This window comes from Tenrec ecaudatus, chromosome X (assembly GCF_050624435.1).
Source record: "Tenrec ecaudatus isolate mTenEca1 chromosome X, mTenEca1.hap1, whole genome shotgun sequence".
In the NCBI taxonomy this organism is placed as follows: domain Eukaryota; kingdom Metazoa; phylum Chordata; class Mammalia; order Afrosoricida; family Tenrecidae; genus Tenrec; species Tenrec ecaudatus.
Window position 1 is genome coordinate 100,845,958 of NC_134548.1, and position 72,089 is coordinate 100,918,046.

The 72,089-nt window shown below is 37.7% G+C and overlaps 1 non-coding gene and 2 pseudogenes across 1 annotated transcript; 1 reads left to right on the top strand and 2 right to left on the bottom strand.

Annotated features, from left to right (window-relative positions):
- Positions 1 to 8,701: 8,701 nt before the first annotated feature.
- On the bottom strand, positions 8,702 to 11,497 carry LOC142433586 (E3 ubiquitin-protein ligase SIAH1A-like; annotated as a pseudogene).
- A 21,104-nt stretch (positions 11,498 to 32,601) lies between these two features.
- On the bottom strand, positions 32,602 to 33,264 carry LOC142433134 (NADH dehydrogenase [ubiquinone] 1 beta subcomplex subunit 9 pseudogene; annotated as a pseudogene).
- A 6,555-nt stretch (positions 33,265 to 39,819) lies between these two features.
- Positions 39,820 to 39,983, top strand: LOC142435377 (U1 spliceosomal RNA). The gene has a single exon (XR_012781443.1). It is a non-coding gene; the product is annotated as a U1 spliceosomal RNA (small nuclear RNA).
- The last annotated feature ends 32,106 nt before the right edge of the window (positions 39,984 to 72,089 follow it).

Below are 72,089 nucleotides of genomic sequence, written 5' to 3' on the forward strand. Positions count from 1 at the left end.
AAACCAGAGCTATATGGTGCCTGGTTATCACTACTTACCACTATGAAAGGGATCATATTGGACGGTCATTCATAGAGGAGGTGTAGAGGAGATGGGAACAAAAATTCAAAATAAGAGAATTTCTCACAGACTAGTTGAACACCTGAGGTTATGGTCCTTAGTCAACCTTCAGAATTGGTAATGAATTCATGCCCATGGTTCAGTTCTCAGTCAAAAAATAGGTAGACCTATAACTTGAACAATAACCCCCAAATGTTATACACATCTTAAACTATCAATATGTAATTAAAGGGGCAGCATTTTCCCGGGGAAAAGAAGCTCTGAAGGCAGGAATGGATAAGCAAGAACGATTAATTCAAGCAATATCACAGGACAAAAATGTATATGAATTGTTTAATGAAAAAATATTAACTCTGTAAATTTTTGATCAAATAGAAATTACAATTTTTAAAAAACATATATTGTTAATCTCATTATATTTTCATCTGTAAAGAAATTGAAACTGTTGAAAAGTACTTTTGGAAAGTCAGTTCATCTAGTATTTTATAACAATTGTTTAAATAATTGGATTGGACATTCTAGCATTGTCATAGAAATCAAAAGCATAACTATTTTAAATTAGTGATACTATTTCTTCAAATAAGTTAATTATATAAGTTAGTTATATGACTTGCATTTAAGGGCATTACAAAAAAAAGCAAATGGCAATGCAAAATAAAAGTGTGAGTTTAAAAGGCATCTCATAAATTAAGAGATATTTAAGTTTCACTTGTATATTGCAACTTCAAAGAATTCAGTATGTGTGGTAGTTAGATAATCTGGCTTCAATTTGGGACTTGACAGGATTAAGGGTGAAGGGGTGGAGTCTAGTCTGTCAATTGGGTCATAGCCAATGAGAGCTCTGTGTGGGCATGGCTTCTCTTGAGGATCCTGGGAAATCTGGGATATCCTCCATGGAGGCGGGAGAAACTCTCTGTCTGGGTTCATACTCTATGAGATATTCCTGAGGAGAAGCCACATAGACCTACCCTGATGCAGACCTCTGGAGCTGAAAAAGCCACATAGAGACCCCTGCCAGCACTGAGATGCTTACAATGCCACTGGATCCACAATACTTCCCACCCACTAGCCTGTGATCTTCCTGCAATTGGTGTCATTGCTTGTGTTTTGTGAGTCTGAAGAGTACTTTATAGATTGGTATTGCGTATATGGGCTAATATCCGACTTTTGGACTTGATCTGGACTGGGCTTGGATGGTTCCTCAATAATCAATTGCTCTTGTATATAAACTTCTTTCTTATACACATATGTGTGTTTATGAATTTGTTTCTCTCGTCTACACAGACGAACACAGTATGTTAGAGCTGAAACTAAATTCAGATGGCAATTAATATATTATAGATTTATCAATGTATTTCTAATGGCTCAAATTCTAAACATGTGCATTTACATCTGCTTACCATTGGACAAGAAATCACAATTTATAGGATATTTTTTCTCATTTCAATTTCTGTTGGAGGATGAGTAGACATTTTCTCAGAGGCAGAATTTTATGGATGCATTTAGAGTGAAGGACACATGCAAGTATAGTAAAAATGTATATAAACGAATGTAGAACACAGTGGAGGGCTAGTACATTTCCAAGGAGAAATTGAGATCATAGGTGTGTATGGATCTATCATCTAGGGAAAATAATACTCTTAATTAAAGTATTTAATTACCATAATCTTTTCTTATACAGTCATAAGTACAAAAAAGACAATTTCCCCCTCTGGTTTTGTACCATCTCCCCAAATAAACAAAGATAGAATATTAGTTCTATTTTCTGATTTCTTTCTTATCTGAATGTGTTTACAAATATGCCCCCTTGAGTCTCCATAGCATCCTATTCATTATGTGGGAGCTCTTCTTAATCTTAAACATTAGACTAAACCATCAGGGATGAAGTTTGGAGTTTATGTTTAGCAAATAAAAAAGAAGAGGGAAAAAATCCCAGTTGATTTGCCAACATTGAGTCAATATTCATTCCACCACATTCCTCCCAAGATAGTAAATGATCCTCAAACAGTTATTCAATGTCAATGTGTAGTAGAGTTGCTAAAAATAAGAAAACAAAAGAAGTGTTATAATTGCAGGGAAGACAACCGTGCAGACTACGCTCCCAGATCTGCCGAACCAAAGCCGCATAGAGCACGCAAGGCACTTATCGTCGCCCTGGGACAATTTAAAACACCTCTGGAGTCAGAGTGATCGGCACATATAGCAACTGTCACATTTTCTGGGTTCAAGGCCATTACTGATTTTCTAAGCATGCCCTGCTCCTTGATATCTTGTATCCACGTTCTACTCACTGGTCAGATAAACCAGTGTGCTCTGGCACTATCCTCATTAGTGTCTTGGTAGGAGAAATGACCCCCAATACAAAGCATATATCCTTCTTCCAAATTTTGATGTGATGTATGAATATTCTTTATGCAGCTTTTAATATATATGTATTTCCAACATTATTATTTAAGTACATACATCTATAACCAAGTGATTTCAACAAGGGTGTCTACATTTGATTCAAAGAAGAAAGGTTGTGTTTTAACAAATGGTAGAAGGACAACTGGACCACCACTTACAAAAGAATGAAGTTTAATATGTACTCCACATTGTACACACAAAAATAATTTGGAATTCAGCAAGGACACTAATGTGTAAGCTAAATCCATAAAACTCTTAAAAAAATAGGGTCAAATATTCGTGACTTTGGCAATAGAGTGCTAGCTATAATATAGAAAGCATGGGCAACAAATGACAAAGTAGATATATTTTGCTTCATAAATATTAAACTTTTGTGCATAAAAATATGCTATAAAGAAAATAAAAAGAAAACCTTGAGAACTGGAGAAAATATTTGAAAATCCACCCGTTAGCCATATGAGAGTGAATGAACATATCGTCCCCAAGACTGCCCTCATTTCTGACACCAACTTCAAGTTCAGAGGGTCCTTAAAACCATCATCAATTTCATTGATTTGCTACGACTCAACTCACTGAAAGCTCCTAGATTTATAGATGCCTTTTCTTTTATACGCAAAAATAGATATCCAAATCATCTAAATGTAGAGACACACAGGGAAAAGTACATAGCAGAGTAACAAATGTGAAGCACCCAATGTCTACTTTAGTGAAGTCAGCCTAGATTTTACATCCTGTTATCAATGTGTGCTATCAATGTGTTATTAAATGCAGAATTTTTATTGAAGTTTCATCAATTGCTTGATTGATTGCCCACATGGGTGATCTCGTCATCCATTCAATTGAATCATTGTGACCCAAGACTTCCTCCCTAAATCACTTAGTTGGTCTTTCTGGCATGGTCAGTTATAATGAAAATTTTAATCTCATATGTCTAATCCAAAATTGGCCAAACTGTTTGTTATACACTGGGTACTTTAGAGGAAAAAAAACAGTGAAATAGTTAGATATACATGCATACATACATACAAAGATACATAGATCAATAGATAGATATAGGTGATGGGGATGGATATAGAAGTTCATATAGATAGACATTTTAAAAGATCAGTGTTTCCCAAAGTGGGTGATATGATGCCATGGGGAACAGTGGAATGATCAAGGAGCAGCAAACGTAGATACATACATGTTATCCTGGATTATGGGTTATAGTACAAATGTTTTTATTTGCTTAAGGGGCGCTTAAGATTTAGGTTTTTTTTTTTCTGTAAAGGGAGTGAAAAACCAAATAAGTTTGGGAATGTATTATATAGACATTCATATATATTTATAGAGATTCATTTCATAGACATGAATCAAACAGTTTTAGAGGGAGGCAAATCCCAAGTACATGAGTCAAATGATAGACTGGAGGTTTCTCCAGACTCACTTAACTGTAGGGGTGGTCATTAATTGCTGGCTGCAGAGGCCAATGGGTCCAAGGTTTGCAGGTAAAATGTAAGATGTTAATAAAATCCATGATTACGAAAATAACCAGAGGTGAGATGACAAGTGTGTTAGTCTGTGTAAACTTGAAGACAAATTCATAGGCAATCACATGTGTATGAGAAAGAGCTTTATACACAAGAGCAATTGAATATTGGCAAAACATCCCAGTCCAGGCCAGATCAATTCCATATGTCCAATATTAGCCCATTCATCTGATACTAATCTATAAAATTCTCTTCAGACTCACAACACACATACAATGGTGCTGAATTCAGGAAGATCACAGGCCAGTGGGTGGAATGTCTTGTGGATCCAATAGTGGTATAAGCATCTCAGCACTGGCAGGTGTCTCCCTGTGGCTTCTCCATCTCGAGACTCTGACTGCCACCAGCTTGTCTCCATGTGGTTTGTCAACAGGCATGTACATATGTAAAAATATTTATATAGGATGATGGGGAAATGTATGTGCATATATTTATAGGTTTAGTATTAAGGCAGCAGATGGACATTGGAACTCCACTCAAGTACTTAATGCAAGAACACTTTGTTCTATTAAATTGGCATTCCATGATGCGTACATTCCCCACACAATCGCTGAAGACAAATGTGTGCATAAGCAAATGTGGTGAAGAAAACTGATGATGCCCAGCTATCAAAATACAGAGCATCTGCGGTCTTAAAGGCTTGAAGACAAACAAGTAGCCATCTAGCTCAGAAGCATTAAAGTTCACATGGAAGAAGCACACCAGCCTGTGTGAACATGAGGTATCAAAGGGATCAGGTATCAGGCACCAAAGAACAAAAATCATATCTTTGTAAATGAGCGGGAGTGCAGAATAGTCTTCTGTAGGTAGTGGGACACCCCCTTACGGAAGGGTCGTGGGGAGGAGACAAACCAGTCAGCATGCAGTGTAACAACAATGAAACATACAACTTTCCTCTAATTCTTAAATGTCCCCCCCCTTCCCACTATCATGATCCCAATTCTGCCTTACAAATCCGGCTAGATCAGAGGATGTACACTGGTACAGATAGGAACAGAAACACAGGGAATGCAGAACACATGATCCCTTCAGGACCAGTAGTGAGAGTGGCAATACTAGAGGGTGGAGGGAAGGTGGGGTAGAAAGGGAGAACTGATTCTAAGGATCTACATATAACCTCCTCTTTGGGGGATGGACAACAGAAGAGTGGGTGAAGGGAGACGTTGGACTGTGTAAGACATGACAAAATAATAATTATAAATCATCAAGGGTTTATGAGGGAGGGGTCAGCATGAAGGGAGGGGATGAGGAGCTGATACCTCAGGCATAAGTGGAGAGCAAATATTTTGAGTATGATGAGGGCAACTAATGTAAAAATGTGCTTGACACAATTGATGTATGTATGGATTGTGTTAAGAGTTGTCTGAGCCCCCAATTATATGATTAAAAAAAAGAATGTCTTGCAGTGACTGAGCATGTGTCCCACCTAAAGTGAGCTATTTATCTCCTTAGCACCTCCAAATGGGTCATCAAGCTGCGACCTGACTGACAGGCTAGACTCCACGCTTCATTCATAAGTATCAAATTGACAACAGATTATGTAACTACCACAACAAGCTGGATGCAGAACCCAGACCTAGCACAAAGCAAAACATGCTTTTACAGAGCATCCACATATATTGAAATCAGCACACATCTCTGAGGAAGTTCTTTTACAATTAATTGTCTGCTCATAGGAGATTTCATAGAAGGGGTGATTTCCTCAAGGGGCATGGCTGCATCTTAACTGCCAAACCATTGAGAATCCTGGCGCAGCTAAGTTGGCATGGAATCTTAACTATTACTGTCCATTCCTTGGCATCTCTACACATCTCCTAAAAACATTCATAATCTCTAAATAAAAGCAAATATAATTGCACAGTTGCATCTACTAACAAACGTTGTACACAAAATGCAGTAACTTCATTATAATCTTATATTTTAAAAGTGAACAGAAAAGTTTCATGCACACATGTTGTTGTTGTCAGGCGCTGTTGAGTAGGTTCCATCTCATAGCAAATGTATGTGCAACACAATGAAACACTGACCAATCCTGAGCCATCATCATCATTATGCTCACCTTCAAGTCACACCTTTGAAAGGGGGGAAATGGAGAAGACCATCCACTTGATGCTATACAAAAGGGGTGCTCAATACATCAATCATGATCTACTAGTAAATCACAAATGTAGTGTGGGTAGATCACGCATGGTATTAAAAAATAGACATAAGCCTATCATCGATCCCGTCACTTAATTGATATACAGCACAGATGCAATCTTAGGTGTCAAACACATGCACAAACAATTGCACTAAGTGCAGCAAAACTGACAAGCTAAGTTATCGCCAATTTATAAACCTTTGTTTTTTTCCTCATAAAAGTAAGAAAGGGTATTAAAATGAGTGGTGGAGCTGGACCAAGTAAGAAGACAAAAACTTTCCACTTTCATGTGGAATGAGAGCTTTTGACACTAAAAGCTGACATTCATGAATAGTTCTGGAACTCACTTGCAGAGGGAAAGTATCCAAACATGAGTAAAGTACTACCCCCTTGACTGCATTATTTGGCTCTACTTCTTGATGTGAGTGAGCCTTTTCCCACATAATGATCAGTAAGTCCTAGGATCATCCCACCATAACTGATGATCATTTGGAAATGTGCTTGAGGCTGGCTGTCAGCAGCTCCTGTCCGGACGATGCACCCCTGGCTCATTACCTTCAGAGCAAGTCATCAGAGTAAACTCAGGGAATGACAAAAAATGTACATAGTTAATTGTGCTGTGTTGTGCAATATGGACTCATGCGGTTATGCAAGTTACATAAACATACATTGTACATATAAAGAATTTTCAATGCATTTATGAATAAATGTGAAATAAAATACATAAAAATATGTTTTGTATTTTTGTGGTTGGTAGGTCATTTTGACATGATCATTTTATAAGTAGCTCACATGCTGAAAAAGTGTGAGCAGCCCTGTCATACATTGTTGACACAAGTCTGCGATAAATCAAACGGCCCTCCATAGGAATGAGAGGAGAAACTTACTGGAAAATCATGTCAAGACCAGGGGAGAGGAGCATCCATATTTCAAAGGAGGCCTTTACATTTCTGTTAGTGGGGATGGTGGAAAAATGGGGAGGAGCCATCTCACATAGGCAAGTGATGCTAGACAATAATTGTAGGGAGGCTAAGTGGAGACAAACCCTGATTATCTGTGTCTGGGTAGACACTTTGAATATGTTTCTAGTCAGATGAAACCTCTGACAGATCCCCTCTGGCCACAGATCTAGACTCAAACAACTTTACTCTCATACAGAGATAGTTTCAAACTTGATTATAATAGATCCAAACATGCCATGATATGATAATTGGAGGGATGACATCCATCTTGACCCAATATGAATTTGCTCTGGGCTCAAATATTTCTCACTGGGTCTGCCACACAAATTTCTTCTATGGCTTTTAAAAAAAATTATTGGTGATCTTTCCTTTCTTACTATTTATTGTTATTTTCATTTTTATAGCATTATTATTTTCTTCTTTCTGTTTCATTTTGTTGTGGTTGTTTATTGTTTCTGTCAGGTTTTCCATTTCATGAAGCATAGAAGGAGTGAATGTATAGAGAAAATACTGAAGGAATGTTTTCTTGGAGATGAGTGGTGGGCAGGGTGAGGGGAATTGAAGGGCAAACAATGAATTCAGGATAAAGAAAGGAAGGACACTAGAACTGATTGTGATGATGCAAATACAACTATTTTAAAAAGCTATTTCACTATGGAAATGTAGGCTATATGCACATTATATCAAGAAATCTATTTTTAAAAATAACCTAAGTTGTGAAATTGCTACTATGATTAAAGTTGGAAGAAGTTTTATTTAGGGGACATTGAGTTTATTAATGTTAGTGGAATCATTTCAAAATGGATATCAATAATGGCTGCATAACATGAAGAGCATAATCAATGGCACTGAATTATCCATGTGGAATTTGTGAATTGGTGAATGTATTTTGTTTATATTATGTCTCAATTAAGATATAATTATAATAATAACAATGACTTCAAGAAAGAAGAAATGCTATAAAATTGAGGGTGGTAATGACTGTATAATACTTTTTGATATGATTGAACTATTGCATTTTTGGATAAAGGTCAAAGCAAACTATTTCTAATGAAAACATTAATTACAAAAAATCAAATGTATTTATTTAATGAGAAAGTACAATTAATAAACATTAACAACCCTGCCCCCCAAATACACACCGCAGAACTCTGTAGTGACTTACAAAGTGCTCCAAAACACTTTATATGACTTCTCAGTTAAACGCAGAGAAGAAAACCACACATAAACTTATAACTTGCATGCAGGTGCACACATCAAACAAAAACATTTTTTTCAGATTCTCAATGGTACTAATCAAACTACATAAGCACAAATTCGGAATTATTTTACAATGCATTCTAAAGAATCAACCTTTAATATATATGACGCCCAACATGGGAATAGATAGATAGATATTTAGATAGATTTTAAGTAGTTTATGTTGACATAGTTTACATTATATTGGCATTAATACATGCTATTGTTTTGTGTGTTAACAGACTTCCCTTTATTTACCTTCATATATTTAGCTTCCACCTACTAAAACAATTCAGGCTGACTGGCTACTGGGTACATTAATATTTTGTGAAAACTGAATGCAATGGTTTTAAACACTGGCCAGATCATGTTTTGTTACCGTTTGAACGCCTGGAAATAGTTACATTGATGCTTAAGTTGCCATTTTCTGCAAAACACTGTGCAACTATGATGTCAAAACCTAGGCAGTCGCGATTCAAAATGGCTGTTCTAATTCCCTGGGGAATAGATTGAGGATGGGCTTTCCAAGCCAAACGCCGCCCAGGACTATTTAGCTCAAGTTGACAAACAAAATTTTCAGTTTGCTCCCGTGTTCCTATCAACTCCAAAAATGCGACCATGGACTAGGCGCCATAAAATCCTGCATGTTTCTCCATTATTACCATGAACTGAAAGCCAAAACAGGACTGTATCATCACCCAATTAATAGGCGCAGGAAGATCAATGCCCGCAGCAAGGAAAACTGTATCTGGTCCCTCTATGATTGTAATGGGTATTCGATGACGCATCAGATGAGGCACAACAGCATCCACGTGGCCTTTCCATTTACAGGAAACACCAGGGAACGGACAGGAAAAAGGCCTGAACTCACAGAGTACTTCGTGAGCTGCTTTTTCCTCAGGTGGCAGAGTTTTTTCACATCCGGAAGCGGCATATTTACAAGGGAAGAGTTCAGAATCAGCCACGTTCTCCATAGCCACGTTGCGAATAGATCCTCCTGCAAATGGGACAACAGGTGAGCTTTGGGCGGCAGTTGCTACAAACAAGACGAGCTTTCTGACATTGGAGGACGGGTGGTAACGCAGTCAGAGGGCTAGACAAGCACAAAGACTCACCAAGTCCTGAAGTCGGCGGTTGTGCCGGGCAGCGCGGGCACCCCCTGGGATGGTGTGCAGTAAGTAGGAAAGCTGTCGCAGTCTGAAGGCGCACTCCGGGAGAGAGCGCCCGGGACCCCAGGCCTCGTGCAAACGCACTCTGTCACCAACACCTGCGCCAATTCCCTCCAGCACAGACAAAGCAGCCACTTTTTCAACTTGCTGAGACTTAGGAGACACACTGGGCCACCGAAGGGAATGCTGACCACAAGCGTGGTTCTGACGCAGCCATTTGTTGCCTCAGAAAGAGAGAGGGCCTCACAAAGGCTGCTGAGATTCCCTTCCGGCCTTTTCCAGTCTGTTCCGCATCTGCACTTCAGCTTGATACCACACACGGAAGCGGGGAGGTGCCTGTTCATGAGGGGTGTGGTTTAACTCCTTGAAAGGGCAGCTGGGTAGGGTGGAGGGGAGTGGGAAAGAAAATGCTCTTCTTCTTCTTTTTTTTTTTGCTCTCTGAAAGCTTTAGGTAGGACTTCCAGTATGGTGACAAGGACATTTTTGTCTGGTCTCTTATTTTTTCAGTTTCCCCATTAAGTGTGATGTTGGGTGATACGTCTTTTATAATGTTTAGGAATTTCTCTTCTATCCTATTTTGTTGAGTTTTGATCTAAAAATGGGTGTTGGATATTGTCAAATGACTTTAACCATATGAATTGTATCCTTTGTCTTATTTATGTGGTGCAGTACATTGATTGTTTTTGGAATGTTGGACTATCCCTGAATCCCTGGATGAATTCCATTTGATCACCGGGAATTACTATTATTATTTGATATGATGTGGCACTCTATTGAATAGATTTTGCTTGAGAGCTTTAGCTTCTATGTTAATGTTGGTCTATAATTTTCTATTTTTGTGAGGTCTTTGTTTGATTTGGGATCATTTAAAAATTTTTTTAAAACATTTTATTAGGGGCTCATACAACTCATCACAATCCATACATACATCAATTATGTAAAGCATCCTTTTACATTCTTTGCCCTAATCATTTTCAAAGCATTTGCTCTCCACTTAAACCCTTGGCATCAGGCCCTCTTTTGTTCCCCTCCCTCATAAGCCATTGATAATTTATAAATTATTATTTTGTCACATCCTGCCCTGTCTGACGTCTCCCTTCACCCCTTTTCTGTTGTCTGTCCCCCAGGGAGGAGTTCACATGCAGATCCCTGTAATGGGTTCCCTCTTTCCAATCCACTTTCCCTCTACCTTCCCAGTATTGCCACTCTGAATCCTGATCCTGAAGGTATAATCCACCCTGGATTCCCTGTGCCTCCAGCTCCCATCTGCACCAGTGTACATCCTCTGGTCTAGCCAGACTTGCAAGTTAGAATTTGGATCATGATAGTGGCAGGGGAGGGGGGAAGAGAGAGGAAGCATTTAGGAATTAGAGGAAAGCTGTATTCCTCAGCAGTGCTACATCGCACCCTGACTGACTCATCTCCTCCCCTAGACCCCTCTGCAAGGGGATCTCCAGTGGCCAACAAATGGGCTTTGGGTCTCCACTCTGCACTTCCCCCTTCATTCACTATGGTAAGAGTTTTTTGTTCTGATGATGCCATATACCCGATCCCTTCGACACCTCGTGATCACACAGGCTGGGGTGCTTCTTCCATGTCGGCTTTCTTGCTTCTGAACTAGATGGCCGCTTGATTACCTTCAAGCCTTTAAGACCCCATGATAAGATCGCTGAGGATAAACGGGTGTATAAGCAAATGTGGCGATGGAAGCTGATGGTGCCCGGCTATCAAAAGGGATCATTGTTATGCTGGCTTCTTTGAATGAGTGTGGGGGGATGTTGTGTTATTCTATATTCTGGAATATATGTTGCATTGTTTTCAGATCTCCTCTGGAAACTTGATGGAATTCCCCTGTGAAACCACCTGATCAAGAGCTTTTCTTTGTTGGAAGTTTCATAGAGACAGACTTTATTTCTTTTGTTATGGGCCTGCCCTGTTACGTTTTTCAGTATCTGTCTGCATTAATTTGAGTGGTTGATATTTTCTAGGCATCTTTCGATTTGTCCCACATTGTAAAATTCTGTTTGAATAAAATTTTTCATAATATTGTGTTATTATTTTAATTTGATTTGGAACTGCTGTAAGTCACCCTTTTCCTCTCCTATTCTACATATTATCACCTTTTTTATTTGTTAAATTTCCAGTGGTCTGTCAATTTTGTTAATCTTTTCAAAGAACCTGTTTCTTGTTGATTTTTCCTGTTGTGTTTTTGTTTTATATATCATTTATTTCTGATTTTACCCTTATAATTTTGTTGCTTCTTTTACTGTAGTGTTTATCATGTCTTTGTTGTAGTGCTTGAAGGTGTTTTGTTGGGGTGTTGATTTTGGATTTCTCTTATATTTTCCTGTGTGTGGATTATTATATATTGGGTTCTGATTATTGCTTTTGCTGTGTCTCAAAGGTCTTGATATGTTGTATTATTATTCTTATTTGTCTCAAGGAATTTTAAAACATTCTCCCTTCTTGCCCATTTTTGAGTACCCTATATACTTAAGTACAAGGCGAGTTTTTCAGTACATTTTCAATGAAATATTTGTGGTAATATTCTGTTCCTCAGCTGATATCCGGGTCAATTTACACTCGAGTATATGCGGTACTATGTTGTTCATTCTCCATTTGTTTGTCTCCAATTCCCGTTTGCTTCCTCATTGATTTCTAGTTTTATAACTTTGTGGTCTGAAGGGATAGGTTTTAGGATCTCAATGCTTTTTAGTTAATTGAGGCATGCTTTGTGGCCTAGAATGTGGTCTGAAAAATTAAGTTGAAAGATCTCAATCTTTTAAAATTTATTGTGGATTGCTTTGTGTCCTAGAATTTGGTCTACCCTTGATAATGTTCCATATGTGCAGGTGAAGAACATATAATGTGTTTTTCAGGGTGAAGGGTTCTGTATATATCTATGAAGTCAATTTTGTTGATTGTACTGTTGTTGAACTCCTTTGTATATTTATTGAGCTTCTTCCTTGATCTTCTGTCTTTCCTGGAGTATGTCAAATTGAAGTCTCCAGTTATTATTGTCTGGCACTCTATATCCATTTTCAATTCAGTGAGGATTTGGTTGATGTACTTTGCAGATCTTTCATTGGGTGCACATATGTTTATTATAGTTGTGTCCTCTTGGTGTATTATTCCTTTGATAATTATTTAGTGTCTGTTCTTCTCTTATTACATTGTATGCTTGAAGTCTCTTTTTTCAAAGATTAATATTGCTACATCTACTCTCTTATGGTTTTTCTTTGATTGTTATGTTTTTATCCAGCCTCTGATTTTTAATTTGTTCATGTCTATGTTTCTGAGGTGTGTTTCTTGTAGGTAGCATATTGATGGGTTTTGTTTCTTTGTTGTCTATATTACTGGTGCATTTACTTTATTAGCATTCAGTGAGATTATTGATATGGATGTAATTTTTAATGTCAATTCACTTTATATTTGTGTGTTGCATGTGTGTGTTTGTGTTTACTTTAATTTTTTCTGCCTGTATTGCTTAATTCCTTTGGATGTTGCTCTGGTGTTGCTCTGATGTGCTCTGGATGATGCTCTGGTGTATGTTGGTTTCAGGTTTCTTTGTTATTTTTGGTGGTGAATTTTTGGCATTCTTCATTGAGTATTTTTAGCAGTGGTCGACATGTTTTTTTGTAAATTAATTTAATTTCTATTAGTCTTGGAAATTTTAAAAATTCTTCATCATATTTGAATGGTATTTTTATTGGGTAAATGTTTCTCAGTTGATATTTTTATTTTCATCCAGGACTCTGTATATGTCACTCCATTGCATCCTTGTCTGTGTAGTTTCCTCAGTTTCCTATGGTTATTCTAATTGCTGTCCTTTTGAATGTATTTGATATTATTTCTCTGTCTGCTCTTGTAATTTGTTCCCTGTCTTTGGTGTTCAATATCTTGACTAAAATATGCCGGAGTTTTCTTTGGGGATCTCTCCTGGTTGCAATAATATCTGCTTCATGTATAGTTATCTTTTCATCTTTTATGAGTTTAGGAAAGTTTTCTTGTAGGCATTCTTGTACTACTACTTGTGGGTTTTTATTTTCTTTGCTTCTTGTTCTTGTATCACTTTAAATTTAGGCTATTGCTCTTGATTGTGTATCACATTGTTTTTTTTAGGTTTTCTGAGTTTCCTTTGCATTTTTAAAAATTTGTACTTCTCTTAAATTGGAGACTCTCATTTGTCTTCAAGCTCACTATTTTCAGTTTCCATCTCTTCAAGTCTGCTCTTATTTCTCTTCTAGTATAGTGTAATTCTGCTATTACAGTGTTTTACTTTTCTGAATCTCTGGAGTTTTTCTAGTAAGGCATATAGTGGTTTCTATGTTCTCTATTTTTTCACTTTTCTTATCAGACTCTCATCCTCTGTTGCATGAGAGAAATCATGATTTTTCAGTTCTTTTTCTGTTAATACCATGGCCTGTTCACTTCCAGGCATTTGATTTAGGTATAGTTGTTCAAAATTTGAGTCTGTTTCCCTTGTTTTTTTGTGTCAACTGGTATCTTCTGTTGTTTTCTTGATATCTTGGTGTAGAAATTATGGGTATTCTGTAGCTAAGGTTATCCGGGAGTGGTTAACTCTTAGGTGTTGCAATAAAGGGGTGATGGATACTTTATCTTAACTATCTGGGGGAGAGTGCTAATATAAGCATCAGGGGGTGAGGCCAAAGAGTGGAAGGGGAAGTGTTAGAAAAAGGAAAATAAAGGAGAATGAAGCAAAAATGGCATGGATTGGGTAGGGTTAATTGTAAGGTTAATAGAAGAGAAAACTGGCCAAAAATTGCCTTGTTTTTTTTAGTGATGGAAGAATTACTAATAATATTGGAGGGGAAACAGTGAAGGGAGAAAGTAAGAGTATTGTCAGCATTTGGTTGTATGAGGATGAGAAGGAATGGGAAGGATTAAGGAGCAGCAAAAAATATGAAAGATAAACAAAAAGTGCTGTGAAATTAAAGTATTAAAAATAAAGATAGAAAAAACAATACTAGATTAAGAAGTAGAATATCTGTTAATTTATGGTTGTTTGTGCTCTCTAAGTTTTTCCCCCTGAGCTTTCTCTTTGATGTGAGTGCTAAAACTTTGTTTGAAAATATGTTGAGGAATTAAAAAATAAAAAGCAAATTGAAACAAAAAATGTAAAATAATATATATATATTTGTCATTAAGTAGACCAACATATGGGGAAGTGCTAATTATAAATGAAATATAAGATTATTGCGTGACTTAGTTTTAAAGAGGGAGAGGGTATAGGAAGGATAGAACACTCAACAGTAACAGTAACAACAAAAGAGCTTCGGTCTAGAGCTTGTACTGATAGGAAACCAGTTCTATTTGGAGTAGAGGTCTTTGGAGAATTTGCAAGGCTGTGTCTGATAATTTGTTGTTTTACTACCTTGTGGTCTTGAGAATGGCAGGATAGGGTTGAGATTAAGGCTAGGGGAATTATTTTGGTGTCTAATTGGACTGAGCATCTTGTATAATTTTGATTTAGGTTAATTATCCTAAATAAATAGACCTCTGGTAGGTCAGATTGGAGGGGATGAAGTTCGTACTTTTCAGATGATGGGCGTGACCAATTGGTGCTGGGGAAGTGGGGTCTATAACTGATCCTCTCTAGGTGATCTAGGAGGGAGAGATGAAGCTAACCAGAGAGCAGGTTTGGACTCTGAAAGGTTTGGGGTGCAGACCAGGCTCTGGTACAATGGACATTGCTCAATTTATTTGGTACCTCAGCTGTGGGCACCATCTGAGCAATGTTGCTTATGACCCTTGTTTCATGCAGAAACTTTCTCCCTATGCTATGTATAGGCTTCTTGATGGACACCTGCCCATGAGCACGCACATTCTGTAGAATGTGTCAGCTTTGTGCATTCTCTGGAGGCCAGGCGATGTGACTTAAATTTAAGGTGTTGACAATTTCTTTTGGGTCTGTGAGCTCAGTTTCATTTACCCTGCCTCTTAGCACTCTACTGGTATTGCTATGCTAATGTCTTATCTGAGATCAAAGGAAAAATAAGAGCCTGCAAATGGCAATGCATTTGATTGCATGCTGTAAGAAGACAGGCCCTGTGGAGCTGTACCTCTTGGATGGGGAGTGAGTTTTGTAGAGTGGGGCTGTAGTTCCCCTGGCTTGTGTGGAGAGTTAGCTTATTAAGTATTTATGCCAGTTCCAGGATTCCCTGTAGAGTTATCATCAAGTGCCTTGGTTGACTGTCCTATCCCAGCTCTCTGGAATGTGTGGTCATGAGAGGACCCAGATGGAGGTACTTTGGCTTGGGCCACGTAACTATTTGTTCTCATGGCTTCCCTGGGCTAGTCACACAGAACTATTTCCCTGAAGCTTTGTTGGTTAGCTACCTTTGCTCTCTTTAGGTCTGAGAAAACTCAGTCTGGTGAGCTGTGGAACTGTAATCCTCCAGTTTATGCTGAAGGTGAATGGCATAGGAGAATCTGTTGGCAGGCATTGCTGCTCTTTTACTTAAACAAACTTCTGTCTACTTCTCTTTATGCTGAGAATATTACTATCTGGAAGTGTAGGATATCTGTCTCCATGTCCTCTTTGTGTGCTGGTCTCTGAGAAGTCCCTCTCAAAGGTGCTACTTCCTCCTCTACAGTTATTTTCTTAAAGAGATGAGATCTCAAATACCTGGAATGCCAGGAACCTCACATGTATACATTATGCAGCCCAGTATAAGATAATAAAATGCTAGAGGCTTTAAAAATCTAGAGATCTTATGCATTGGAATTATATATTAAAACTGAGAATAGAAAATATAGGGACTCTGTGTACCACACAAAAGCATATGGACATTTAATTTAGTTCTCTTGTGATATAGTTTATGACTATCTGTTAATCAGATTTTGTGTTTGTATTAACCCATATTATAGTGAAATTGTCTTGAAATTCATTCACTTGACATTTAATTAGACAGGCAACGTAAAGGCAATATTATACAAACTTATATTTATCAAGGGGCGGTAGGGCAGATGACTTAGCTTTACTCTAATAATTGTGGTCTCTTTCCTTGCCTTCAGATTAATAACCCTAAAGTTAATTCGTATGCCTTTGTCTGGGACTTCCAGATGACACTTGAGGAATTGTTCTGGTAAATGTTGTTGTTGTTGTTATGTGCTTTGTTAGGATGGGTAGACTAGAGAAGCAAATTAATAGACACCCATATGTGTATAAGAAAGAGGCTTATGTACAAGAACAATGGAATATTGAGAAAACATCCCAACCCAGTTCAGGCCAAGTTCATAAGTCCAATATTAGCCCATATGTCTGCTACCAATCTATAAAGTCCTCTTCAGATTCATGGAACACAATGCAGGAAGATCACAAGCCAGTGGGTTGGAATTCTTGTGGATCATTGTACATATAAAGAATTCTCAGTGCATTTATGAATTAATGTAATAAATAAATATATGTTTTGCATTTTGTGATTGGTAGACCATTTTGATTTCATCATTTATAAGTAGCTCACATGCTGAAAAAGTATGAGTGCCTTAGTTTAACTGTTATGTGCGTTGGTGAATTTTTTCTGAATGGTTACCTGATTCTAATTCCTTAAGGTGGGGAAGTTTTCTGACAGGACTTCCCTTGCTATTTTAGCAGCTGACTTTGTTTTGTCTTGTTCTGGTAATGCAATTATTAGAGTGTTGTTCATATTCAGAGCATTAGACGTTATTCTCAGGTTTTGTTCGGCTTCTTGATTATCTCTTTTGACTGTCTTGTATGTTGACATCTGCCGGGTTGTCCTCAAAGTCACTGGTATGGTTCTCTGCTTCTTCTAGTATGTTGACAAAGTCTGTTAACATGTTATTTGATTTTGGTACCTTGTCCCTTATCTCTTGTATTTCCCTTTGTTGTGTGACCTTTATTTCCTCTATCTTATCGTCTTTTTCTGTATTGTTTCCTAATATCTTGTATGACTTCAAGCAGTATTCTGAATATTTCTTCTGTGGTTAAACAATGTCTTCTTCTATGCACATGGTTAGGTTCAGGACTTCATCAATGAATTTTGTTTCTCCTGTTTTTACATTGAGGTTTTGGGGGGATGGTTGCTCTCTGAGTGTCATTTAGGAGGAACTTAGTGCCATTTTCTGGAAAGTTAAGGAGCACTGGGATATCTCTTTGGTAGGCTTGTGGGAATGCTTCTGTGGACTGCCTGTCATCAACTGCGCTGTGGGGTCAGACTACAGCTTTATCCCACTAGAGGTCGACTCTCTCTCCAGCTAACTGGGATTCTGTTATTTGAAGGATAAATTAGATGACCATCTCAGGGGATGCTTGTTGGACAGTTGCGGACCTCAAGGGTGGAGCTGCCCAGGTCGATCACATGGGAAGCTGCAATGTCATGGCCTCTGGTGACTTGAAGCACCTTACAGGGTGGGCATGGTGCCTGCAGCAGTGTGGAGCTCCATGGATGTTGGGAAGGGTTGACCTTGGCAGAGGGGAACAAGGTAAAGGGCGATCCGAGGTACCCACAGTGGTGTGGAGCCCCACAGAAGTAAGGTGAAGGTGCCTGTGGTGGCTGGAAGCACCCTGGAGGGTGGCTGTGATAGTGTTAAAACAAAACCCCAAGCCATCCCAGAACTGGCTGTAGCAATGGCAGCATTCATAGAGAGAGAAAAATAAAGAAAGGGAAAAAAGGAGCCAGCCACAATTGTGGTGGAGTGAGAACAAAGCCCCGAGCCAGTCGCAGTTGTGAGGGGGTTAAATCACAGCCCCAGAGTCAACCACAGTATCAGTAAGCCCCAAACCTATAGCTCTTTAAAACCGAGTGCACTTATGTCTATTTATCTTTATGGTGCTACTCCTGTGACCTGAAATAGTAGAATATCCCTCTCAGTGGCTCTCCTGTGTTGATTCCTACAGTCATTCAGATATGTTTTACTCATTTGCCATCTTGCCACCTATCTATTTCTGTTAGTTTTTCGGCTGAAATTTTGCTATGGTTTATTTTGTTAGTTGAGTTTATTGTTGTGTACTTGTTGTTTTAGATTTTCTTTTTTATGATTACTTTATAGGAAATCCAGGATTAATAAATCTATAGAGAAAACTACTGGATAAATAGTTTCTTGAGGTTATGGCAGGGGCTATTAGGATAAAAGAGGTAACTTACAGTAACAGTAAAATAAAGAAGAAATTTTAATAACATTGATTGCGGTGATGATTCCACAACTCTTTAATATGTTCAAGCTATTGAATTGTATGATCTGTGAATTGCCAATAAAATTATATATATTATATATTTTTTAAAATAAAGAAATGAGCACTGGATTTTGTGGCTTTTCTTATATCAACTGATATGATCAAGTTTTCACTTTATTTTTATTTATTTATGTGATCATTGCATTATTTTTTTAATGTTACCCCACTTTATATTCCTGCTATGGATCCTGCTTGGTCATGGTGGACCCCCAAAATTTAAAGAGGAACTCAATTTTTCAGGATTAATATGTTCACATTCTGAGGCTTTGAGGATCTGTTGTGTGTTGGGGACAAATTATCTAGTATTTGAACACATGGGTACAGAATTGGAGGCCATCTGTGCTACCTGTACCTGTAATTCAGTGTGGATTTAGCATTTGTATCTGTCTGGTACAAGGAGCTGAATTTTTATCTGTGACTTTGAAACTGCTTGAATCATCAGGGATGGGGGACATCCTTAAAAATTAGAAGAATTTTGGTTAAGAGCTTATGGGGGAAAAGGCATATATATATATATATATATATATATATATATATATATATATATATATATATATATATATATATATATATATATATAATGCTATATGACCAACAGTATAAACTGCAGTAGTATGGCAACCCAGATTGAGACCTTGAGTTAGAACTTTGTGTTCCAAATTGGAAAATGTGTTGAGAAACTTATCTTGAAAGTGGAACAACAGGCAGCTTTTCTTAGCAGCAGTACTCACCTTATTGGCCTTCAGTAGAGTAAGTCTCCAGTGCCCCCCAAAGGGCAAGTAGAAAAAGAGGGGCCTTCCTAAACTGGAACTAGATCAATGTGGCTATTGTATAAAGGATGGCCTTTGAAAGCATGATGGCTCCAGCCTTCTCACATAGTTTCAGGCTAAACAACCATGAGTCCAAGTTAAGCTACTATTCCAATTGACTAGAACACAGGTTCCTTAACTTGGCACACCATCTCCTTTTCAGGAAAACAAAAACAAAAAAACCTACTCAGCACCCCCTTGGCAATTAAAAACGGTTGTACTATAGCTCACAATCCAGGATAAAGTGTTTCTGCTTTTGCAGCACCCTCGTAGATCATTCCAGTATCATCCAGGGTGAGTTAGCATCCACTTTGGGAAACACTGAACTAGATAATTCAGACTGAAGGGGCCCAAGGGTGTCCTTGCAGCTCATTTAACTGTTTCTCACCTCCCACAGGAAGCCTTGAGTAGCAATAATAGTAAAAGTCCAACCCACTGTAATTTTAAAATTTTAACAATTTTATTGACATGTAATTCACATATTATACAGTCCAATAATTTTTACATATTAAACGGAGTGGGCAAAAATCACTACAATAAATTTTAGAACAGTTTCTTCTTTCTTGTATTCATTATTATTAGCTCCTCATTTCCCTCCAACCTCCCAACCATAACCCTAAGAAACTTTAATCGATTTATTGTATAGGTTTATCTATCCTGGATTTGATATTAAAAACATCCAAATCAAAAAGCACCCCCCCAGGAAAAAAACCCAACAACAATAAAAAAACCCATAGACCTCTGTTGAAAAGATAAAATAAATTAATAAAGTGAAAGCATTTAAAATGAATCAAAAGAGAAAATAACTGATAAACTGTTAAATTTTAACTTAATCTGCATTAGTTCACTTTTCAATGTACTCTGCACCAATTAGAATTCTGCTTGAAAACTGGAGAGATGGGTCAGACAAATAAACCTGGAAATTTGAGTAATATATACATATTTTGTGATTCACAATGAACAATTAAATATCTTAAAATTTGAAAATTAAAGAAATGTATATATCTTTCTGCTTTCCAAAGTTCATATCACTTGTATTAACATTCAAAGAACTAACATTACTCAGAATGCACTTTGGGCAATAACTGATTGGTAACACTTCATAATAAGATTTCTGTATCCATTTTTACTAGTCATTAGGAATTTTAGCAATACATGGAAAATATATACAAGAGAAAAGCAATTCATCATAAATAAAGGCATCACTTAAGGATTTTTTTGTCTTTGAGTACAAGTAACACAGAGTGGCCCCACCTGTAAATAATTAATATAAATGATCTTTTATAAAAAAATCCACCTAAATCACTGCCATTAAGATGATTCTAACTCCAAACAACCCTAGTATAACTAAGACCTACACAATAACAGCTACATAATAGCTTAGAGCAGTAGATAAATTATGCAAGCTTAATAAACAGCACAGAAATGTCAGGCAAAGCTCCTAAAAGTGTACCTGAATTTTCACTCTCAAAAACAGAATAATGAGTTTTTATGTTAATAGAAGAGCAAGGGCCCTTTAAAGCTGGGCTATCCTGTAATCAATCACTCTCCTCTTACCCTGTCATTCAAATAACTTGAGCATCATTCACAGCTATGAAATAGAGAAGTCCTTTTTCAGTGAATAATGCCTGCATTTGCCTCAGGACAAAGGAAACGATTTCAAATATGATATTCTTATTTTTTAAAATGCCTCAATGGATATTTTTTAAAGTAAGAAGTGAAAATGGAGAAGCTGTAAATGATGTACTGGTAGTGACACCATTTCTATCCTTTCAGACTTGGTTGTCAATCAATTATTTCTAAAATTAAAACGTGGTTAAAAACAAAATGTGGGCATTTGAATGCTTTAATATTGCTTGTAATTTTTATAACATGAGAGGGAAGTAGTATGTTCTGAAACCAAGAATTTCTCTTAGATAATCATCCACATTATGTCATTTAATAGGCCTTCTGTTATATCCAAATAAAATAAATGAAGTATATTTTGGGGGGAAAATACACTTTATAATTATGACTTCATTTAACAGTGTAAAATGTATTTCTGTGTTGCCATAAAAGGGTGTGTGGGTATACATAAATTAATGTTAAGATTGTAATAACTAGGTTATGGAACTGTGTTTCATTTACTTTTAATTATTTATTATATTCATATATCATTTTTATTTACAATTTTAAGTGATTTTTATTAAGGTTACAAGTATGTACAGTCAAAAATTTCTAAAGAATCACAAGATTTGTTATGAAAAACAGCAGTTCTACCATTCATATCTCTTATCAATTGGCAATTCTTTTTTTAATTTAAAAATTGTACTGTAATAAAATACATATATTGGGTTGCTTCAAACTGTTCATGGAAAAATCATACCTTTTAATTATTTCATCCTTTGAATTTTTAAAGCACTCTTACATGTGAGTAATTTGTCATTTTGATCATTTTTACATAGACCATTCAATGACACTCATTGCATTCAGCATGTTGTACAATTATCATTATTCATTCCCCGAAGTTTTCATTATCCTAACCCAGACTCACTATCTTCTAAGCAAAAACTCCCCAATCTCCTTCCACAGTCTCTCTAGCAGTCCTTTGTCTCTATGCATTTGCCAATTCTATATGTTTTATCTAAGCAGGAACATATAATACTTGTCCTTTTGTCACTCAATATACTGTTTCCAAGGTTTATCTATATTGCAGCATGTATCAAAGTTTCATCTCCCTTTATGACTTATTAAGTATTCTATTATATAGACAATCCACATTTTCTCTATCCATTCATCTGTTGATACTCACTTAAACTGTTTCCACATTTTGACTATTGTGAATAATACTTCAATGAACATTGATGCACAAGTATCTGTTTGAGTCTCTGTTTCCAGATTTGGGGGTATGTACTTAAAAGCAAAATTTCTGGCACATCTGGTAATTCTGTGATTAACTGTCAGACTAGTTTCCACAGGAGCTGCACCACAGTGCATACAATTCTGTTTTATTCACATCCTTGGTACCACTTTTTAATTTTATGGTTTGCATATCCTTTTTTAGTGTTGTCTTGTTTCTGATAACAGTTCTCCTAGTTGGTATAAAATGGTACCTCACTGTGGTGAAGCATCCATTTGAACACATTTACTTTTTAATATCCTATATCAGATATTAATTGCTTATTGTCAATTGCTGTTGAATTGATTTTGATAACAAGGGATTATTCTGATTCATTCTTGATGACCCCATATATATCTAAATAATATATACAAAAATATACATAATCCTATTTTCAGAATTTGAAATGGAATCTAATGACTTCTATATAGAGAGGGCAAGGATGTAACTCTTCATTGTCTACCTACGAATTCCTTGAATATCTAGGCAACTAACACATTAGACTGCTAACTGAAAAGTTGGTGGTTCAGGTCCACCCAGAGGTCCTGCTAAAGAAAAGCCTGGAAATTCACTCTGAAGAATCATATATAGAAAACCGTATGAAGTACAGTTCTACTCGGACACACATAGGATCATTATGAGTTGGAGTTGACTCCACAAAATCTGATCACCCCTCCTTCAACTCTGTCAAACCACAGATTTGGGGTGGTTTCAAATGTAAGAAGGACAAAAGGAAGATAGAGTATACAGAGGCACTGGTCAATAGTCAACCATTTTAGGAGTATATGATCAAGAACCAAATGATACTGGAGGAAGAATCCAGACAATTAACTACAAGGAGACATATTGAACCACATGGTGGTAGTAACCAACTAGCAGCACTTAATTGATAAAGACTCTGTCAGTACAGTTGCCTTAATGGAAAACAAAATCAAAGCAATAATCATAATAGTCTGACTTGTATAGACTTATGCTATTTTCTTCTTAGACACGGTGTTTTTAATAATGAAATAAGTGGAAAATCTATTGATCTGTATAAGTTGAAGAATCCTAGGTCAAATGTGCAGCAGTCTAACTTGAATTCTTAGAATAGTACTACCCCCCCACCTCCTCATAGTCAGTTCCCAGATTTGGTCGTTTCCTGACTTGCAACCCCTTAAATGAAGAGAACATGCCCCCTTACTGGATTCATAAGACTTTTCACTCACCAGCCTGTGATTTCATTGCATGAGCTGCATGAATCTGAAGTGGAATTTATCAACTATTATTGGACATGTGGGCTAATATTGAATTTATGGACTTGATCTGGATGGGGCTGGGATGTTCTCTCAATCGAAAATTGATCCTTATATAAAGCTTTCTCTTAAGCACGAAAAAAAAAAGCAGGTAGAGCAGCCAGTCCACAGAGAGAACATGGCTGGCCCCACTATGAGACATGATGCCCTTCAGTGACTAAGGGTGATACAGGGTACAGCATGGGAGACACAGTGTGGGAATTGCACCTGACCTGATCCCACCACACTGAGGCAAAGCACTGGGGGAGTGCAGTGGAACAGCAAGAGAATGGCGTGGCAAGGTCCCCAGGGAATGCTGAAAGTGGACTTTGGAGCCAGGGTGTGGTGCCCCAACAGACTAGACTGGAAAACGCTCCTAAGGGCCAGCAAACGATCTTTGAACTAACTACAAGCTTTTCTTTTGTGAAGTGTTCTGTTTTGTTCTTTGTCAGTGGTTTGTTTTGTTGTCTTGTTGTGTGGTTGTATACTGTTGCTTTGTTTTCCTCTGTCTTGTTTTCGTGCATGTTAGTGTCTCCACAGGTCTGTCTGAATAGGACAGGCTGGATGAACTATCTGGAGGAAAAACAACGGGACTGACAGCTCCGGAGGGACTTGGGGTGAGGAGGGGGAGGGGGAGTAAGGAAGTGGTGTTAACAAACCTAGGGATAAGGGAACAACATGGGACCCAAAGTGGTAGTGAGGGGGGAGTGGCAGGCCTGTTGGGGAGTGATCAAGGGTAAGGTTGCATAGAGAAGAGGTATAGCTGTAGCCTAGGTGGGGACGGAGCATGGTAGTGGGGCAGGAGGAAAGTCAAGGGAGATGGAGGAAGGAGCTGGGAGTCAAGGGGCATTTATGGAGGTCTAGACAAAGACATGTACATGCCAATATATATATGAGGATGGGGAAATAGATCTATGTGTCTATATTTATAGGTTTAGCATTAAGGTGGCAGAAGGACCTTGTGCCTCTACTTAAGCACTCCCTCAATGCATGAATACTTTCTTTTATTAAATTGGCACTCTATGATGCTCACTCTCCCGACACAACTGCTGAAGCCAAAGTGGGTGAACAAGTAAAAGTGGTGAAGAAAGCTGATGGTGCCCGGCTATCAAAAGAGATAGTGACTGGGGTCTTAAAGGCTTGAAGATAAACAAGGGGCCATCTAGCTCAGAAGCAACAAAGCCCACATGGAAGAACACACCAACCTGTGTGATTGCGTGGTCCCAAAGTGATCAGTTATCAGGCATCAAAGGACAACAAATCATATCATTGGGTGCACACCTCCATGATACGATCGCCGAAGACAAATGGGTGCATAAGCAAATGTGGCGAAGAAAGCTGATGGTGCTCGGCTATCAAAAGAAATAGTGTCTGGGTTCTTAAATGCTTGAAGGTGAACAAGTGGTCATCTAGCTCAGAAGCAATAAAGCCCACATGGAGGAAGCACACCAGCCGGTGCGATCACGAGGTGCCAAAGGGACCAGGTATAAGGCATCATGCTAAAAAAAAAGAATATATATATGTGTGTGTGTGTGTGTGTGTGTGTGTGTACACACACACACACACACACACACACACACACACACACACCATAGTGAATGAAGGGGGAAGTGCAGAGTGGAGACCCGAGGCCCAAGTGTCGACCACTAGAGATCCCCTCACAGAGGGGTTTAGGAGAGGAGACGGGTCAGTCAGGGTGCGATGTAGTACCGATGAAGAACACAGCTTTCCCCCAGATCCTGGATGCTTCCTCCCCCCAACTACCATGATCCGAATCCTACCTTGCAGGACTGGATAGGGCAGAGATTGTACACTGCTGAATATGTGATCTGGAGGCACAGGGAATCCAGGGTGGACGATACCTTCAGGACCAGGGGTGGGAGGGGCGAGGCTGGGAGAGTGGAGGGTAAGTGGGTTGCAAAGGGGGAACTGACTAAAAGCATCCACATGAGACCTCCTCCCTGAGAGAAGGACGGCAGAGAAGGGGGGAAGGGAGACTCCGGATAGGGCAAGATATGACTAAATAACAATCTGTGGATTATCAAGGGCTCATGAGGGAGGGGGGGAGCGGGGAGGGAGGGTAAAAAAAAGAGGACCTGATGCAGAGGGCTTAAGTGGAGAGCAAATGTGTTGAGAGTGATTAGGGCAAAGAATGTACAGATGTGCTTTATACAATTGATGTATGTGTATGTGTAGATTGTGATAAGAGTAGTATGCTCCCCTAATAAAATGTAAAAAAAGAAAAGAAAAAAAAGAAAATGATCATAGCAAAGAATGTACAGATGTGCTTTATACAATTGATATATGTATATGCATGGATTGTGATAAGAGTTGTATGAGCCCCTAATAAAATGTTAAAAAAAAGCAGAAAGGACATCACTGCACTGCCAAAAGATTATGCTGTGAGTTTCCTTACCTTCCCCTTGATGATAAATTGTTTTTCATGAAAGTGGACATTCTTTAAAATAATGCAATCAAACTTTTCTGGTGTTACTGGACATTAACTCTGAACTGATAGTAATTCTTGGAGACCAAAACATCACTGTGACACACAAATCAGAGCAGGAATACATACATATAGGTCAAATTATTTATCCATTCTTAGCTCATGTTGATCTCACAGTAAATCCAGTGGGTCCTCAAGGCCCACTCTAATATTTTACTCAGTTCCAGAATACATACTTATAATATACATACACAAGAATTGCCATATGGCACCTACATTAGATCCCTGACATGTGGAATGGGGGCTATTATAGTAGGGGGAGAAAGGGGGCAAAAGGGGAGCAGAATGTAATCAGAACTACTTCTACTTATAAAAATAGCAAACCAAAGGAAATTCCAAAGACATTCCACAGTCATAGCAGAGATTAGTGCCACTCTCAAGAACTTAAAAAATCAGGCATCTTATATGATCCATTATATATATGGATTTTGGAGAATGAGAGTAGATTATCATAACTTTTAAAAATTAAATACCTTTATTTGGGACTCTTACATCTCATCACAATAAATACATTTATCCATTGTGTCAAGCACATTTGTACATATGCTGTCATCATCATTTTCAATGCATTTTCTTTCTACTTGAGCCTTTTATATCAGCTCCTCATTTCCCCCCTCCTTCTCCCATGAACCCTTAATAAGTTATAGATTATTATTTTCATATCTTAAATTGTCGTCTCCCTTCATCCACTTTTCTGTTGTTCGTCCCCCTGAGAGGTGGTTATATATTGATCCTTGTGACCCATTCCCCCTTTCTCCTACTCTTTGTCCTTATCCTCATGGTATTTCTATTCTCATTGTTGTCCCTGAGTGTTTTATCTGTCCTGGATTCCCTGTGTTGTGGGCTCTTATCTGTGGCAGTGTGCATTTTCTGGTATAATCCGATTTGGCATCAATTATAGTTGTTATTTCAAATGTGGCTTCTTTGCTTGAGAAAATCAATATCTCTCCTACTACCCAGAATGTAGCTATTGTTCTGGCCAATGTTGTGTGTGTGTGTGTGTGTGTGTGTGTGTGTGTGTGTGTGTGTGTATTCTGGTTTTGAAGGGTTACCAAAAGTTGTTTACCTACAGCTGGCAAAGTCAGCAATATATCTTCACTCTTCAACCTCAAGCATCCATCAACCTTTGAGCTATAGATCCCATATATTCCATATAATTGACAGGGCCCTTGATTGTCTTTTCCTTCTCTATGTCTTCACCCTGATCTCTTTCATTTATAGATTTATGCTAATTGGACAAAGTAAGGAAGAAATCTTTTTAACATGACATTTTGATTTCTTCATGCATGGTGTTCTTGAGCGTTCAGTGCATTAAATGTGTTCTTTTGATGTTATTAAAATATAGATGAGGTATAATCAATATTGTATTTTGCCTCTCAGGGATGTGTTTCCATTTTGTCAACTGTAATTGAACTTGCACATGAATAATTGATGGTCTATTCCATAGTCGGACTCTGATTTTGATTGTCTGATGATATTGAGGTTCTCTGTCATATCTTCCCATAAATGTAGCCAATTTGGTTCCCATGTATTCTGTCTGGTGAGGTTCACATGTAGAGTTGTCATTTATATTGTTGAAAGATGTTTGCAATGAGGAAGTTAGTCATCAAGATGAAGACAAGAAGCACAAATATGTTTGTCAGAAGAGACTCTGAAACTTGTTCTTGAATATAGAGTAGTTAAAGCAAATAGAAGAAATAATGTAAAAAACCTGAATATAAAATTTCAAAGGGCAGCACAGGAAGACAAAGTCAAGTATTATAAAGAAAAGCACAGAGGGAGAGAAGGAAAAAAGAGGAGCTGATACCAAAGGCTCATGTAGAAAGAAAATGTTTTGAAAATGATGATGGCAGAACATGTACAAATATGCTTGATATAATTGCTGCATGGATTGTTTGAAGAGCCTCAACAAAATGATTTGTATTTTAAAAACAGGAAAGTGCAAAGATCTATAGTTCAACAGCTTAAAAGAAATATCACACTCAGCAGATCTCAAATTGAAAGAAATGAAGAAACATTTTGTGTTAATCTGGGTACACTAGAGAAATAAATTCATGCACACACTCATATGTGTATAAGAAAGAGATTTATATACAAGAGCAGTTGAATATTGAGAAAAGATCCCAGTCCAGTCTAGAGCAAGTCCATAAGTTCAATGTTAGCCCATATGTCTGATACCAATCAATAAAGTCCTCTGCAGATGCAGGAAACACGTGAGGATTCTGATTGCAGGAAGATCACAGGTCAATGGGTGGGAAGTTTTGTGAATCCAATGGAGTTGTAAGCATCTCAGCACTGACAGGGGTCTCCATGTGGCTTCTCTAGCTTCTAGGGCTGCATCAGGGTAGGTCCTCAGGGATATCTCATAGGGAGTGAGCCGAGAGAGAGAGAGAAGTGTCTACCACCTCCAAGGAGGAAATCCTGGAGTTCTTAGAATTGTCAGAAGAAGGCCATGTCCACACAGAGGCCTCTTGGTTACATCTTGATTGACAGGCCAGATTCCACTCCTTCATTCGGATTCCTCCCAAATTGACACTAGATTATGTAACTACCACACATTCGAAGCCTCAGTTTGTAATATTGAAAGCTTCTATAAGTAAAATTAATAAGTCAAATTAACCTGTATATTAAATTATACAGGTAGTATCAAAAGAAGTTTGAAAGAATAATCAGAGTCACTCCAGCAAATGATTGGTTGACATTGAACTATTTTAAAAGGTAGCATCTGATCAAAGACCAGTGGTGTTGAAAGAAGAAGACTGTGCTTCATTGATGGCACTAGCAAAAATCAAGGCTCTAGGAACTGTCAAATTCCAACCGAAATGCTTCAACAAACTGATTGTGTTAGACTGGGTTCTCTAGAAAGGCAAAAATAATGATACTTTAAATACTCGAGTATAAGCCGACCTAAACATCAGCCAAGGCACTACTTTTACCACAAAAACTGCATTTAAAATGTGCTGAAGAACTCGGCTTATCCACGAGTATATACAGTCCTTCTCACTTATTGCCAAACATTTGATTCCTACTCAGAGCGCCCCTATACAACTGGATAAGAAAACTACTTTAGGTTTTGAAGATAGTCTCATCTTTCTCCTGAGGGGCAATTGGTGATTTTGAACCACTGACCTTCTGGTTAACAACTCAGTGCATAGCCCACTTTGCCAACAAGGCTCCTCAATGATGCCTCTATATGCATTTGTAGAAAGAAATGTATATCAAGAAAATGGCTAAAATAGTTGTAGAAGCAGGTAAGTCTACCTCAGTTTCAAGTTTGTGGGTTAGATATTATGCTGAACTTCTGAGTTCCATAGTTCTCAGGGGCTGGTGATGCAAGATCTGCATGAATAGCACAGACTGCAGAGCTGGAGGAATCAAAGGTCGCATGGAAGGCCACGTATGAGTCCTGGAAACAGCAGGCAATATAGAAGGCTGTTGACTGAGGTTAAAAAAAAACCTGAAGCTTACCAGAGTAAGATGTAGAACCCAGACCCTGTGAGAAGCAAACCAGCTTACCCACAGGGTTCACTTCTATAGGAATTAGGACATGCTCCCAAGGTAATTTCCTCTCAATTGTTTCAGGGCTGTGACTTCAGTAAGGAGATTGTGCACCACCCTAATCGTCTAAAATGAATTGCCAGCTTAAAGGAGACCCCATTATAAAGTGAATCACATTATGTTCTGTAACATCATGGGGAATGACTAGACCTCAGCTGCCAAAACACTGAGAGCCCTAATCCAGATAAGTGGACATAAAACTGCTCTACCAAACTGGTGCAACCTGGGAAGCACTTATTAGTTAGTCTACGTCAAAATATTAGGAAAACAGCTAATTGATCAACTGACTGGAAGAGATCCATACCTTTGTCTATTTCAAAGACTGGTGACCCAACCTAATGAGGAAATTATCAAACAATATCATTAATATCACATGCAAGTAGAATTTCGCTAAAATACAGGGAAAGGGAACAATCTAATTTTAGAATTACTGTATTATAATACTAAAATATCCTACTTAAAAAATCTCACTATACACAAAGAAAGAAGAAAATATGGTCTTTCCAAGAGACAATACTTAACAAAAACAAGGGGATAGAAACAATCTTTAAGATAGCACAGTTAATGGTCTTAGTCAGCAAATATTTTAAAGCAACAGTATTGAATATGTTCAAAGAGTTACAGAAAGACAGCAGCAGAGAACTTAAGTATATCAATAAAATAATATAGCAACCACACATAATATCAATAAAACATTTTAAAAGGATCAAATAGAAATATTGGATACAGGAAATACAATAAGGGAAATAAAAAATTCACTGGAGGACTTCAAAAACAGAATCGAACTGGCATAAGAAAGGACTCAGCAATCTTGAAGAGAAGACTATTAAAATTATTGAATCTTACTAACAAAAAAAGGAGGAAGAAAGTAAACAAAATCTAAAAGCCTTGCAAGACACTACTAAGTTGACCATCATCAGCATTATGGGAGTTAGAGAAGGAGAAGAAAGAGACGGGGCAGAAATTATATCTGAAGATATGGGTTTAAGACTTTCCAAATTTGACAAAGTCCTGATTGCGCTTCTCCAAGAAGCTAAAAAACTCCCAAGAGAATGTTTTGTTTTGTTTTTAATCACACTGGGTCATATTATAGTTGCGCTCTCAAAAAACAAAGATTTAGAGAAAATCTTGAAAGCAGCAAGAGAAGTAAATCATCAGATATAAGGTATCCTCTGTAAGATTAAACCATGATTTCTCCTCATAAACCAGGGAGGCAAGGAAAAGGAGTTATAATATTTTGAAGTTGCTTACAGAAGACTCCAATGATAATCTTATATGTAGAAAAATTTGTCTTCAAAAAGGAGGATAAAATTTAGACATTCCCAAATGAGTAACCTGTGAAGCAGCTCATTACCACGAGACCTGTTCTGTAGACAATAAGAAAGGGGCCCTTCAAGTAGAAAAGGAAAGTTACAAGTCTACACCACAGAGACGTTTGTCTACTTCTAGCACCTCAAACCTGTGTAAAAAATAGATTTCTAATAAAGGTAATTTTATGGGTAAATATAAATGCCTGTATTTTGGTATTTTTGTGTTAAAATGGTTAGTCTTACATGATTTAAAATGGTAAATGCATAAATATAAGTTTACATTTATTTGGGGGCACAAAATGTAATTAATGACAGCAACATAAAGGATAGGAGGAGGAGTATAGGAACAGATTTTTTGTATATTATTAAAATTAAGTTGGTATCTGTTTAAACTAGGTAACTATAAACTTAGAATATCAAATGTATCACTCATAGTAACCACAATATATATATATATATATATATCTTTTTAAAGGGGGGGTACTGCTAAATACAAAAGGACAAAAGAAAGGAATCCAAGTGGTTAATCTCAAATTATCAACCAAATTCAAAAGAAGGCTGCATTGCAGGAAATGAAAGAGGGACAGATAAAGCACACACACAAGAAATAGTAACATGAAGAAAGCCTTCCTTACCAGCAATTGATTTAAATGAAAATGGTTGAATGTCCCAAAAGATAAAAATGAGTATAATGGATAGGAAAACATAATCCAACTATAATCTGCCTGCAAGTGACCTAATTTAGGTTCATAGACAATGGTAGTTTGGTGGTAAATTGGTAGAAAGAAAAATTCCATGTAAATAGGAGTCAAATATACAATGAAGAAAATTACACAAATTATTTTTACTGACCACTAGGAAATAAAACTATAAATCAATAGCAGAGGAAAATGAAATATTTCACAAATATTTAGAAATTGAACAGCAAAATAGTAATCAAGCGCACTGCAATCAAGTTGCTACCAGCTCAAGGTGACTGTAGGACAGGGTACAATGCTCCTGTGTTTCTGATACTGTAACACACTAGCACAAATGACATTAGAAAATACTTCTTAAGAGACATGTGAGCAAAAGTAATCATGAGAAGCAAAACCGGTAGTAAAATTTATAGCTGTAAATTCCTATACTAAAGAAGAATAAACAATTCAAATAAACAATCGAACTTTACAACTTGAGGAACTAGAAAAACTAAGAGTAAACTAAGCCCAAATCTAGCAGAAGGAAGGCAATAGCAAAGATTAGGATGGAAAGAAATGACTGGAGAATAGAAAACAGTAAAAACCATGGACAAAATCATATATTGGTTCTTTGAATAGTTCGATAAAATTGACAGACTTTTAGGTAGATGACTACAGATAAATGAGTAAAGATTCAAATAAAATCCAAAATTAAATTTGGGGTAGCACTACCAATGTTATAGAAATATAACAGATTATAAGGGAAGACTATGAAAAATTGAACACCAAAATTTAGATATCATTGATGAAACTGACAAATTCCTAGAAACAAACAACCTCAATCGTTTCAAGGAGAAATAAAAAATCTTTTTTTTTTTTGACCTGTAGTCAATTTATTAGGAAGTGTGGAGACCGGCTATGTCTATTCACTCGCAAACGCCAACAGCACAGCGCCGCGCCGCCTGCCTCTCACATGGGTCGCTCACAGGGCCTCGTCACAATGTGCCACCACAACGGAGGCAAATCACCGGACTTCCGAGCTGGGGGCAAAGCTTCGGTCTTGGGGCCCCCAGGTGGGGTTTCTGCCTGCAGCTGCTTCACCTCGCGCTCCCAGCTCTCCCTGCGCAGTTTCTTCCACTGCTCCCTCTTGGCAAAGTAATCCGGGTACATGGCCTTCTCGGAGGGGTGCCAGTCATCTAGGCACCACTCGGGGACCTTGTAGCACTCGTATCGCTCATAAGAGGTGCCCCCTGGGGAGTCGGGGAAGATGTAGGGCTGCGGGTGCTGATAGTGCCAGAACTCCTCCTCGGCAGCTCTCAGCAGCTGCGTGGCCTTGATCATGTCCTTTTCATTCTTGTGCTCCTCAAACCGGGCTCTCATCAAACAAGCGAAGTACCGGTACTTATCCCTGTGGATGACCCAGGACTCGAGGTGGCGCAGCGCCCGCTTGTAGAGCCGCAACACCTTCTGCTGGTGGGTCAGGTACGGACCCGCGGCCACGAACGCCATGACGGCACGCTTACCTTCAGCGGCCGCCTAAAAAAATCTTAATAGACCTAAGACAAGTGAAGAGAATGAATCAGCAATTAAAACTTCTCATCAGAGAATTGTTCCAGAAAAGGTGAGTTCATGTAAGACATGACAAAATAATAATAATTTATAAATTAACAAGGGTTCATGAAGGAGGGGGCAGCAGGGAGGTAGGGGGAAAATGAGGAGCTGATACCAAGGACTCAAGTAGAAAGAAAATGTTCTGAGAATGATGATGGCAACAAATGTACAAATGTGCTTGACATAATGGATGCATGTATGGATTGTGATAAGAGCCCCCAATAATATGATTTTAAAAAGAAAAACAAACAAGCAAATAAACAAAAAATTTACTCCAATCCTTAAAATTTTCCAAAAGTTGAAAGAGTAGTAAACACTTCCTAACTCAGTCTTTGAGACCAGCATTACCACCTTACCAAATCCTGGAAAAGCACTCCAAGGGAACTAGACAAGGATATCCCTTGTACCCACTCCTATTTAACATCGTACTGGAGTTCCTAGATAACAATAAAAGCCAAAGAAAGGACATCAAAAGTATTCATCTGGGGAAGGAAGAAGTGAAACTCATTATTGCAGATGATATGATTTTATATATGGAAAACCCTAAAAGATCCACGAGAGGAGTACTGAAGGCAATAGAGGAATATGGCAAAGTATCAGGTTACAAGTTCAACAAACAGAAGTCTATCGCACTACTGTACATACTGGACAAGGCCAAAGAAGAGGGGATCAAAAAGGGGTACCCTTCACAATAGCCAAACACAAATTGAAATATCTAGGGATATACCTGACTAAGAAAACAAAAGATCTATATGAGAAAAATTACAAAACACTATTAAAGGAAACCCAGGGTGTGCTCAATAAATGGAAGGAAATCCCAGGCTCGTGGATTGGTATACTCAATATTGTAAAGATGTCAATTTTACCCAATGCTCTCTATAAATTCAATGCTATCCCGATCCAAATTCCAGCATATTTCTTCAAATAGTTGGAAAAATATATTACCAACTTCATATGGAAAGGGAAGAATCCGAGAATTAGCAGAGAACTCCTCAAGAAGAAGGACAAAGTTGGAGGGCTTGCTTTACCCGACGTTAGCACCTACCATACAGCCACAGTTGTCAAAACAGTGTGGTTTTGAGAGATATTCAGACCAATGGAAAAGGATTGAAAACCCAGAAATAAATTCATCAGCCTACAGACAAACTGATCTTTGATAAAGACTCCAAAAATATCAAATGGGAAACGGATGCTCTCTTCAATTTGTGGTGCTGGGAAAAATGGATACGTAGCTGCAGACCTTGAGGTAAAACCCCAAACTATTAGGGCCATCAGTGAGGGAACTGGGACAAACCTGAGAACCTTGGCACAGGGATTATATAGGCTATTGGAAATCAGGAAGGACACAAACAGAGGAGGCAAAAATTGACCAGTGGAATATACTAAAGATAAAACACTTGTGTACATCGAAAGAATTCACCAAGAGAGTAATAAGAGAGACCAGAGAATGGGAAAACATCTTTAGCAATGACACATCAGACAAAGGCTTCATTACTAAAATCTACTATACTCTGCTACCTTACAACAAGACAAAAACCAATTGTCCACTCAGGAGGTGGGCAAAGGACCTAGAATAAGTTTCTCAAGGGCAGAAATCCAAATGGCGAATAAATATATGAGAAAAAGTTCCAGATCTCGAGCCTTAAGAGAAATGCAAATTAAAACAACTATGAGATACCACTTAAAACCCTCAATGATAGCCCAATTGAAGAAATCAGAATTTAACAAGTGTTGGAGGAGATGCAGAGAGACAGGAATCCTTATCCCCTGCTGGTGAACCTGTAGGTATGTGCAGCCATTATGGAAATTGATTTGGTGATATCTAAAACAGTTGGAAATTGAGCTACCATATGACCATCCCTCTACTGGGCATATACCCAGAAGAGACAAGAAGCAAACCACGGCCAGACATCTGTGCCCCAATATTCATCGCAGCAAATTTCACAATTGCAAGGAGTTGGAAACAGCCCAAATTCCCATCAACAGACAAATGGATTAAAAAACTGTGGTACATACATACAATAGAGTATTACACTTCCCTAAAAAGCAGTGGTGAACTCATGAAGCACATCGCCGCATGGAAGAACTGGAGGAAATTATGCTAAGTGGAGTAAGCCAAGCACAAAAGGACAAGTACTACATTAGTCCACTGAGGTAAGCTCAAAATATTCAAAAGGTGCATAGGGAAGAAGCTACTGTATACATACGTCCCTGGGGTAAGGTCCAGGAAATATGGCAGGGGCCAGACGAAACTCAGCGACACATACGGGATACATATGGTAGCCCACCAAAAGGGAGGATGGGAAAAGGTATGGGTAGCCGGGGGAAGAGGGCACTAACCCACACGGGGGGAGGGTGTTGATTGCATCTCCACAGTGAAAGAGGGGACCAGGATTCAATTCAGTGCTTCCAGACAAGAACGCAACACACTGACATAAAGCAGGAAACTGACGTTGTGCCAGTACCACACTGTTTTGACCACTGTAGCTGCGTAATAGGCATTATAATCGGGTCAGGCGAGCCCTCCAACTGTGTCCTTCTTCTTGAGTTCTCTGCTAATTCTGGCTTTCTTCCATTTCCATATGAAATTTGTGGTCAGTTTTTCCAATTCATTGAAGAAGGTTGATGGTATTTGAATTGTTATAGCATTGAACTTGTAAAGTGCTTTAGGTAGGACTGTCATCTTTACTATGTTGAGCCTTCCAATCCATGAGCAGGGGATGGTCTTCCATTTGTGGAGGTCGCTTTTGGTTTCCTGTAATAGGGTCTTATAGTTTTCTTGTAGAGGTCTTTAGTATTTTTTGTTAAATATGTTCCTAGGTATTTCAGGTTGTTCTTAGCTACTGTGAAGGGTACTTCCTTCTTCATCCCCTCTTCCATGGTCCTGTCTGATGTGTATAGAAAACCTACCAACTTCTGTTGAAGCTGAAGCAAAGGAAGGAGGAAGAACTGACCAGAGCACACAAGCTCAGAAGACAATAGCCTGCCTTGAAGGGCCCAATGTACAGAGAGGACCATACAGCCAGCCCCACGGCGAGATGCGACATCCTGCACTGATCCGTGGCCCTACACGGGACAGCACCTGAGACACAGAGGGGGATGTGCAACTGAGCTAACCCTACCACACTGAGGCAAAACACTGGGGGCGTGCAATGGGGTGGCGGGGGAAGCAGAGCAAGAAGGTTCCAAGGGAATATAAAGGATGGACTCTGGGACCAGGACGTGGCACCACATCAGACACGTCCAGAAAACACTCCTAAAGGTCAACAAACAGACCTTGAACTACTAAAAGGCTTCTTTTTTTGGTTTTGTTTTTCTTTTTCTCTTCTTTTAAATTTTGTATGTCAGTGGATTATTTGTTTGTTAGCTTGTCGGTGTTGCTGCCATCGACGCCATGTTCTTATTTGCCACTTCGGTGCTGTCAAAGCCATCCGCATTTTTATGCACATATTCCTATAGCTGCAGGTCCACCTAGATAAGATAAGCTGGACAAACAATGTGAGAAGAAAATAACGGGACCAACTGTCCTGGAGGGACATGAGAGTATGAGAGGTAGGGAAGGGAGGAGGTGTTGGCCAACCCAGGGACAAGGGAACAATGAGTGGTTCAAAAACCAGTGGAGAGGGGGATGGGAGGACTGGTAGGGAGTGACCAAGGGCAAGGTAACTGAGAGGAACTACTAAAACCAGAATGAAGGTTGAACATGGTAGTGGGACAGGAGGGAAGCGTAAGGAAATAGAGGAAATGAGTAGAAGGCAAAGGGCATACATAGAAGCCTAAATACAGACATGTACATATATATGTAAATATATTTATGATTATGGGGGAAATAGATCTATGTGTATATATTTATATGTTCAGTAGTAGGGTAGCAGGTAGACATTGGGCCTCCTTGCATGCATTCCCTCAATACAAGAGCACCTTGCTCAGCTAAATGGTTATTTCATGATACCCATCTTCTCGACATGATCGCTGAAGACAGATGTGTGCATAAACAAACGTGGTGAAGAAAGCTGATGGTGCCCGGCTATCAAAAGGTTTAGAACCTGTGGTCTTAAAGGCTTGAAGGCAAACAAGCGGCCATCTAGCTCAGACGCAACAAAGCCCACAGCGAAGAAGCACACAAGCTTATGTGAACACGAGGTGTTGAAGGGATCAGGTAGCAGACACCAAAGAACAAAAAAACATCATTGTGTGGTCACCTTCCCCACATAAACGCTGAAGATGAATGTGTGCATAAGTAAGTGTGGTGAAGAAGGGTGATGGTGCTGGGTTATCGAGATATATAGCATCTGGGGACTTAAAGGCTTGAAAGTAGACAAGCGGCCATCTAGCCCAGAAGCAACAAAGCCCACATGGAAGCAGCACACCAACATGGGTGATCATGAAGTGTTGAGGGGATCAGGTGTGAAACACCAAAGATCATATCATCGTGAATGAGGGGAGTGCATGATGGGGGCCCAATGCCCATCTGTAACCAACTGGATATCCCTTGCTGAGGGTTAGTGCGGAGGAGATGAGTCACTCCGGGTTCAGTGTAGCAATAATGAAACTCACAACCTTCCTCTAGTTCTTAAACGTTTCCTCCCCCCAACTGTCATGATCCCAATTCTACCTTGCAAACCTGATTAGACCAGAGGATGCACAGTGGTACAGATGGCATCTGGAAACACAGCGAATCTAGGACAAATGAACCCCTCAAGACCAAGGGTGAGAGTGGCGATACTGGGAGGGTAGTGGGGGTAGAAAAGGGGGACCGATTTTGGGAATCTACATATAACCTCCTCTCTGGGGAATTGGCAACAGGAAAGTGGGTGAAGGGAGACACCTGGCAGTGCAAGATAAGATAAAATAATAATTTATAAATTATTAAGGGTTAATGATGGAGGGGGAGTGAGGGGGAAGGAAAATGAGCTGATTCCAGGAACACAAGGGGGAGGCGAATTTTGAGAATGATGAGGGCAACGAATGTATAAGTGTGCTTTACACAATTGATGTATGTATGGATTGTGATAAGAGTTGTATGAGCCCCAATAAAATGATCCAAATAAAAAAATTTTTTTAAATAAGCAGAGAACAGATAGAGAGGCCTGAGGGACCTGCCCTATTACCAACTAAGTGGACAGCTCCCCCCCAACTTCCCCTCCCCAAATAATTCACTTCAGAGGACAGGACTGAAGCTACAGCTCAAGAAGAGGGACTTGTCTCATCAGAACACACAGTAGCCAATGAGGGGGAAAAAAAAAAGAGTGAAGCACATCCTGGTTCACCAAGCCCTAAGGACAGTGTTTCTGCTCAGTGCAGCAATGCACAGAGACAACCACATGGCTGTCCTCACCATTGGACACAGCATTCCTCATTGACCCATAGCACCATTAGGGACAACACTAGAGACACACAGCGGGAATTGTGCCTGCCCTGAGCTCACTACCCTGAAGTCAGCCACTGGGGACATGCAGCAGAGCAGCGGGGGGGAGCAGAGCAATGAAGTCTCCAGGGATAGATGTGGGGCCAGGGCATGGCACCCCATCAGAACTGACTGTATTCCCTCATAAAGGACAACAAATAGACCTTGAACTACTTATAGTTTTTGTTGTTGTTGTAGCTATTGTTTTACTTTCTATTGTTGCTTCATTGTACTCAGTCTTGTGATGGTGCATATTGTTGTTGCTGCATGTCTACCTGGAAGGAATAGGCGGGATAAACAACACCAGGATGACAGCTCTGGGGAGACATGGGACAGGGGGGAGGTTGGAGACAAGAAGTGGGGGTTAAAAACCTCAGGGACAACAGAACAATTAGTGGTTCAAAATCAGTGGCAAGAAGGGTGTAAGAGGTCTGGCAGGGCTGGATCAAGAGCAATGTAACCAAGAGGAATTCCTGAAACTCAAAATGAAGGCTGAACATGATAATGGGACAAGAGGAAAGTACAAAGAAATAGAGGAAAGAACTAGGAGGCAAAGGGCAGTTATAGAGATCTAAATACAGGCATATACAGATGTAAATATATTTATATACTACGAGGGGGACTTAGATCTATGTACATATATTTATAGGCTTAGTATTTAGGAAGCACATGGACAGTGAGCCCCTACTCAAGTACTCCCTCAACAAAAGAACACTTTATTCTAACAATTCAGCAATCTGAGATGCTCACCTTCCTGGCCCAATCATTGAAGACAAAGGGTGCACATGTAAATGTGTTGAAGAGGGTAAGTAAGAAAGCCTTGTGCAAAGTTAGAGAAACCTTTATTAAACAAAGATATCAAAATGTGAAGCTATTGTTTCTTCCATCTAGTTCAATAGACTTCTGAAGATGGTGTTTCCATCTCTCTAACCTTCACCCACAGAATTTAGTGCTCTTCCATTTACACCTTAAAATGGACCCTTTGACATTCTAAAAGTATTCACATCATGTCCCTTTGAAATTTTCTTTAAGTTTGGTAACAAAAAGAAGTATGAAGAGGAAAGATGATACTTACCTGGCAGAGGAGATACCATGATCAGGAAGGTGGTTTTCCCAGGGCATGGCTTATCCATTGCACTTCGGATATGCTGACCCCTGCGATTTCCCCAAATGTGGGAAACTCGACTGCATAATTTGTGGTAGTGGGGGACTGTGTTCACTCCCTCCCCTGAAAAAAATAATAATAAAAGAAGAGGAAAGACGAAGGCTGTTGTTTGAGTGGGATAAAGTCTTCCAGCAACCCTTGCTACCTTTGAAGAAAAAGCATTCATGAGAAAAAAACATGAGTTAACTTTAAATTTCAGAAAGATTATAAAAGTTATTCTAGATACTCTTGATGTATTAGTATTTACTTTCAAGCAGTAAGAAAAACTAGCTCTCAATTCCAAAAACTGATCCATAGGTTTAACAGACACATTCCACTGAACTATTTATACTTAAAGCTTTTTTTGTATTTAAGGTATATGGAACTGCTTTGCTTTTGTTTTCATTTCACTTTAAATGGCACTTATAACAGAAGATTAAATAATACAAATATATTTTCTAATTTATGACTGTCAAAAGTGGGGTTCTTTTGCATCTGCTATTGTCTGTAAATAAATGAATTTAATTTTTTTAAATGAGCAGTTGATACCAAGTGCTCAAGTAGAAAGAAAATGTTTTTAAAATGATGACGGCAACAAATGTACAAATGTTCATGACACAATGGATGTATGCATGGATTGTGATAAGAGCTGTATGAGCCCCAAATAAAATGATACATATACATATATATGAATTAAAAAATTATACATCTTTCATTTTGTTAGCATGGTTGTAAAAATATAACTTTATCCACTCATTCATATATAAATTTATAGTTAAGCAACTACACAAATACTAGTGATAAATTAAGTATAAGAGAAATATCTTCCCCCATCTGTTTCTGTATCCAATGAGTGATGATCCAACATTAACTTTCAATAAATTCCTCAGTGTGGCCTTGACATTTCTGTAGCAGCAGACTTCCGTTGCATTGTGAACATGTTCTAGACCAGCGGTTCTAAACCTGTGGGTCGCAACCCCCTTGGGGGTCAAACTACCCTTTCACAGGGGTAGCCCAATTCATAACAATATCAAAATTACAATTTTGAAGTAGCAACAAAAATTATGTTATGGTTGGGGGGGGTCACCACAAAGTGAGGGACTGTATTAAAGCATCATGGCATTAGGAAGGTTGAGATTCACTGTTCTAGACTTTCATGAGTTCTTAAATTAATTTTACCAGAAAATATTAAAATATTTCAAGTCTATATATACTTGAGAGATTCAGAAAATGTGATGAGATTGAAAAATGAAGAGAAAGAGTATAAGAGTAAAATTTTAGAGGGTTTTCCCTAAATCATTATAATCTGCAGCAAAATTCATGCTCCTAATGTATTTGTCCCCTATGAATTCTATGCCTCACAGATAAGAAAACAAAATGTTATATTTATAACTGCAATGCCACAATCATATCTAAAAGTATATGACAAATACATTATACAATTCCACGAATAGACTACTATAATTCCATGGATAGACCACTATAACTCCATAGATAGTGTACTATCATTAAAGCCAGTATCTTTCCACAGCCCACCAACTGCAACCAAGTAATTCCCAACTCATAGTAATCTTATATAGGGTTAATGAGACTTTAAATCTTTACAGGAACAGTCAGGCTAATCTCTCTCCTGTAGAGCAGCTGATGGGTTTGAAATCCTGAACTGTGGCCCAATGCTTACCCAACAGCAATACTAGAGCTCCTCAACTGATAATAGGCAGTGGATCTATCTCTACCTACCTACTTCTTAAAAGCAAAGTTAGGGTAGCATCTAGGTTTTTTTTTATTTTTAAATTGATCTGTGAACTCCAAATTTTCAAATTAAATAGCAAAGACTTGGGGGGCATAAAACATGTTGTTAGGAGCCCTCCAGCATATTCTAATAGAGACCCTACATACAACAGAATGAAACACTGTCCAGACCTGTGCCATCCTCATGAAATTGTTCTTATGTTTGAGCCCCTTGCTGCAGCCACAGTGCCAATATATCTTGTTAAGGGTCTTCCTCTTTTTCGCTGCCCTTGTACTTTACCCAGTATGATATGTTTTTCTAGGAAATGGTCTCTCCTGACATGCCTAAAGAACATTAGATGAAGTCTCGCCATCCTTACTTTTAATGACCATTCTGGCTGTACTTCTACCAAGACAGATTTGCTCTTTTGTTAGTCTATGATACTTTCAATATTCTTTGCCAGCATTATGATTTGAATACATCAATTCTTCTTCTGTGTCCCTTATTCAATGCCCAGCTATAACATGCATATGAAGCAACTGAAAATACCATGACTTATGTCAGGTGTACTTTGTCCTCAAAGTGACACCCTCACTTTTCAACACTTCAAAGATAGCTTGTGCAGATTTATCCAACACAACCTGTCATTTGATTTCTTGACTGCTGCTTTCTTGAGCATTGATTGTGGATCCAAGCAAGATGAAATCCTAGACAATTTCAACCTTTTCTCCATTGATCATGATGCCATCCATTGGTCAAATTGGGAAGATTCTGATTTCCTTTATATTGAGCTGTAATCCATACTGAAAACTGCAGTTCTTGATATTCACTGTAAGTGTTTCAAGTCCGTTTCACTTTCAGTCAGCTAGGGTATGTCATCTACATACCACAAGGTGTTAATAAGCCTTCTTCCAATCCTGATGCCACACTCTTTCTCATATAATCCAGCTTCCCTGCTTATTTACTTAGCATACAGATTAAATAAATATGGTAAGAGGACATAATGCTGATGCACATATTTCTTGATTTTACACCATGCAATATTGCCTTGTTCTGTTCACATAACCGCCTCTTGATCCGTATACAAGTTCTTCAGGAACACAATGGAGTGCTCTGTGATTTCTCATTCTTCTCCAGGTCATCCAGAGTTTGTTATGACCCATACAGTCAAATGTCTTTGCAAGACAATAAAACACCAATACACATGTTTCTGGTATGCTCTGCTTTTAGCCAAGATCCATCTGACATCAGCAAGGATGCGCTGGGTTAAACATCCTCTTCTGAATTCAACCTGAATTTCTATCAGCTTCCTCTTAATGTACTGCTGCAATTCTTGCTGGTAAGATTAAATGAGTTTTTAACAGATGGAAGAAATGGAAACCAAAGAAATATTGTTAAAATTGTGTTACTAAAATGTTCTTTTGAAGGACACTGTAGAAAAATATAAATAACACATGAAATACTGAGAATATGAGACAATACTGTTTGAAAGATTGCTAAGTGAGTCTATAAGCACATAGATGAACAGGGATCTCTCTTTTGTAATCTCCAAACAAGTATTTCAAATGGTCTCCGGAATATCTTAACTTGCATATTTTACAGAATCTCAAACACCGTGCTCAAATCTGAATTCATTATATTCCATCCTCCCCTATCAATGCCTTATACCGTACTCTCTATTTTATTTAATGAAGGAAACATCCCTCTAACCCAGTGATTCTTAACCTTCCTAATGCCGCGACCCTTTAATGCAGTTCCTCATGTTGTGGTGACCCTCAACCATAAAATCATCTCATTACTACTTCATAACTCTACTTTTGCTACTGTTATGAATCAGGCCCCCAGAGGGGTCGCGACACACAGGTTGAGAACTGCTGCTCTAATCCCCATCTAAAATTTTCAGTCTTTTCAGTGCATCTCTTTCAATATGATATCTACAAACCATTTCCTGTACATTTGACTTCACTACATGATAAATGGTGTCAGTTTTGCCCCGCTTCGCACCACTATTGTCTTAATTCAACTCTCCATTATTCATTATCTGGATTACTGCAAAAGTCTTCTCACTGATCTCTCTCCAGTTTTTCTCCTCTCTTATTCTATCCTCCAGTCAGTGTCCAAAGTAATTTCCTTGAACACAAATATTATCCTTTTACTTATTACTTAGAATCCTTTAATTTCACCGTATAACCTTCAGATTAGAGTTTTTAGCATTGTCTTGACAAGATGGCTAGACACAGTAGCTACCATGCTGGGTTCAAATATAGCAATGGCGAGGACGGTGCAGCACTGGGCAGTGTTACCTTCTGTTTGAGCTAGGGTCGCGATGAATTAGGACCAACTGAACAGCACCTAATAGGAACATTCCATATGCAGGCCTTATGGCACCAGATGAATATTCTATCCCTTTATTTTATTTTCCCCATTCCAACTCATTCAACTCTTATGTAACAACCAAGCTTTCTAATTTGGGCCTCTGTATATTTGCATATACTATTCTACCTGACTTTCATTTTCCTCCTCTGGTGGCACAACTCTAGTATGTCATCCTTAAAAAACTGTGCTTTCACTTGGTAGCCATCCCTCTTTTTGTAACTCTGTATCATGTTATTCACTCATTCAGTTATTCATTTATTGAACAATGATGCATGCATAATGACTATTATATTCTCCATATTGTATTAATGTATTAGAGGAAAGAGAAATTATATACTTCCATATCACAAGGAAACTAAAGTCCACATGGTATCTAAATAATAATTAAAATGCAATTTAATTAGTGTTATAATAAGTGTAATTAGGCCACCACTTGTCTGCCGCTTTGTCACACTGTGATGGCTTGCGTATTGCTGTGATGCTGGAAGTTATGCCATGGGGATTTCAAATATCTGCAGTGTAACCCATGGTGAGCAAGCTTCAAGAGAGTTTAGAGATGAAACACAGATTAGCAAGAAGGAATATGCAATCTACTTTGGAGGGATTAACAAGGTCAGCAATTCAAAATCACTAGCCACACCCCAGGAGAAAATTGAGGGAATTTTGAGGATGAAATAAAAATGCATGAAACTGTATTCTACATAATTAATTATCAGGAAATGTGAATATATAAATCACAATATTAGAACTAGTCTAATATTAAAACGACTGGTAATACCAGGGAAGAAAGGGCTTTAGTCTTAGAACCCCACAGGTGCAATCCTTATTTTATAGGGTTTCTATGAGTCAGAATTGATTCAGTTGCAATGAGTTTTAGAGAAGTGAGGATGGTGAGATTTTATTTCACATACTTTGGACATATTATCAGGAGAGATCAGGGTCTGAAAAACGACAGCATTCTTGGTAAAGTAGGTCAGCAAAAATGAGTAAGACACTCAATGAAATGGATTGACACAGTAGCTGCAACAATAGGCTCAAATATAACATTTGGGCGATGCCACAATACTGGAAAGTATTTATTCTATTATATGTATTGTCTGTATGAGTTGGAACTGATTGTATGGCACGTAGTAATCAACCAAAGATAGGAGAAGAAGCTGAAGAGCAGCAAGAAGAGACAGACAGGTGAGTTATTACCTAGCTAGTCCAACATGGTGCAGCCATCTTGAATGCCTGCATCCATTTATCTGTGGATAATTACAAGATGGACAGGAACCTACCATGTACCCCAAACCCTCCTGGTGAGCCCCTACCCTCATTTGTTCAGTGCTCTGGGGTATACCTCCACCTGCCACAAAATATCATTCTCTACCTTAAGCAGGAGATTTGTGCCAATAGATCTGCTGTTGGGTAAACCATATCACTTCTGGAGGTGCATAGATTCCCTCCTATCAGACCAGCAGAAAATGCATTCCTGATCCCTAGGCACTCATAGCTGGGCAGGGATTCTTTCTTAACCAGTCTTCCTGCCCCAGCTTCCTTCTCAGCCAAAAATAATTCCTTGTGGGAACAAGCACCTTAACCTCAGCCACCATCTGGGCCAGCATAAACGAATGTCAAATCAGGCTCCCTGACCACCAATCACACAGAGGTCAGCAGGAACGCCCTCTAGGACCAATGTATCGCCATCTCCCACCATACTCCATGAGCTGCAAAGCCAATAGCTTTCTCCTCTGCTCCATTGGTCTGTGCACCTGTTTTTGTGCCAGTAGCCGATTGTTTTGACTACTGTGACTGCGCAATAGATGTTGAGGCCTTCTACATTCTTCTTCTTAAGGGGTACTTTTCTCATCTTAGTTTGGGTAGTACTGGCCATTTCATGATATTAAGTCTTCCTGGCCTTGAACATGGGATAGTCTTCCATTTGTGTAGGCCTCTTTTGGTTTCTTGTAATCATGATCTGTACTGTTCCATATAGAGTCCTTTTGTCACTTTAGTCAGGTTTATGGCTAAGTAATTCCTCTTTTGTGTAGCTATGGTAAATATTTTGGGGTAAATGTAATGTAATGTAGCTATGGTAAATTTTGGGGGGTAAATGTTTTTATTTCTTTTATAGAGTTCCCTTTGCTGGTATACAGGAATCCGACTGATTTCTGTCTGTTAATCTTGTATCCTAACACATTACCAAATCTCATAATTGTTTACAATCAAATTTTTGCCAAATCTTTGAGTTTTCTCCATATAAAATGGTATCATCTTCAAATATTGAGAGTTTCACTTATTCCTTGCCCAATTGTATTCTCCTAATTCTGTTGTTGTCTAATGATTCTGCTAAGACTTCTAGCAACATATTGAATAAGAGTGGTGCTAAGGGAGCTCCTTTTCTGGCTCCCTTTCCCAGGTGGATAATTTTCCCCTTTTCTTCATTGAGTGCAATGCTGACTGTTGTTTTTTTATGTGTGTGTATATCACCTTTATTATATAGAGACATTTCCCTCCTATCCCTATTCCGTTGAATGCTTTATCAGTAATGGATGTTGGATTTTGTCTAAAACCTTTTTGAAATCTACTGATATGGTCATGTGGTTCATTTTGTTTATGTGGTAGACTACATAATTTTCTAATTTTGAATGATTCTTAGGTGCCTGATTTCAATTCCACTAGATCATGGTGTCATTATATATATATCACATAATATATATTCATTTATATGCAATATAAATTCACACATATATAGATTTTTATTGATCTATGTGTACATAGATAGGTTGTTTTTATTTTTGTGTTTTAAGATGTTTGCATCTAGATCCTGAGAACTTTTTCTTATGTGAAAAAAGAAGAAGAAGAAAGAAAGAAAAATTCTAAATGGTGATGCAAGTAAAGGTACAAATAGCAAAATGACATTTATTTATCAAGTCCTGATTAAACCTGAAGAACAATTAGCAATATAGAAGAGTAAGTAAATTAGCTTCACTCCTCTGGGCTGTTGTACATGCTCTTCACTTTTTAACTATATAATCACAATCCAAACCAAATGCATTTCCATCAAGTAGATTCTGACTCATAGAAAACCCTATATAAGGATCTCAAATCTTTGCAAATCTTAAACAGAAGCATACGTTTTCTTTCCCCAACAGATCAATTGGGGAGTTTGCACTGCTGAATTTTCAGTAAATAGGCCAATATTTATGTGCAACACCACCAGGGCTCTTTTAAAGAGATCGATACCAGCATGACATAGTCAAAGATCCACTGGGCTGCTAACTACAAATGCAGCAGTTCACACTCAATAGCTGATAATTGGGAAAAAGATGAGCATGCTGCTCCCATAAATATTTATAGTCTCAAAATGCCACAAATGTGAAAACAATGGCCAACATTTCACTTAGGTAGATAAATTGAAAATATTCTCCCTTCAAACAGGAGCCAGAGTCTACCTTGAGTACAACTTATATTTAATATAGCCTGGAAGTTTTAGCTAGAACTATGGCATTAAAAACATATTAAAGGCATCCACACAGACACAGAAAAAAAAACTCTCTTCATTCACAGTTCATATAATCCTTTATATAGAACACCCTAAAGATTCAATGAAAAAAATTGGTGGAACTAATTGAAAATTTTGGCAGTGTAATAGGATATAAGATCAGCATCCAGAAATCAGTTGGATTATTTGTGTATTAAAGATGGTGATGCTACAAAGGATACTAAAAGAGCAGTATCATATCTATACAAAAGATAAAATATTGAGGAATAAATCTTACCAAAGAAATGGAAGACCATTAAAATTACAAAACACTCATATAAGAAACAAACAAATAAAAACCTCATACACAAATGAAACCAGTTATTATGCTCCTATAGAGGCAACTAAACATTGTGAAAATGTCAATTTTCACAAAATTGACCAAACATACTTTAGAAATTCAATGAAATTCTGATCCAAATCACACCACAATTTTTCAAAGATATCTTAAATGAATCACTAACTTTATATGGAAAGGAAAGAATAAATAGGATAAATAAAAGACTATTAAAAATAAAAACAATGCAAGAGTTTTTTTCACTCCCACACTTTAAAATATTATATAGCCAAGGTAATAAAACAGCTGGTACTGCTACAACTATAGATATGAAGACCAGTGGATTAGAATTGAGAACCCAGAAATACAACCAAATACCTAGAAACACCCACTGTTTGATATAGGACTAAGACATATTTAATGTGGAAGAGATACATTTTCAATAAATGGTTCTGGAAATACTGAGTCTTCACCATGAAAGAATGAAACAAGACCTATACTCACCGCAGGTGCAAAAATGAACTCAAGATGGTTCAAAGATCTTGATATAAACCACCCCACCCTAAAAATCATCAACAAAATAAGAGGAACAAAATTTCAGAGCCCTAATACAAGGCACAAACACACTACCAAACAGAATGAAAAATTCCCATACTATAGAAGATAAAAGTAAAGAGTTGGACCTTCTGAAAATACACTTATGCACGTTGAAAGAAATCATTTAAAGAGTTTTTTTTAAAAGGCCCATAGATTGGGAAGAAATAATAATAATATATCATATAAAGTGTTAATCTCTAAAATCTATAGAAAACGACAGCATAGTATTAATTACATTGCAAATAGCCCCATTAAAAATGGGCACAAGACATGAATAGACAATTTACTAAAGATAGCATGCAGGCGGCCAAAACCTTATGAAGAGATGTTTGCATTCATTAGCAATAAGAGAAATACAAATTAAAACAATGAAATATCACCTAACACAAACACTTTTAATAAAAACAAGCCAGCAAAAACACAAGCAGAACAGAAGAAATGCTGGAGAGAATGCAGAGAGGCTGGAGTGCTGATGCACTGCAGGCAATACTGTATAATTACACAACCACCAGGATACGTTATAATTATACAACCTCGATGAAAGTCTGTATGGCAGGTCCTTAAACAAATGCAAGTGAAATTACCTTATGATCCACCGATCTCTTTCCTGGGAGATTTCCTAAAAAAAAAAAAATCAAGAATACAACATGCACACCTATGTTTATTGTAGTCATTTACTTATTAGCAAAAACATGGAAACAACCGAAACCTCTGACTATAGAGGAATAGGTAAAAAAAATGTATTCATGCAATGGAATAAGCGGCATCAATAAAACAACTCTTTTAAACACCACAAGACATGGACAAAACTAGTGAATAAGAGAGATTTCCCATCCTTAAAACGGAATTGTTTTTCAAAGTTATGATTTAAAGTTTTTGAATAAGCAACCTTATTACCTTCAAAGCACTCTCCATTACATTTAATATATTTGTCCAATCTGTGATTCCATTCTCAGAAACATTTTTTTCAAATTCTTCTGTTTGGAAGGCTGACAGCACCTCCCTCATTTTTTTCTTCACCTTTTCTATGTCGTCATATTGCTGGCCTTTCTTGTCCCTCTTCATTAGCAGGAACAAAAAAAAGTCGCACAGAGTAAGGTCAGGTAAATAAGATGCATGGGGGCAAGAGAGGCATGCTGTTTTGGGCAAAAGCTGACACACTGAAATGGCTATGTGAGCAGGTGCATTGTCCCCTCTCGGCCACAAACCAGTCCCCTATCTGCCACAAATGAGATCTTTTTTGTCACACACTCTTACGCAGTCTTTTCTGAAGCTCCAAAATAGAAAGCTTGATTAACAGTTTGATCTGGGGAACGATCTCCAAATGCACTTGAAATCAACATTTTCATCCATTTGAGAAGTTGAGGGACATCCAGAACGAGGTTCCATGCATCAACAACTGACATTTCACCATTTTTGAAATGAGAAAACCACTCATACACTTGAATTTTTCCCACAATGCTGTCCTTGAAAGCTGTGTTCAACATCACAAAAACTTCTGTGGCATTTTTCCCGAGCACGAAACAAAATTTCACAGCTGCATGTTGTTCTTTTAAATCACCCATCACACACACAGACACACACACACACACACACACACACCGAGCTTTGAGCAAAATTGCTTTTACTAACAAATTTACTGTGACTAGAGAGAACCTTCCCGGGTAACACCACTGGGTTCACTAACTCAGAGCAAGTTGCCAAATTCTCACCTAGCAGAAAAAATGTGTACTACAAAAGCTCTGCTCCACCTAGCGCAATTCAGGGTTTTTTTTGAGGGGGGGGTACCCCCTTGCATTATGCAAAGTTAATCAGTTCTATAAGGATAAATATTTAATGATACCATTGTTATAAAGAAAAAACAGAAAAGTGGTTGTTACACTGAAAGATAAGTCTTTGAAGACTATGAGGATGCAAGGGATGAGGGTGGGTTCATGGAGAGGGGAGGGGTAGGATATTATAGAGAGAGGGAGGAAAGATGGGAGGGGTAAAAAGAGAAGGAACCACGTTTATGGGGAGTTTAATGGGATATTATTCATAATTTCATTTGTTGAGAACATACTTCTTTAAAAATAAATTTTTTTAAAAAGAGAGAATGAAGGCTCACAGCCTGTAAAACTCTCCAAATTCCTGACCCCTTGAATCTACATATTGGTCCGGGTAGCTTAAAAATTAGAGGAAAAGTAAAATTGGAGTAGACTTGGAGTCTTCAGACCAAAAAAATGTATAGGCTCAGAAATCATAAAGCATCATTATGAGTTGAATGAACTCTAGGACAGTGATTTTAAAAATAATTCAACTTGTTGGAAAGAAATAAAAGTATTGACATCCAGTATAGTTGCATAAAATTTAGATTGGTGTTTTTGTAAAGGTCATGGCCATCCATTTTTTTGTGAAATCAGTTCAGCATGTCATAAGCAGAAGGTCTGTTGTTATTTTCACTGCATTTAAATAGAATAGTATAGGATAAAATGCTAGAATTCATTTGAAGGTTTCATGAAACTTCATTTCAATAAATTATAGAAAGAAACATACACATATATAATGGGTCACAGTTTAAACTCAAGTAAGTCCTGTCAAAATAGTTAAGACTTCACTACTTAGAGGGCAATGTACATTTAAGATTTTGTGGAAAATTTCTATTTGTGTGTGTGGGGGGGGAGAGGGTAACTACATGTATATATGGGGTATCTGCTAACATCTTCCAAAGAGTTCAAGTACCAAATGACACTATGACTATGTATCTTTTTTCTAAAAAGAAAAAGTGTCTCCCAAAGGTCCCAAAAGTCTCCAGTCTATAAAATCTGTACCATTTTCTAGAGAATAGCATTCTATGTTTATTTTTGAACACAGAGCAGATGCCTTATTGTTGGTTGCTGGGTGCCTGCTAGTGTACACGTGGTGATTATTACCGCGCGTGCTGAGCAACCAGTCAGCTGGAAAGCACTGGCAGAGAAGTGGGTACTTCATGAATAAACATTTGCTTAAAGAACACATTTTGTGTGACCACTTTTGAAACGGCTACAGTTAGTCCTTTTTTGTGTAAATGGAAATAAAACCAATGTGAAAAATGCAAAATCATGTCAGTGTTTCTAAGAGCTGAAATCTGATGTAGCCATGGGACAGATGTGTGTGATGGTGTCAGTGGAATCCTGTAAGGACGAAAACAAAATATTTCTCTACCTTGTTGTTTCGATTAGGCTTTCTAGGTCAAATGCTCAGATGACTAATGCCAGAGAATTAAAGCATAAAGTGGTCAAAGAAAAGGGAAAAAGTCAATAGTAAAGCTTTGTTTGTCCTAAAAGCCTTCTACACTTAGAGAGCTCTCTGAAGGTGAAATCTTGCTGGCAAAAGAGTTGCTTTGGTTTGTATTAATTTGAAGTGACTTTGAGCAGTATAACACCTATAAATGCTGGCTTGTAGTAGAAGGTTTGATTTAGGACAACATAAGAAATCTGTATGTTTATATTCATGAATAAATTTATCATTTTCTTTACACAATGAGGACAATTTTGAATATATTTTCAGTTACAAATAAGCTGGCATAATAGGCATGGGCAACTATTATAAAATGGCTTATAATTTTGCATGAAGCTTCTCCATATAACTTCTACATATATTAAAAATGTATAATTTTACTGGCGATTACTTTTTCTAGGTACTTTAATCCAAGGTTAAAATATCATTATGGAGGCAATATCATCATTTTAGTTCACTTTTTCCTCTGCATTTATAAACATACTCACACAACATCTGCCGTCTTATTCTCTTCAATGAATATATATGGAGTTTCTGAGACTATTTGGTACCCAGAAATTCAATGTTAGGAATAACAAAGTGAAAAGAAATTATAGAAGAAGTATGAGAATTTATTCCTTAACAATCACATTGCTAATATTACTCTGGTGCTGAAAATCAGGTTTATAATTAAAAAAATGACTCCACTTTATTTTATTTAACATTTAGAGAAAGTCAATTTGCTGTGTAAGTTAAATATGAACCATAATATCAGAAAGTAGAATACAAAAAATTTGATTTAAATTACATTTGAAACATTTTGAAAATTTTAACCAAATATAAATCAAGTTATGGTTGCTGCTGTTGGGTGCTGATCAGTCAGCTTTGAATCGTGTACAGACCCTATGTACAAAAAAACAAAACATTTTCTGATCTTGCAATATCCTCATGATTTTTGTTGTCTGAGCCCATTTTTGCAGATGCAATGTAAATTCATTTCCTTAAAGATCATCTTCTTTCTCTTTGAATCTGTACTTTACCATGAATGACGTTCTTTTCTAGAGAATGGTCTCTCCTCCTTGTAACTCCTCCAAAGTATGTGAAGCAGAGTCTAGTCCTTGCTTCTACGAAGGATTCCGGCTGTACTTCATCCAAGACAGCTTTGTTCACCCTTCTGGCAGTCTATGGAACGTTCTATATTCTTCAGGAATACTATAAATCAAATGCAAAAATTCACTGTCTCTGTTATTTTCTGTCCCAGCTTTCACATGCATATAAGGTAGGTGAAAAATAACATGGCTTAAGTCAAGTACATCTTAGTCCTCAAAGTGCCTTCTTTGTTCTTTAACATTTGAAAGGGTCTTGTGCAGCAGAATTGCCCAAAGCAATGCCTTCTTTGATATCTTGAGTTTTCCATGAGCATTGATTACATAATGTAACCAACTTAAATTAAACCCTTGTTAAATTTAATTTTTTTCTTTCACGTATGTTGTTTCTTGGTCCAGTTGAAAGTATATTTGTTCTCTTTTTGGTGGGTTATAATTCCTACTTAAGACTGTAGTCTTAAAAAAAAAAAGACTGTAGTCTTTGGCCTTAATCAAAGCACTTCAATTCTTCTTCACTTTGAACATTTAAGGTGGCATTATCTGCATTTTCATATTGTTCACAAGTGCCCCTCAAATCCTGATGCCATGTTTTTATTCATAGAGCCTACATTATCTGATTATTTTCTCAGCATAAAGATTGAATAAAACCAAAACCAAACTCATTGCCATCAAGTCGATTCAGATACATAGCTACCCTATAGGACAGGGTAGAACTGTCTCTTTGTGGGATCTTTGAACTGACTACTACTAATTGAATTAATAAATAGGCTAGTCACAATAAAGCATATTTCATATGAAACAAATTGGACAAACAAGATAAATCATAAAGTGTACTTTTCTTATTTTATAATGAATTTATACTTGCAACCGTGTATGTAGTTTTTGTGCATTTTTAGATTGAAATAAAAATAGCCATCAACTCAATATAAAGATGAAGCTAAATATAACCCTAACAAAATGTCCCTACAGAATTCATTAGCAAGCAACTAGATGTTTAACTAGTTAACATGTAAAAGGCACAACGCTAAGTTGTCATTGACTTGGCTCCAAATCATAGCAAGCTTAAATACAATAGAACAAAGCACTGCTCAATTCAATTCCATCCTCATAATTATGTCCATGTTGGAGCCCATTGTTGTAGCCAATGTGTGAATTTGTCCATGAAAAGGCTCCCTCTGTTTTGCTAGCCCTCTACATTATCAAATAAAATCTCTTCCAGGAAGTGCTATCACCTGATACTATGTCCAAAGTATAAGCAAATTATCAACATCTTTCCTTCTCAGATACATTCGGGCTGTATTTCTTCAAAGATACATTTGTTCATTCTTCTGGATATCCATGGTGCATTCAATAGTCTTCATCAATACCACAATTCAAATGCATTAATTGTTCTCCTGTCTTCTTTATTCACTGTCCAGCTTCCACATGCATATGAGGCCATTTAAAATACCCCGACTTAGTGCAGGTGCAAAGGTTTTGCTATTTAACACTTCAACAGGTCTTGTGCAGCAATGTCATTTGATCTCTTCACTTTGCTTCCATGAGTGTTGATTGTGGACCCAAGTAAAATGAAAGCCTTGAAAAATATCATATTTTCTTCATTTATCATGATGTTGTTTCCTGATCCAGTTGTGAGTATTTTTGTTTTCTTCTCACTGAGTTACAGTTCATGCTACCGAGTGTGGTCTTTGATTTCACCAGTACGTGCTTTAAGTCCTCTTCACTTGCAGCGAGCACGGTTGTGGCGTCTGCATATTCTAGGCTGCTAATGAGTGTTCCTTCAATCCTAATGTCGTGGCTATCTTTATATAGTCCAGTGTCTAAGATTATGTACTTAGCATACAGAGTAAATAAGTACAGTAGAAGGATACAATCCTGACAAACAACTTTCTTAATTTTAAATGATGTAGGACTCTGTTTCGGTCCCAGGGTCTACTCTTGGTCTATGCATAGGATCTATATGAGAACAATGAAATGTACTGGAGTTCTAATTCTTTGCAATGTCATCCATCAATTATGCTGGTCTAGTCAGTCTAGTGTCTATGCATAGTTAATAAGATACAGGTCAAAATCCTTCTGGTATTTTCTGCTTTCAGCAATGATAAGCTTCATTCCATTTCCCCTTCTGAGTCTAGCTTGAGTTTCTAGCAATTTCCTGTTGACAGTGCACTGCTGTATTTATTTTAATTATTTCCAACAAAATTTTAATTACATGTGACATTAATGATATTCTTCTATAAACTTTGCATTCTGATGGATCAGCATTCTTTGAAATAGGCACAAAAATAGATCTATTCCAGTTATTTAATTAGGCAGTTTCTTCCAAATTTCATGGCATACATGAATGAGAGCCTCCAATATGGCATTGATTTACTGAAACATTTCAAGGGATATTCCATAAATTCTTGGAACCTTGTTTTGCACTAATGCCTTCAGGGCATCTTGGCCTTCCTTTAATACCGTTGGTTCTCTTGAAATGGTTGAATATCAGCCAGTTCTTTTTGGTAAAATAAATACGGGCATTGCTTTTATCTTTCCTTGTTTGTTCTTATCACTTTGTCCTTTAAACTTATTCCCATTAATTTTGGAGCACGTATTTACTTTCCAGTTCCACGTAATTATTAAGGTTCATCTTATAAGTGCTATGTCCTCAGGTCTAGAATCAACCATTTCTCCAATAAGACATGGGTAAAATTGAAAACCACAATCAGCATGCTAGGCTAACTCAATGATATAGGTGTTTATGGTCAGTTAAAGCTACACCCAGGTTCTAAATACACTTGAGCCTTAGTGACATAGTGGTTACCATTGGGTTTTTAACTGTAATTTCAGCTGTTCAAAACCACCAGGTGCTCCTAAAAAGAAAGATGATATTTTCTACTCTTGTAAAGAGATACAGGCTCAGAAATCTACAGGGGCAGTTCTGCCCTGTCCTGTAGGGTCACTTTAAGTCAGGATCAACAGTAAGTCTGGCAATGAGTTTAGTTTGGTTTTGATTTTACCACATATGGCAAAATGGGGATTGCCGTATATGAGAGTACATCAAAATATTCTTTGATAAATGGAATTAAAAATAATTGTATTTCCACAATCTTTTTGAAGCCCTTTGTACGAGGTGGGAATAGTTCTGGATTATTTACATGAATCCTAAATGCACTCACAAACATTCATATAAGAGGGACAAAGGACAATATTACCACAGAGAAGAGGAAAACATGAGAAAATGGAATGCCAACAACCACCAGAAAAAGGGGCAAGTAACTATTTCTCCCTAAAGCCTCCAGAGGGTTCATGGTCCTGCTGATAATTTGAATTCAGCCCGGGGATAGCAACTTTGGATTCTGACCTTTAGAACCTTGAAGTAATAATGTCTGCTGTTTAAAGAAAACTTGTAGCGATTGGTTACTGCTGACACAGGACAGGATTACAGTAGTTTAATTGATGTTGATGTCCATTTTTAGTGGACAGAGTCAAGAAATAGATATTGAAACTTTAATTTCTTCGCATCTATTCATTCAATTCAAAACCAATACCACAAGATACTACATCCAATTTTTCTTTGTATCTCCTCTGTCCCGTAGTGAAAATGCAATTTTCAAAAAATATTATTACATCATGAAATTGCTGTTTTATCAAATTATCCATATTATCAAATGTAAAATAACTTCAAACATAATAAACCAGTACCTTTACCATAATCACACTTACTAAGTGGAAGTGTTGGGTTGCTAACTGAAAGACAAAGAATTCAAATCCACCATCTATTTGGCCAACGAAAAGTGAGGATATCTGATCCCATAGAGATCTGCAGTATAAGAAACCCTCTAGAGGGCCACTATAAGTCAGAATCAACTAAATGGCAGTGGGTAAATGCAGGTGCAGATTTATTTGTCATGATGTATGACATTAGAATGCATTCCACTAAATGTTTACAGTCAGAGTGCTATGCTCTTACTTTAATTATATCTTATACTCCGCATCATGTCAATTTAAAAAGATCTTCATAACTTTCTGTTTATAAATAATGGTTTGTTTATTGTGAAGATAGAACAAAGTATTACCACTTGAAATCATAAGTAACACCCATATGAGTCAGTCAAAATGAAAAAATGTATATTAAAATATTGTCATTTGGCTAAATTTATCTTTTGAAAATTTCTTTACTGATAAGCATTTTAATAACTGATTAACGTTTTGGTGTAGTTATTCTAGTGATATTGAAAAAGTCCCTAAGAATGCATTGTATAATAGTTCATCCTAAATTAACAGTAAAATATCATAATATATGCTGACTGGAGGATTGCTTTTTTTATTTTACACAATGCTCCAATTATGCCTTCATAGTATTTTTTTAAAACTCATGTTGGATATGCTTGAAAGCTGTTGCCTTTGCCGATAGATGCTCCATGGTTAAAGTTTGCTTTATATTAGGTTGTATCCATTCAGCATTCAGAAGTACCAGCATAAAATCAACAAAAGAATATGATTTGCTAATTTGGCTCTAAAATATTTTTCTAATAGGTAACCAAACCCAAAACATACTCCCGATTAACTAAGAAGTGATCTTAGAGAACAAAGTAAGACAGCTCCCTGGGGTTTCCAAGACTGTCAAACTTCAAGGGAGCCATCAGTTTCAGCTTTCCCCCGAGGAACTGCTGGTGGGTTTGAATTGATAGTGTTGTGGATATCAGCTCAATATTCAATCCGCTTCCCTACCAGGGGTCCTTTCATAAAAGAGAACATTTATTTTTAGAGTATTATTTCTTTGACCCCTAGTATTTTCATAAGCCACTTTTGTAGCCCATTTTTAAAAAATCACCAGAAAAGGAAAGATATTTTCTCCAGTTTAAGATTGTTGCTTAAGAGTAGGGATGAGAAAATTTTTTCTGTAAAGGACCACATAGTATTTTAGGCCATGCAGAATATGTTGGATCTACTCAAATCTGCCATTGTAAGTTCAAAAGTGCCTCAGTAAATGAATGCATGTGGTCAAGTGTAACCCTGGCCATACTTTGCCAATCCCTGCATGATTGCACCCCAAATAAGCTTGTTTATATGAAATATCTAGAAAGACAAATAATAATGTAGCATGTGGGAAAATGGAAAGATAATTTCTATCTGTATACAAGTATTTAAGATCCCCAGTATTCTGTAAATATATTTACAAAGTTTTATTCTTTTACTCTTAGATATTTATAAAGAAAAGATCATTTGGAGTTGAATACAACAACAGACTTTGAAGTGAGATATTTTTTTAAATAGAAAGTAATATTATCTCTTAGCATTATAAGAACCCTAGCTCCCAGAAAATAATGATGCCTGGGTAATTAGTACATTCCTGTATCATTCTCCCTGACAGTGATTGCAGCAATTGAAAGGTATCTTTTCAAATCTAGTGTAAGAATGAAAGTGCCCAATGTCTTTCTTCGTAGCAAGTAAGGTAGTTGGTGAAGATTCAACAAATGAAGAATCAAGTGAATTTTCTGTACAGTCAACTAGATCCAAAATACATAAAATCATTACCTTTTTCCCAGATAGAATGCTGCAAAAATCAACAGGTGATGAAATCTTCTTTTGGTTTTTAGTGCCAACATTTCCTAGAAGACTGTTTTTGCCAATTTGTGATTTGTTAATGCTACTTCTGCTGTGCTGTGGGGATGAGCATTAGGGTAATACGTTTGCACCCTTACCCATTACAAGGAGACTATGAGCATGTGTTAGGTAAGGTTCTCTAGAGAAACAAAACCAGGACACATATGAATGTTATATATATTCATATTCCTATTATTGTATATAATATATATACACACAGCATGAAGGAATATAACAGCTAATTAGTCCACACAGCAATGCAGAGGGCTCAGTTTGACTCACTTCCATGGAACAGTTAATAAACTAGAAGTTCTTCAGCTCTGGAGGGCTGCCAAATCCAAGGTCAAGGAAGTAGACAACTGTGTCTTCTCTCTACCAATGCAGGTAGAGTCTACCTACAGGCAGCAAACAGCAGGGTGGGTCACCAACAGTCAGCAGATCAGGAGCTTTGCGAAGCAGGCCTGGATGGGCTATCAAACTCAAGCAAGGCAAGAAGACAGGATCCACCAGCCCCAACCTCAAGCAATGTGCATACCAGTAAGGTGGTGAAGCAGGTCTCGAAGGAATCTCAAGCTTTAGCTACAGGATCCATGGGTTGGTTGGCACACAGGTGGTGTAGCTGACAAGTTGAGACCGAAAACTAGCGAAAGCAACTTTTACATGATGGTCTTATCATCAGAGAGCAAGAGAGCCAGGGGCAGGCCTTGCTGAGCCATTTATCACTTTGCCCTCCAATCAAACTACTGAGCCTGATTAATCCACATGCTCCTATTGGCTAGGTTGGCACAATACACCTACCTATCACAGCCCACCCCTTGCCAACTTGGCACCTGTACACAATTCTTTAGCCATATATAATTTCCAGACATTAATGAAATCACAATTATAGCTGACATCATGCATTTATCATACATATAAATGAAAACATACTGAATCTAATTGTATCTGGTACATCATACATGAACAAAGGAAAGATATTCAGTAAGCACATATGAAGAAGATAAACTGACAATCACACATATCGCTTTTGTAATTGATCATAGGGTCATAACTGATACAATTACCTTTTTTTGCTACCCATTCTGTATCACCTTTGCCCTTGGCCAGCACCTCAGCTGCCCGTGGTTTTTTGCCTGGTGCAGTGACCCAAAAATTCATTCATGAGGGATCTATTTTGTTAGCTATCCGGTCAGTACTGGGGTGCTGTAGTTTACCATTTAATCACAGGACATGGTAGTACTAAGAGACGACCTACAGGATCTCCTTGATTCCAGGCATATTTTCCTTTAGCTCCATTATGTAGCACCAGTCCAATTTCTGATTGGTAATCAGGATCAATCACACCACTCAGTAGAGTAACACCCTTCCTGAACTGTTAACCCAAAGGCATGAGAAGCGCAAAGTGGCCAGGGGACATTCTCAGCTGCCAGTTCTGTGGAATCCGTGTTTCCAGGTGGGAGAGTTCCTTCCTTCTGGACCAGGACCTCCAGGCCTGAAGCACATAGGGCTGCTGGGACAGGAAGCAAAAATGCTGCAAGGGGATCACTAGGAGTAATAGTGAGTGGTGCCACTCCAGCTTCCACCCCTTGGTTCCTGGACCCATGAATTATGACTATTTGGGACACAGTATCATATATTGGCTGCTGGCTTAGCGCTTATACAGCCTCCTGGAGAACATTGCCCCAGCCCCGGAATGTGTTGCTCCCTAGCTGGCACCATAATTGTGTCTTTAGGAGGCCATTCCATCCTTCTATCAAGCCAGCTGCTTCAGGCTGTTGAGGAATAAGATACAACCATTGTATTCCATGGGCATGGGCCCATTGCTGCATTTCATTTGCTGTGAAGTGAGTTCCTACATCTGAAACAATTCTATGTGTGATGCTATGTTGGTGGATAAGGCATTTTGTAAGTCCATGGATGGTAGTTTTGGCAGAAGCATTGTGCATAGGGAAGGAAAATCCATATCCAGAGTAGGTGTCTAGTCCAGTAAGAATAAAATACTACTTGATACATTTAAGACAACTTAAAATGTGTTGAGTGTAATGGAGAGTATTTTGAAGGTGATAAGATTATTTGGTCAAAAATTTTAATACGTAGTTTGGGGGCAAAAAAATCTGGTTTTAGGAGGGATACCTCCTCAAATAGACACCATTTGGTAGAACTTCAAAAAGACAAGTAGAAACTCAGAATTCCACGAGAACTGAAAAAAAAGTGAAAAAAATTACTTAAGGAGGATGAATCTACAGGCAGGTCAAAGGTGGCTCTCAACTAATCTGCACATAAATAGTGCTGGGACAATTTAGCTCACAGGGATCTGTGAAGTCAGGATGGAAAGGTCAGTGAAGATATTTCCATGCTCAAAATGGCAAAATGTCCTGGGGCAAGGCTACTAAAGCTGAACATAATTATAGATGCAAGTTCAAAAATAAAAAGGAAAGAGAGAGAATATAGGCATTATCAGAAAACAGATATGGTGACCTAAAAGAAGTGTTGCTGAAAATTAGACCAGCAGACTCTTTTTTAAATTTTTAATAAGTTATTTTACTGGTGACTCATATAACTCTTATAGCTATCCACACATCAGTTGTATCAAGCACATTTGTACATATGTTATCATCATAATTTCAAAAACATTTTCTTCCTACTTGAGTCCATGGTATTAGCTCCTCTTTTATCCCCTCTCCCCCCCACCCTCCCACCCTCATAAACGCTTGATAATTTATAAATTATTCTTATTTTCATAATTTTCACCATCTGCTATCTCCCTTAACCACGTTTCTGTTGTTCATCCTCCAGGGGGTGAGGGGGGTATTGAACATTGATCATTTTGATCAGTTCCCTCTTTCTCACATTCTCCCCAACCTTCCCCCCTACCCTCATGGTATTGCTACTCTCTTTATTGGTCCTGAGAGTTTTATCTGTTCCTAATTCTGTGTGTTGAGAGCTCATATCTCAACACTGTACATGATCTGATCTAGCCAGATTCATAAGATAGAACTGGGGTCATGGTAGTGGGGGGTGGGGGAGTGAGGAAGTATTAAAGAACTAGAGGAATGTTGTGTGTTTCGTCAGTGTTATATGCACCCTGGATGAATTCTCCCTTCCTTGTGACCATTCTGTGAGAGGATGTCCAATTGTCTACAGATGGGCTTTAGGTCTCCATTCCAAGGCCCCTCTTCACATCTAAATGGTTGTTTGTTTTGGGTCATCTGATGCCTGATACCTGATTTCATCAACACCTTGTGATTACATGGGTTGGTGGGCTTCTTCCATGCTGGATTTGTTGCTTCCCCACTAGATGGCCCTTCTTTAACTTCAAGCCCCTAAGACCCCAGACACTATATCTTTTGATAGACAGGCACCATCTGGTTTCTTTGCCACATTCACTTATGGATCCATTTTGTCTTCAGTGATCATGTTGGACAGGTGAGCATCACAGAATGCAAGGTTATTAGAACAAAGTGTTCTTGAATTGAGGGAGGATTTGAGTAGAAGCCCAATATCCATCTGCTGCCTTAATACTTAACCTATAAATATATGTACCTAGACCTATATCACTATTGTTAAATATTGTTATACATGCGTGCAATTGTATAACATTATATATACATGTCTATGTTTATACTTCTATACTCTTAAATAGATTTAAGGACAAGAAACATCTATAGGTGAAGATGTAAACAAACAAACAAAAAGTCACACATATAGCAGAAGTAGAGTAAAAGAAACAAGTCAATATGTAGACATAATGTAGTAGATCTTCCCAATTTCAAAGTTAAATTAGATTGCAACGATATCCTTGGACTTATTAAAAATATGTTACTAGGAAAACATGAATTTTCATCCTAGTTTATGACTGAAACACAAAGGTTCCCAGGTAATATCACATGAAACAAGGTGGTTTACAAGGGTAGGACTAACCTAGGCTAGAAGATTAAAAGTACACATCAATTATTTTAACTGTAAAATGAAAATTAAAGATTGTTTTTTAAACTGCATAAAGGGAAACATACAAATCACTTATGGGAAAAAGCTTACAGGTGAAAGAAATTTTTTAAAAGATATAGTGTGAAAATGGTGGTAATACAGTGGAATATATGAAATGATGTTGCTGAACACATGTTTTGTTGCAGTTGAACCAAACCAAACTCACTGCCATTAGACAATACTGTCAAGTAGGAACCCCAACCAGAAAACAAACAAACAAACAAAAAAAGAACATGCATTTCTGAGTCTGTAAATGTTACAGGAATAGAAAGCCCAGCCTTTCTCCCTTGGAGCTGCTGGTGGTTTAGAAGTTCTTACGATGCACAATTCATAACCACTAAGCTACTAGGCTTCACAGTATTGGACCAGGTCAGGATATCAAATGCATGCATAAATTTAATAGCAATAACACTAGAAGGGGGCACATATATTGTGAACATAATTTGTGGTGCATTGTGAGATTATTTTTAGTGAATCTTTTTGTTTAAAAAAGTTTTATTGTTATTATATTATTTATTACATTATTTAGGTGAAAATTTACAGAGTAGGTCACTAGTTTTGCACTCTACAATTCAAACGCATTTTGTTTTAATTTATTCATTGAAATGACATCAATGTTGGTCTCTCTGTGCTTCCAGTTTTCATGCCTCTCTTCCCTATACCTCTGAATTTTGTCCTTGGGTAAATGCTGCCCTTTTAATTTTCAGTGGTTAATTAATTATTCCATCTAAAGACAAGTGATTTTGCAGACTAAATGAGAGCAACTGGCACATAAAATATGATTGCCTAAATGTTGATCATTACACCTAAATATATTTTTTTAATTAGAGGAATTTTGAGAACTGAAGATGTGAATCTGGTATCATACCATATATCAAAAACTATTAGAGAAGTCATTATCTACTCATCTATTTAAGGAACACTCAAAAGTCAAAGATCAACATAGCATACCATGGAAATCAAGAAAAAGTCAGAACAAAATTATCTGAAAACAGTGACTTCCACACTAGCTAAGATGGCTTTCATGTACTCTGTACATGAAATTTGCCAGGGCAACTTAAAACCTTGTCATGAAAAGATCAATTGAAATGGTTAATAGATCAAAAATGAATAATTGTTTGGAGACAAACCTTTTAGATCCCCAACCCTATTTTATCTGATCGCTGGGCATCATCTGATTTCTTAGTTACATTTTCCTATAACACCTGAGACCTTCTGTGTTTTCTTCTTGAAGATCAATATAGATTAGGGCCATGACGTAAGAACTAATTGTTTTTAAATTAAAGCTATGATTATGTGTCAGCCTAAAACCCATTCCTGGATCTCTGGTTGTTTTCTGTTGTGGTTATTGTTGTTTTGTTTTTTAATTTGCTGTAACGTGGGAATTAATACATTTGTCATACCCTTCCATAGTTCAGTCACTTCAAGCAGAATTGGAAAATTGCTTCCACAATCAGTTTACAATCATAATTTATCTTCATGAACCCCTTGACATCTCCCTTTTACCATCACAACCTTCCCATAAAGATAATGCAGAGACAAGATGTTATTTTACATTAGTAATGGGTTGGAGAGGGGTACAATCAGCAAAAAGAAAACATATATAAGAGGGATAGCCAAAAATTAAAGCATGGGTGTCCCTGCATTATAGACACTCCAGGGCCCCGGATTTTATTAGGATCAGGCTTAAATACATGTCTTGCACATATCCTGTAAAACGTGACAGGTTTTACACAAAGGGACAGTTCACAATTTTAAGGTTTAATAAGAAGCATTAACACATCAACCAAGTTATTCACAGACAGGAGGGGAGGATGAGGATGGGAACATGAAGTAACTGATAAATTTGCAGGCTACTGCCTGCTGTAGCTTTAGTCAAGGAACAGGAGGCAAGAGAGATAAAATAATACAAATCAAAAATACAGAAAATGTTGACAAAATGGATCAAGTCCAGTATGCATCAGAAAGGCAGGAAGACAAGCTTGATCAGCTTCCATGGCTGAGTCATCAATATTCTCCCATGGGCCATGAACAATGGAAGGTGGTGTTCCTGTCCCATTTACCTAAGGAACAAAAAAGCACTTTTCCCCATACTCCCTTACCACCGCTGTACGCCCCCCACCAGACCAAACAAAACAAAGCTACTTTATGCAACTTGCTGGCCATATAGGTTCATCACTCTTGGGTTTCATTTACCAAAAAACAGAGAACACATATGTGCACATGGAAAATGCACATGATCATGATTTACCAAAGGAATGGTAAAAATATCATCTGAAAGTGAAGGAGAGATTAGTGTCAGAGCCTAAATCGTGAGAATCCAGTTTGCAGAAGGCTATGGATGACAGTGGGAGTCCAAGGCTCATTTGTGAAACTACAGAGGAAATAAATCTTCGGAGAACTCCCTTTATCTACAATTGAAGGGTGGGAGGAAAGTGGCTACTAAACAGAGGGCATGGAGAGATGAGTGTAGAAGATCAAAGACATCAATGTGAATTAAACAGTTAAAGTACTGTCAGTTGATACCCCCTCCGATGCATGCTAGACTCGATACAAATTTCAACATTTTCTGTATTTTTGATTTGTATTATTTTCCTTTGTTTGGCTTGTGTTTGTTCATTCACATGAGGGTGCATCTCAGAGGTGTTATGTCATCAGAGGTCACCCTCTTGAAGTGTTATGTTTTTCTGTTTTTGGTATAAGAAACCCAGACTTGATTAACCTATGGGGATAGAAAGTTGAACAATGGTTTCAGGGGACAAGGGGTACAGTGCTGCAGGGGTTAAATGGAGAAAATGTGGAGGCCAGGAAGAATAAGCATATTTGGAAACTGCTTGTGGTAGCAATTGGACAATTCTGCTTTATGTGATTGAACTCTGGAATGATATGATATATATAAAAACCCAATGAAGAATATATCTAAAAATAAATATATAAATAAATGAAAAAGGAGTAATTGAAAGTGATAAAGACATAAGTAGGGGAACCTGCTGAAAAATACATCAGTGCGATTAGAAGTTTTTAAGACTTTTATATGTTCTGTAGATGAAGGTTTCCAGGGCAACTTAAAACTTTGCCATTAAGAGGTCAGTCAAAATCATAATAGATATATGGTTGGTAGTATATGGTTAATAGGTTTTGCAGATTGTAGCACAATGCTTAAACACTGAGCCACGAGTTTTCCCATTAGTGGTACAGGTTAAGATATTTAAAACCATTGATTCTATGTTGATCCTGGCTTTTTGAATGTTTATTTAAAAATAATTAGATAATAGCTACCAGTTTTCTGATGTGTGGTATGATACTTGATTCACATAATCAGTTTATAATTTTTTCAGGTTTTCAAAAATATTTAACTGTAATTATCAAATTTTAAGTAATCTTCTTTATATATGCCAGTCACACTCCTGTTAGTCCTGAAAATTTATTCACTATTTAGGTGGAAAAATTAATTAACCACTTAAGTTGGAAAAGGCAGCATTTACTCAAAGACAAAATTCAGAGGGTTAGGAAAGGAGGAGGAATGAGAACAGAAAACAGAGAGACAGCAGGATAACTGATGGCACACTGAAGTGATTGCAATAAGGGAATGGAAACAAAACATGTAAGAGTTGTTGAATGTGAAACTGATGATCCACTCTGTAAACCTTCATGTAATTTACAATAAATTGTTTTTTAGAAAATACACTAAATTAAAAAATCTCACAACTTACCATGAATTCTGCCCCATAATATGTGCGACCCCCTTCACGTGTTTTTGCTATTAAATTTGTATCTATCAATGTGTATACCTGTAATATTCTGACTTGTGCCAGTACTAGGAAACCTAGTGGTGAATCATTGTGCTATAATCTTCAAAGTCAGACCTTCTAAACTACCAGCAGCCTGTGGGAGAAACTTGGGACTTTTAACTCAGGTAAACTATTATAGTTTCAGTAACTCACAGGTGCAGTTCTACCCTGTGAGTAGATCTATGCGTTACATTTGACTCGCTGACAGTGATGTGCCCGTGAACTATGCCAACACTGGTGCAGTTTGCAAGGTGTCATCTTTTACAGACCTTTTCGTGATGAGGTCAGAGATCCCTGAACATTCGAAATTGTCTTGGCAATATTCACGTACACAGGAGTTAACCACCATCGTAGATGGCTTGGACATTCATCCTCCATACACAATATGTTTTTCATTTTTCTGGATTTTTAATGGAATTCAAAGTTTATACTTGATGCTTTAAAGTGCTACTAAATTGTGCCTACATGCTGGCTTAAAAATTATTTTTAATGCATGCTGTGGTGTTTGATTAAATCTTCAGCTCTGGCAATACTTCTTGACAATCTAATCACAGGGGAGGGTAGATAAAAAAGGGGGGGCTGATGTGAAGGAGTCCAAGTAGGAGGAGATTGTTTTGAAACCATGGTAGCAATTGTACCATACTGCTTGATGTAATTGAACTATGCAATGACATAGTATCTGTATTAGTTCCCAATAAAATGGTTTTGAATTGTTAAAAAAGTGGGGAGGGCGCTTTAAAACCACTCATCGTAGTGATCTGTTTTTCACAACTTTCCCTATCCATAAATATTTTTGATTTTCAATGCTTCCAAATAGTTTGTTTCTGATCTATGTCTTATCCAAGAATATCTTTGTCCCTTTTCAATTTTTATTTCATATATCAGTATGCAAATCATGGTCCAGGCCAATTGTGGCGTGATGAATACAGTGCCATTTTGATTGACCTTTCCATGGCAAAGTTTTAAGCTGCCCTTGCAACCTTCGTGTACAGAATATATGAAAGTCATCTTAGGAAAGTCTATACGCAATTTTTTTTACTTATACTTGCAATGGCCATCTCTATTACAACCAAATGATATAAAACAAGATAATTATACAGAAGAGATGCACAAGCAAGAAAGGTTCACTATATGGAACTGCCATACCTCAGAGAGGAAGCCCCCGACTTCCATTTGCCATCTGGAAACCTCTCTGACCCTCTGCCTTCCAAACCCTTTATTCCCGTGTGGAGGCTTCACTGCTCCTGACCTGGAAAGCTCATATTCATTAGTTTCAGATGTAGTATTAGCCAAAACCCAGAACTCGCTGCCTTGAGTCGATGCCAACTCATAGTGACCCTGGAAGACAGGGTAGAAATGCTCCTATGAGTTTCTGAGACCTAACTCTTTACTGGAGTAGAAAGATGTCTTTATCCTGATGGAGGGACTGGTGATTTCAAACTGCAGACTTTGTGGTTAGCCCCTCAATGCATAAACGCTATAGCAGACTAAATTAGAAAACACTCATATGGGTCAGCAGACAGACCTGAACTATCTATCTATCTATCTATCTATCTATCTATCTATCGCTTTTTTTTCTTTCACCCTATGTCTAGCTATATAAGATTGTCTAGGACAAACAATCCGAAGGAAAAAACAACAGGACCAGTGATCCTGGGGAGTGGGGAGGTGGGAAGGGGAATGGGAGAGAAGTGGTGGGAAAGGGGATTGGGGGGGCAACAAATTCAGGGATAAGGGAACAACAAGAGATATAAAATTGATGGTGAGGAGCGTGTGTAATGTCTGGTGTAATTTGATTGAGTACAATGTATCCAAGAGGAATTACTGAGAGCTGAATGGAAGATAAGTATGATAGTGGAACAGGAGGAAGGTGAAAGGAAATAGGAGAAAGAAGTAGGGAGCAAAACAATGTATAGAGATATAGCTATAGGCATGTATATATGCACATAGCAAATAGGTTAATTTATAATGAAAGGTGTAGAGCCCAATGCATATATATATATATGTTAAGTATTAAGATAACAGGTGGACTTTGGGCCTCTACTCAAGGCCTCTTTAAACACAAGAACACTGCTCTAATAATCTGGCATTCTTTGATACTCACCTTCCCAAAAGGATCACTGAAAATAAAATGGGTCGATAAGCAAACATGGTGAAGAAAGCTGCTGGTGCCGGCTATCAAAAGATAGAACATCCACGGTGTTAAAGGCTTGAAGTTAAATACACGGCCATCTATCAGGGAAGTAACAAAGCCCACGTGGGAAAAGCACATCAGCCTGCGCAGTCATGAGATGTTGAAGGGGCAAAGTAGCAGGCATCAAAAGATCCAAAACAAACAATTATATCAATGTGAAAAGGGGGTGTTGGAGTGCAGACCTAAGCCCATCTGTAGACAATTGGACACCCCCCCACAGAAGGGTTACAAGGAGGGGACAATTCATCAAGGGTGCAGTGCAACCCTGAGAAACACATTCCTCAAGTTCCTGAATACTTCCTCGCCCACCCACTACCATGACGCAGTTCTACCTTACAAATCTGGCTAGAGTGGAGGATACATATCAGTACAGATAAGAGCTCTCAACACATGAAATTCAGGACAGATAAAACTCTCAGGAAGAGTAGTGGGAATAGTGATATCATAAGAGGATGGGGATGGGGGGGGTAGGAGAGGGGAAGAAAGAGAATGGAGGAACACATCACAAGGTTGGATATATAGCCCATCCCCCAGGGGGGATGAATAACTGAAATGTGGGTGAAGGGAGACAATGGACAGTGTAAGACCTGAAATAACAATAATAATATATAACTGAGCAAGAATTCACGAGAGTAGGAGGGTGGGGGAGGGAGGGGAAAAGAGGAGCTGATCCCAAGTGCTCAACTAGAAGTGAAATGTTTTGGAAATGCTGATGGAAACCTATGTACAAGTGTGCTTAATACAATTGAATGATGGATTTTTATAAACTTTGTAAGAACCCCTCAATAAAATGATTAATAAATTTAAAATATACAAAATACAAAACAGCAAAAGAGAGATGTGTATAGATATAGACAGAGTATATCTAGAAAAACAACAGCTTCACATTTTAAATTTTTGTTTACTATAGTTTCCTTGAATTTTTTAGCTGCAGTGTTCTACTTGCCCCTACTTTCCCCCTTTCTACATATTGCTATGTTGGAGGACACACAGCTTATGTTCATTCTTGCTCTTTGACCGTCACACTTGTACTTGTCTGGTTATTGACCTGTTTTATTTTTATAGTGATGATTATTAGCATCGTACGTGGTAACCTTTTAGATTAATTAGTAGTTTCAACTTGGAAATAAGCATTTTACTTCAAGTTTTTCTCATCGCTTTGTGTGGCAGTTACATAATCTGGTGTCAACTTGTGAAAGGGTGGAGTCTAGCCTGTCAATTAGATCACAGCTTGATAACCTCATTTAGAGGTGCCATGGAAATAAATAGCTCACTGGAAGCAAGATATACACAGACTCTCTGCTTTGTCTTCCTGCTAACAAGACACATGGTGCTATGCTAGAGCCCTGGAACTAAAGGAGCCACGTGAAGAGCCCCACCAGGGCTGAGATGCTACCACCACCACTGGATCCACAAGACTTTCCACCCACTGGCCTGTGGACTTTCTTCATTCAGCATCATTGCATGGCTGCGTTAATCTAAAGAATTTAAGAACTAGTATTGACATATGGGGTAATATCAGACTTATGGATTTGATCTGGACTGGGCTGGGATGTTTTCTTAATGTACAATTTGACCTTTGATATAAAGTTCTCTTATGCACACATGAGTGTCTCTGGATTTGTTTCTCTAGTCTACCTGGACTAACACAATTTGCAATAGTATATTTGCACAGGAAAGATTCGTTGGTAGTATAAATGGTTACATATTTCAGTACTAGGTGAGAAGTGTGTTCTTCAAATGCATCCATGGCACCTAAAAAGACAAGCCTGCTGCTTCAGCTTTCCCAAAGCTCCCAGTCTTGGTCTACCTGTAGAGCAGGTCTACTCTCTGTACTGTGAATGAGAATCCATTCGATGGCAGCTAACAAGTTACATATTGGGCTAGGATCAGCTGGGCAACTCCACATGACAAAGACTGGGCTTTCTACTCCCTGAACAGTTACAGCCTCAGAAAACCATGGGGGGCGGGGGCACTACCAGTCAGCATTGACTCAATAGCAGTGGGTTTGATTTGGTTTAACAGGAACAAAAATATTTTCAGCAACATCATTTCATGTGTTTGACTGTATTATCACTATTTGCATACAATAAATGTTTTCAAATCTCTTCCATCAATAAATTTCCCCATACAATTTCAATGTTTCTCTTGGTTTAGTTTTTAAACATACTTTGCTATTGTTCTTAACAGTTAATTGATGTGCACTTTTAATATCCTAGCTTCAGCTTTTTCTACCATTGTAAGCCATCTTCTCTCACTTGATGTTTTCCTGGGAACCCTGTTGTTTCAGAGCCATCTTAAACCAGGCTGGTAATTAATCTTTTCCTAGTAATATACTTTTACCTTTCTTGGGATATTGTTTGATTCTAATTTAACTCTGAAATATGGAAGTTCTATTATACTGTATCTACATATTGACTTCTTTTATTATCCCTCTGGTTTATGATGTGATTTAGTTTGTTTACATCTTCAACTATAGATAGACATTGCTTTTTCTTTAAATCTATTTATACTGGTCTAATTTTCAGCAACCTGCCTTTCAGTCACCATCAGTTTTATCTCATAAAGTCTCTATGGTCTTCCTTTCCCTTTTTTCTCTTTAAATTTATATCTATCATTTTGTTTAGCTTTGATAACTTTGCCTACCACTAGTCTGCCTTTTGTGCACGGAGCCATCCTGGTTGGCCTTTTCATGATGAAGTACAGCTCCCCCGTGACCTAAAATATATAGAGAAGTGGAGAGTCACTTTGAAACTGCCTGGAGATTCAGCCTCCTCAGATAATATATATATTTTTTACATTTGGGGAGCTCTTGTGGAATTCTGAGTTTATACTTACCTTTTGAAAGTTCTATAAATGCTGTCTATTTGTTGGTTTATTTTTTAATGCAAAATGTGATATTCAGTAAGTCTTCAGGTTTGGAAATACTTTTTTTGCATCTAATAAAATGTGAGGGGTGGGGCAGTGTTAAATGGAGCTGACATCAATGAATTCAAGAAGGAAGCAAATATTTTGAAATTGACTTTGATAGCAATTGTACAGTATAATACTGCTTGGTGTGATTGAACTGTGCAATGACATGATTTCTGTGTTAGCTTCAATAAAATTGTTTTGGGGAGAAAAAGGCTTTAAAAATTCTAGCATGGGAATCTGTTTTTCAAGAATTTTCCCTACTCAAATAAATTTATCACTTTAAATTACTCATTTTTTCCTATTAACCATAATCTATTAACCATGTCCTATAATATCTATAATGATATTGACATTTTTATGGCAAAGGTGTAAGTTGCCCTGGCAACTTTCATGTATAGAGTATATGAAAGCCACTTAAGACTAGACAGTATGTCAGTGTTTTCAGGTAATTTGGTTCTTTCTTTTTCTGGATTTCTGTGGTGTTCTATGATGATCCTTGATTTTTGAGTGTTCCTTAAAAAGATGAGTAGATAATGACTTTTTTTTATTAGTTTTCTGATATGTGGCATGATACTTGATTCACATATTCAGTTCCCAAAATTCCTCTAGTATTTAAATGTATTTCAGTGTAAGGATCCAAAATTTAAGTAATCCCCTTTATATATGTCAGTCACTCTCTTTCAGTCCTTCAAATTTATTCAGTCTTTAGTTGTAATAACTAGTTAACCACTTATGTTCAAAAGGGCTCCAATTACCCCGGGAACAAATTCAGAGGGTTAGGAGAGGAGAAGGCATGAGAACAGGAAACACAGAGAGACATCTGGATAAGGGATGGCACCTTGGAGTAATTGTGATGCATAAATTG